The following is a 72,089-nucleotide window of genomic DNA, read 5'->3' on the forward strand; positions in this document are numbered from 1 at the left end:
AAAATAGGTTATTTAAAGGCTAGGATAACAACCTGTTTTCTAAAGTATTCTCAGAAGCCATATGTTCTCAAAGTCTTAAGGAGTGGTTTCCCCTTGTGCAAAGCTCCACCCTTTCTTTATTTAACTTTTGCCAAAATCATGAAAAACAAGCACACTTTTATTTCAGGGGACTGAACTACATAAATATAAATACCGTATACCAAATGGAGGCCCGATGCTATCGCATTGGGAGGGCGGTAATGTCACGATGGGGGCAGGCATGCGGCACTGTAGTTGCCCAATGGCATCCTGTGATAATCTAATGAATTTTGTATCAGGGGACTCATGTGCTCGACGCCTACGCTTATATGCATTGTTTTTATCCCAGCGATGCTGTTGCTCTTCAAGAGTCTCATTTGCCCGTTGTTGTCTTCGACATTGTGCCTTTGCTGCTTTCCTTTCCTTGTCATTGGCGTACTTTTTAGGAGGAGCCATGTTGGCGTTGATATTTGCTTTTTAAAGGGGTTTTCCCACTAACAAAAGTTCATTTTAAAAATTGTCTGTGTCTGACCGTGTACCGAATATACCACCCTGGGCAGGGGAGGAAGCAAAAGACAATTCTGACATTACAGCAGGAGATTGCAGAGGATCCATTTTGTGAGGTAAAATATTTTTTTTAAAAACACTCAGTGAAATATTTTCCTTCACAAAATGAATCCACTGTGATCCCCTGCTGTAATGTCAGTATTGTCTTTTGCTTCCTACACTGCCCAGGAGATGTGGTATGCTCTGTACACGGTAAGACACAGTCAATTTTTAAAATGAACTTTCATTCTTGGGAAAACTCCTTTAATGTGACCGGCTTCCTCTGCCTTTGGACATGTCGCGCATCTGCCGCCGGGATCAGCTGAATGATTCACTACACCTGCGCGTAGTTCGTGCAGGCGCAGTAAATCAGACCGCCGTCATCTTTGTGCAGACAGATACCGGCGGTCACATTAAAACTGCACATGCGCTCCTCCTGAACAAAGATGGCCGGGGACTGGTCAAGGTTGTGCCCCGCTTCTTCATGGAATATGGCGAAGCAGCATCTATAATCATCACAAGCAATTGTGTGATCTAATAATCCCAGAGAAGAACAGCACCAGAACAGGTTGTGGTTACATTGTATTTATTACCAAAAATCTGAATTATAATACGTGTCCTGGAATATTAAAAATAAGAATTATAATAGGTGTCCTGGAAAATTAAATAATAATGACAACCATAGAAAAATCCTAATAATTTGTCCCATTAAAAAAAAAAAACATGTCCTCACATGGTTAAATCGATGGAAAAGTAAATGGTTTTTGGAAGAAAAAAATAAAAGCGCAAAAACAAAATTGGTTGAGAAAGGAAAAGGTTAATAAACTCCTTGTACTAAATAAAAATTATTATTATTATGTTTCTGGGGCACACAATCTTGCTCTGATCAGCTCACAATCTAGGAACATTGTGTTTGCCCCTCAATGATTTTATGACAATGTTTAACCCCTTCACCCCTGAAGCTTTTTCCGCTTTTTCATTTTCGTTTTTTGCTCCCCTCCTTCCCAGAGCCATAACTTTTTTGTTTTTCCGTCAATATGGCCATGTGTGGGCTTATTTTTTGCGGGACGAGATGTACTTTTGAACGATACCATTGATTTTACCATGCCATGTAACAGAAAACGGGAAATTCCAAGTGTGATGAAATTGCAAAAAAAGTGCAATCTCACACTTGTTTTTTGTTTGGCTTTTTTGCTACGTTCACTAAATACTAAAACTGACCTGCCATTATCATTCTCCAGGTCATTACGAGTTCATAGACACCAAACATGTCTAGGTTATTTTTTATCTAAGTGGTGAAAAAAAAATCCAAATTTTGCTAAAAAAAAAAAAAAAAATGCGTGATTTTCCGATACCCGTAGCATCTCCAATTTTCGTGACCTAGGGTCAGGTGAGGGCTTATTTTTTGCGTGCCGAGCTGACGTTTTTAATGATACCATTTTGGTGTAGATAAGTTCTTTTGATCTTTTGATTTTGATTTTTAATTTTGGCATGCTTCAGTAGCCTCCATGGGAGGCTAGAAGCATGCATAACTCGATCGGCTCTGCTACATAGAGGTGAAGTACAGATCACCTCTATGTAGCAGAAATGCAGGGTTGCTTTGAACGCCGACCACAGGGTGGCGCTCAAAGCAATCGGCCATCAACAACCATAGAGGTCTCAAGGAGACCTCTGGTTGTTATGGCGATGCACTGCTGACCCCCGATCATGTGACGGGGGTCAGCAGTGCGAGCACATCCGGCCGCGCGGCCGGGAGCAATAGTTAAATGCCGCTGTCAGCGCTTGACGGCGGCATTTAACTAGTTAATGGGCGCGGGCGGATCGCGATTCCGCTCGCGCTCATTGTGCGCACATGTCAGCTGTACAAAACAGCTGACATTTTGCGGCTTTGAGGTGGGCTCACCGCCGGAGCCCACCTCAAAGCAGGGGATCTGCCAGCTGACGTACTATTCCGTCAGCTGGCAGAAAGGGGTTAAAGATAAAAATAAAGATTATATAAAATATTAATTTTTCCGCCCAACAGAAAATCTTCTCCATGAAAAAAAAAGGGCAGAAATATCATAGATGAAGGATGAAAATAGAAAAATAAATAAGTCTGTTCATTTAGGGGTGAAGGCTTAGGCTGTGTGCACACATAGCAGATTTTTCGTGTTTTTTTCGCGTTTTTTCGCTATAAAAACGCGAAAAAAACGTTCACGTTAAGTATCCTATTTAATAGAATGCAATCCACATTTTTTGTGCACATGCTCCTTTTTTTTTTCCTGAGCGGATTCGTATTCCAGAAAAAAATGCAGCATGTTCATTAAATTTGCGGAATCGCGGGGATTCCGCACACCTAGGAAGGCATTGATCTGCTTACTTCCCGCATGGGGCTATGCCCACCATGCGGGAAGTAATCAGATCATGTGCGTTTTGTACCCAGGGTGGAGGAGAGGAGACTCTCCTCCACGGACTGGGCACCATATAATTGTTAAAAAAAATTTAAAATAAAAAAATCGTGATATACTCACCTTCGATGGCCCCCGGAGTCTTCCTGCCCCTCAGCGCTGCACGCGGCCGCTTCCATTCCTGTAGATGGTGTGTGAAGGACCTGCGATGACGTCGCGGTCACATGACCGCAATGACGTCGCGGTCACGTGACCGCGACGTCATCGAAGGTCCTGCACACACACCATCTATAGGAACGGAAGCCACTGAGGAGATCGGTTGTTTGCGGTAGGTGAGTATAACCATTTTTTTTATTATTATTTTTAACATTGTATCTTTTACTATTGATGCGGCATAGGCAGCATCTATAGTAAAAAGTTGGTCACACATGTCAAACACTATGTTTAACAAGTGTGACCAACCTGTCAATCAGTTTTCCAAGCGATGCTACAGATCGCTTGGAGAACGCTAGCATTCTGCAAGCTAATTATGCTTGCAAAATGCTAGTTTTCTGTGGGAATATGCATGCCAATTCCGCATGCGATATACCCGCGGCAGGAGGCGCAGAATTGCCGCGGAAATTTCCGCGGCAATTCTGCAACGTGTGCACTTAGCCTTACAGTGTCATATTACATAATTAGTATCTAGAGAGTATTCCTGACTGTCAAGGCTCACAATGTAGTAACATGACAGGATAAACCTCGCTCCTAAGAGTTTACAATCTAAAAAAAGGAATCATCTCAATAAAAATAACGATAGAAGGAACAATCAATATAAGTTGCCTAGTACAATGTAACCTGTTATATATAAGGGACATCATGCTAAATGAGCTCAAGATCTGAAGAAGCCCATTCATGTTGATCCAGAGGAAGGCAAAAACCCCACGAGGCAAAAGGCCCCATATTAGGGGAAAAATTCCTTCCCCATATTAGGGGAAAAATTCCTTCCCGACCCCACAAGTGGCGATCAGACTAGTTACCTGTATCAACGTCCCGTCACAGAATCAAGGATTATAATGCAATGTCTTCCTCTTTCCAAGAGATCCTTGGACGTCATTGCTTACAATCTAAGAAAAATAACCGGAACCCTTGTATGACCAACAGCTTTTAGAAAAACCCTGCAGCTGCATGCAGCCAAGAGGGGTATAAGGCTCGTGATTTACACTTACTTCACCAAAAAAAGGAAATTAAATTAAATGAATCCACTCATGTGAAAAGTTCTAGTGTGAGTGATCATAGAAAAGTTTTATTAGTGATGAGCGAGCGTACTTGGATAAGGCGTAATCGATCATGCTCGTGTGCTAACGAGTGTCTTCGGCATTCTCAAAAAATATGTTCAAGTCCCCGCGGCTGCATGTCTCGAGACTGTAAGGCTATATTCACACTTTGCGGATTTTGCTGCGGATCCGCAGCGGATTTGACTGCTGCGGATCTGCAGCAGTTTCCCATGAGTTTACATTACAATGTAAACCTATGGGAAACAAAAAACGCAGTGCACATGCTGCGGAAAAAACCGTGCGGAAACGTTGCGGATTACATTCCGCAGCATGTCACTTCTTTTCTGCGGATTTTCACCTGCTCCAATAGAAAACTGCAGATGAAAATCCGCAGAAGAAACCGCAGTAAAAACCGCGATAAATCCGCAGTAAAAACCGCGACGGGTTTTCACTGCGGATTTTGGAATTCCACTGCGGAAAAATCCGCAGTGGAATCTGCAAAGTGTGCACATAGCCTTAGACAGCCACAACACATGCAGGGAATGCAGTGGCGTAGGAAGGGGGGTGCGGGGGGGGGGCGGTCCGCCCCGGGTGGCACAATGCTGGGGGCGGCCGGCGCTGCAGGAGAAGAAGATAAAAAAAAAAAAAAAAAAAAGATGCCCCTTTAAATCTTCGGGCGGCGCCGTCCGCCGCCACGTCCAGGGCCAGCTCCCCCCACCCCCGGGTCCCGCCCCCGCCCCCGCCCCCGCCCCCGCCCCCCGCTCTAATACTCACCTCTCCTGGTTCCTGCGGCTTCAGCGTCCTCTGACTCTGCGAGGTCTCAGAGCAGAGGGCGCGATGACGTCACTACTGTGCGCGCCGCTCTGCCTCTCTGTCCTGAGCGTCGCAGAGCCGGAGAGACGCTGACTGCACCGGACCTGCGCTGGGAACGGGAGAGGTGAGGATTTTACTTTTTTTTTTTTTTTCTTTATGTCTGACTGTCTGGGGCTGGGGCAATGCTGGAGACCATGGGGCAGATTGCTGGACACACTGGGGCAGTACTGGAGACCATGGGGCAGAATGCTGGACACACTGGGGCAATACAGGAGACCATGGGGCAGATTGCTGGACACACTGGGGCAATACAGGAGACTATGGGGCAGATTGCTGGACACACTGGGGCAATACAGGAGACCATGGGGCAGATTGCTGGACACACTGGGGCAATACAGGAGACCATGGGGCAGATTGCTGGACACACTGGGGCAATACAGGAGACTATGGGGCAGATTGCTGGACACACTGGGGCAATACTGGAGACCATGGGGCAGAATGCTGGACACACTGGGGCAATACTGGAGACCATGGGGCAGAATGCTGGACACACTGGGGCAATACTGGAGACCATGGGGCAGAATGCTGGACACACTGGGGCAATACTGGAGACCATGGGGCAGAATGCTGGACATACTGGGGCAATACTGGAGACCATGGGGCAGATTGCTGGACACACCGGGGCAATACTGGAGACCATGGGGCAGAATGCTGGACACACTGGGGCAATACAGGAGACCATGGGGCAGATTGCTGGACACACTGGGGCAATACTGGAGACCATGGGGCAGAATGCTGGACACACTGGGGCAGTACAGGAGACTATGGGGCAGAATGCTGGACACACTGAATACTGGAGACCATGGGGCAGATTTCAGGACACATTGAGGCAATGCTGGAGACCCTGGGGCAGACTTCTGGACATACTGGGGCAATACTGGAGACCATGGGGCAGATTGCTGGACACACCGGGGCAATACTGGAGACCATGGGGCAGAATGCTGGACACACTGGGGCAATACAGGAGACCATGGGGCAGATTGCTGGACACACTGGGGCAATACTGGAGACCCTGGGGCAGATTGCTGGACACACTGGGGCAATACTGGAGACCCTGGGGCAGATTTCTGGACACATTGAGGCAATGCTGGAGACCCTGGGGCAGACTTCTGGACACACTGGGGCAATGCTGGACACTGGGGCAGATTGCTGGACACACTGGGGGTAATATGCTGGACACACTGGGGCAGATTGCTGGACAACATGGGGGTAATATGCTGGACACACTGGGGCAGATTGCTGGACAACATGGGGGTAATATGCTGGACACACTGGGGGCAGGACTTGAGGCATGGGCAGAATGTAGATACGGGGCATGATTGGAGACACGGGGCAGGATTGGATCATGGGGCAGGACGGATACGATGGAGGCTGGTGGGGCAGGATGGGGAGATCATACGGGGTAGAATGGATACTCATGAGGGCAGGATACGACAACATATGGCTGGAGCCAGGAATGAGATAAACGGGGCCAGGGTGGGGAATATTATTACCATAGGGGATAATTAAGGGATATTGTTACTGCAGTGATGTATTTATTTTATTTTTTGAGTATACTGTTTTAAATGGGGGGGCGGTCCTGTTACTGTGCAGAGTGACACTATATCACCTTTTTTTCTTCATGTGGTGTAATGTAGAAGTTGTGAAAAATTAAGTAATGTGTTCTGCAAGCGGAGCTCGAGATAACTGTGTTATTTCCTGCAGAAACGAGTCCTGGCTGGAAGGAATGATGGCGGTCTGTGCTGGATGAAAGATGAAGGACTTCACCTAGAGACGTCACTGGTGAGTCAGTGTTACCTATACACTGACACTATACACTGTATACTATATAGAGGTCCTGTGTATAATGTCACCAGTGATCTCTGTATTACCTCTACACAGACACTGCATACTAAGTACAGATCTCCTGTGAATACTGGCACTTATGGTGATAGTATTGTGTTTTTTTTTTTATTACTGATCAGTATTGTAGTATTCAGTCACTATGTGGTGGTAATATGTGGTCTGGAAATGGTGCGGTGGTATTTGTCCCTTGTATGTAGTATTATTCGGTCACTATGTGGCCTGGTCATGGTGTGGTGGTATTAAGTCACAGGTGTGGCATGTGGGGGTGACACCATTAGGCCCAGTTTAAGTTCTACAAAACAGGAAAACCATTTTTGGTAACCTTTGTGTGTATTGAGCTGGGGGGGGGGCGCCAAACTCGGGATCAGCCCCGGGCGGCAAAAGCTCTAGCTACGCCTCTGAGGGAATGCCTAACAAACAGGAAATCCCTGCATGTGATGCAGCTGTCAAACAGCTATGAGACAAACAACTGTGGGGACTAGAACATATTTTCCGAGTACACTGGAGTCACTCACTCAGCACACAAGCATGCTCGGATAACGCCTTATCCAAGCACAGTGGCTCATCGCTAGTCATTATACATTAATATACAGGTCCCCTGACACCTAAGTGCTTACAATCTAAAAGAAGGATGCACACAAGACACAATCCTGGTCTGATGAGCTCACAATCTAGGAACATTGTCCTTACCCTGTAATGATGTTATGACAATATTTATAGATAAAAATAAAGCTGATAAAAAATACTAATTATCCAGCCAACAGAAAATCTTCTCCAGGAAAAGAAAAATAAGGGCAGAAATATCATAAATGAAGGATGGAAATGGAAAAATAAATAAGTCAGGTCATTTAAGGGTAAAGACTTAAGGTACCTTCACACTGAGCAACTTTAGAACGATAACGATAGCGATCCGTGACGTTGCAGCGTCCTGGATAGCGATATCGTTGTGTTTGACACGCAGCAGCGATCTGGATCCTGCTGTGACATCGTTGGTCGGAGCAGAAAGGCCAGAACTTTATTTCGTCGCTGGATCACCGGCTGACATCGCTGAATCGGCGTGTGTGACGCCGGGCGGCCGGCTGGCCGTAAAGCTGAGCACAGCGGTGACGTCACCGCTCTGCTTTACGGCCGGCACTTACACAGTGCAGGGAAGCTGACACCGGGGGACGCGACAGACACCGGAATGTAAGTATGTAGTGTTTTTTTTTTTTTACATTTACAATGGTAACCACGGTAAACATCGGGTTACTAAGTGCGGCCCTGCGCTTAGTAACCCGATGTTTACCCTGGTTACCCAGGGACTTTGGCATCGTTGGTCACTGGAGAGCTGTCTGTGTGACAGCTCTCCAGCAACCACACAGACAGCGACGCTGCAGCGATCGGCATCGTTGTCTATATCGCTGCAGTGTCGCTTAATGTGACGGTACCTTCACAGTGTGATAATACATAATTAGTGTCTAGAGAAGATTCCTGCCAGTCAAGGCTCACAATGTAGTAACATGACAGGATAAACCTTGCTCCTAAGAGCTTACAATCTAAAGAATGGATTCCTCTCAATAAACACATATCAACAATAAGAAAAATAACCGGAACCCTTTTTGGACCAACAGCTTTAAGAAACACCCTACAGCTGTCGTGAGTGGTGGAAGGCTCGGGATCTCCACTTCACCGAAAGAAAAGAACAAAAAATGCTCAGGTGTGAAGCTGGAGAAGGCGCGAAAGTTCACAGCAAAAAAGGTACAGCCTGTGAGTCAACTCATGGTAAGCGTGGTCATAAAAAGGTTTCTACACTGTCATCATACAGAAATCTACAGGTACCCTGACACCTAAGAGCTTACAGTCTAAAATAAAGATGTCTTAGAGGATGTTCACACTGTGTCTTTTTCAACTATTTTTAAAGTGGGTCTGCTTATAAAAATGCCAGACCAAGCGTCACCAAAACGCTGGAGTCTTCCTATTGATTTGTATGCAAAAGCGATATGGAGCACATTTAATCAAGTTGTTTTGCCAGATTTCTGGCCTAAAACACCTTGAAATATGCAGAATTTTTGCACAACTCAAAGTTGCTCAAATGTTTTGCCTCTTTCGCTAATTTTTACGCCACTCCTCGCCAACTCCATCAACTTTTTAACAAGTAAGTGGAGCTAGAAGAAGGCAGGGCAGGACCAAGTGCGTCATTGTAATTCATAATAATTAGCGCAATGAAGGTGGAAGAAATTACACCAAATATATACTCCAGTCTCTGACTAGAGTAACAATTCTGGCGCTGGTGTATGGCTGTTAAAATATGCACCAAATTCATTAAAAGACACACGCCTCTTAATGGATTAGGCGCGTCTTACGCAGTGCACACGTCATCAAGAATGCCATACAAGACGCCAGTCCTGATGAATCGGGCCCATAAAGTACATTTTTCTTGCAAAGATACCCAAGGCGCCAGATATTTGCCTCAATAAACTTCTTGATTAGTTACAGCATAGAAAAATGAAAACACGACATGTGATATCTCTATTATAAATGGCTATGGCTTAATAATAATGTGGCCGAAACATCATGTTTTACATGCTGTAACTAATAAGTAATAAAAGGAAGATGAGGACTAGAGCGCCATGGACTCGCTCACACGAGTTATAACAGTCGAGGGCTGTGTGATATTTTGTCTTATAGCTCTCGGTCCAATGTTATACTATGGGCAGTGCAGATTCTTTTCTTATGCTGAGTCAGTATGAGAAAACAATCACAGCATGCTGTGGGTGCATTCGATAATCGGATCACTTGCACCCATACAAGTCAGTGGGTGCATGTGAATAATCAGACCACTCTCGGATTACTTCGGATGAAGGAAATGGAGAAGATGGATAAATTAAGTTATCCGTTCTCTCCATCCCTGTGCTGCGATTCTCTCATCATAGTAAGAAGATGCTCGGCTCACACTATGAAAAAGTTTGAGCTGAGTGACATTAGCATAATCGGCCCGATTCTCTCTCTGTTCTCTGTGAGCTCCCAACCTAAGGGCTCGCTCCCGCTTATGATTAAATCGGACGAATGCTATCCCATTAAAAATCGGATTGCATTCGTACCAATTTAATTCTATGGTTCTGTTCTCAATTGCGTTTTTTTTTTTGCTCTGATCAGATCGCAATCGAATAGGAAACAAATTTGAGCACACTACGATTGCATGCTGAATTTGGATCGCACACATACATATAAGTCTGTGTGCATGTGAAACATCGCACTGCACTCGGATATCACGTGAGTGCAGTGCGATTCCCGCGGATGCTGGCAATGGAGGAAATGGAGAAATTACTTTCTCCGTCTCCTCCGCACCTGTGCTGTGATTCTCTAATGCAAGAGGATCGGAGGACAGTGCACTGACTCTCAGATCACGCTCGCAGCAGAGCAAGAGCCGAGATGTGATTCACTAGTGGGACCCTGGCTAATAGGTCAATCTTGACCCTTTAAGGGGTCTATATAGAGTTTTAGGACTGCTACTTCCTGTTGATGGCTGTAGAGTACTGTCCTCTTCATCTATGAAGAGGGTATATTTATATAAGACTTTAAAGCGCTTTAAAGCGCCTAGAAAAGGACCAAAAAGAGAAGCAATTCCGGAAGCATATTCTGCGTGAAAACCAGACCACTTTGGAAAGACACAGTGTGAACAAATCTCTAGTCTTTCAATATCTTCATCTGGCTATGTCTTGGTCTTCTGACATCCTTGTCTTCTGATGTCTTGGTCTTTGATGATTAGACACTACTATCAGGCTTTAGAAGTAAGCTTGCAAGATTCTTGTTGGTCTCTCATAAAAGCTGTAGAGGGAATGGAAATCAGAGACTTTTTATTAGCAGGCATAAATGATGTAAAAGTTGTGTTAATAGGACCATATACAAACCAGAAGCTATAGATGAAGAGCTGGAATCCCAAAGCTAATAATGACCTGTGACATCCACTCAATCATCATTATATGAGGTCAGCGGGATAGTTCTTAAAGACATCACAGATTCAGCGAAGAAAGATGTAACGGGTGGAGAAAGATGGAGGAGGAATGATCTACAACCAGGTGAGATAGTGAACATCCAGTGTCTGGACTCTGACCCATGAAACTACAAAGACATAGTACTACTCACTCATGTAACATATATATAAGGTCACATACACACTACACAGATACAGACACAGATAGACATGTACTGGTCAGAGGTATATAGAAATCGTAAGTTTCCATAACAAAAGTCCTAATTTATTTCCCCTCATCCAAGCCCAGAAAAATATCATGTAGATTGCACATAGCTATAGTCACAGAGGAACAAACCTGACAACTTTTAAAGACAGGGAAAGGAACAAGCATTGCAGCACTTAGGCTGCCGTCACACTCGCAGTATTTGGTCAGTATTTTCCATCAGTATTTGTAAGCCAAAACCAGGAGTGGGTGATAAATACAGAAGTGGTGCATATGTTTCTATTATACTTTTCCTCTATTTGTTCCACTCCTGGTTTTGGCTTACAAATACTGGTGTAAAATACTGACCAAATGCTGCTAGTGTGATGGCAGCCTAAGCGTTCTCACCCACTACGATGCTTTCATGGCCCCCCTAGAGTATAATGCCTGACAAAATACTTCTATACACAGTATTATACCCCCACTTTGAATGTGCCTACAGTAACCTCCACAATACCCTATGATGACCTCCCAGTGCCTGCAACACACTGTGATGCCCCCACATCCTCTACACAGTATGATCCCTTCAGAGTATGGTGCCCACAAGCCCATAACACATTACGGTGGCTTCCACATAGTACTTTAGCCCCAATAAGTCTCCCCACTCAATATGATGGCCCCCATTACATCCCCACACACACACAGAGCACGATTTCCACCATAGCCACAAACAATATGATGGTCCTGCAGCTCCCCTATATATAGTATGTTGGCCCTCACAGTCCTTAAAGGGAACCTGTCAGCAGGATGGTGCATAGTAACCTACACACAGTGTCAGGTTGGCGCCGTTATACTGATTAAAATGATACCTGGTGATGAAATTCGTCTTGTGGTTGTTCATTAATCTTTATTTTCAGTTTGTAGTTAACCCCTTTCTTTCCTCGGACGGGATAGTACGTCCGAGGTCAGAAGCCCCGCTTTGATGCGTGCTCCGGCGGTGAGCCTGCATCAAAGCCGGGACATGTCAGCTGTTTTGAACAGCTGACATGTGCCCGTAATAGGCGCGGGCAGAATTGCGATGTGCCCGCGCCTATTAACTAGTTAAATGCCGCTGTCAAACGCAGACAGCGGCATTTAACTACCGCTTCCGGCCGGGCGGCCAGAAATGATCGCATCGCCGACCCCCGTCACATGATCGGAGGTCGGCGATGCTTCTGAATAGTAACCATAGAGGTCCTTGAGACCTCTATGGTTACTGATCGCCGGTAGCTGTGAGCGCCACCCTGTGGTCGGCGCTCACAGCACACCTGATTTTCTGCTACATAGCAGCGAACATAAGATCGCTGCTATGTAGCAGAGGCGATCGAGTTGTGCCTGCTTCTAGCCTCCCATGGAGGCTATTGAAGCATGGCAAAAGTAAAAAAAAAAAAGTTAAAAAAAATGTGAAAAAAATAAAATAAATATAAAAGTTTAAATAACCCCCCTTTCGCCCCATTCAAAATAAATCAATTAAAAAAAAAATCGAACCTACACATATTTGGTATTGCCGCATTCAGAATTGCCCGATCTATCAATAAAAAAAAGCATTAACCTGATTGCTAAACGGCATAGCGAGAAAAAAATTCAAAACGCCAGAATTACATTTTTTTGGTAGCCGCGACATTGAATTAAAATGCAATAACGGGCAATCAAAAGAACATATCTGCACCAAAATGCTATCATTAAAAACGCCAGCTCGGCACGCAAAAAATAAGCCCTCACCTGACCCCAGATCACGAAAAATGGAGACGCTACGAGTATCGGAAAATGGCACAATTTTTTATTATTTTTTTTTTAGCAAAGTTTGGAATATTTTTTCACTACTTAGATAAAAAATAACCTAGTTATGTTAGGTGTCTATGAACTCGTAATGACCTAGAGAATCACAATAGCAGGTCAGTTTTATCATTTAGTGAAATTAGCAAAAAAGCCAAGCAAAAAACATGTGTGGATCCGTTGAAGCGCTCCAGAGCTATAACCTCATAAAGTGACAGTGGTTAGAATTGTTAAAATTAGCTTGGTCATTAAGTTCCAAATTGGCTCTGTCACTAAAGGTACCGTCACACATAGCGACGCTGCAGCGATACCGACAACGATCCGGATCGCTGCAGCGTCGCTGTTTGGTCGCTGGAGAGCTGTCACACAGACCGCTCTCCAGCGACCAACGATCCCGAGGTCCCTGGTAACCAGGGTAAACATCGGGTAACTAAGCGCAGGGCCGCGCTTAGTAACCCGATGTTTACCCTGGTTACCATCCTAAAAAGTAAAAAAACAAACGCTACATACTTACCTACAGCCGTCTGTCCTCGGCGCTCTGCTTCTCTGGTCTGGCTGTGAGCGCCGGGCAGCCAGAAAGCAGAGCGGTGACGTCACCGCTCTGCTTTCCGGCTGACCGACGCTCACAGTCAGTGCAGGAGGAGAGCAGAGCACAGCGCTGGAGGACAGACGGCTGTAGGTAAGTATGTAGTGTTTGTTTTTTTTTACTTTTAGGATGGTAACCAGGGTAAACATCGGGTTACTAAGCGCGGCCCTGCGCTTAGTTACCCGATGTTTACCCTGGTTACCAGCGAAGACATCGCTGAATCGGTGTCACACACGCCGATCCAGCGATGTCTACGGGGAGTCCAGCGACGAAATAAAGTTCTGGACTTTCTTCCCCGACCAGCGACAGCACAGCAGGGGCCTGATCGCTGCTGCCTGTCACACTGGACGATATCGCTAGCGAGGACGCTGCAACGTCACGGATCGCTAGCGATATCGTCTAGTGTGACAGTACCTTAAGGGGTTAAAGCACAGGGAGCTGTCAATGTTGGTGGCAGGTAAACACAGTGGGTGCAGAGAATGAAGTGACAATGAGGAGGAGCGAAACGCAGAAACCAAAAACAAAACAATGTATAGGGGTGTTATATATCACAATACAGCACAGAGTAGCTTAAAAATGGATTTCAGGGTCAGACAACCTCTTTAAGGATATGGTACCCCTTCTTAGATAGCTCTGCACTGAGACTGTGTTGTCCACTGTGGTCTGAGGCCATGCAGTGTGAATTACAGAGTATTGCATTAAGCATATACTGTTTGATCACAGTTATGGTTTGAAACTCTGTAAAGGGTAGTGGTGGCTGAAGAGACACCCACAAAAGTGAAGGGCATATCAATAGTATAACCCCATATTTAACATCAAGGTATTGTAAGCTAAGGAGTAGCCTCCAGAGACGCTCAGTGCCTCTTTTTGATGAGCAAAGGATGGCAGCCACTTTGGGAGCAATCTAATATGGAGCATCTCACAAATCCTAATTGTGTCTGGCCACTACTATTTATTCATGGTCTAATCTTAGCATTGGCCATAAATATCTGATTGGTGCCTCTGCCAATCAACTGTCACCAGCACTGGCGGCAGCCGGAAGCTATCTGATGCTGCTGGAACACAACAACATTATAAAAAAAATGTTGCTGCGGCCGGGCACTATGGATCAACCCCTTATTCATTTGAATAAGGTGTAGCTGTGCAGTATCTTGTTGAGGCAACAATAGAAATTAAAAACCTGTTATGTCGTGCTGCTAATTGGTGGGGGTACCGTGTGCCACACCCCCACTATATTGATGGCCTATCCTCAAAGTGGCACAAAAATGTGTGGTCTTGTTTTTTCATGTTGAAAAATTGGCTCCTGTGGCACTTTGAAGAAAAGGGCATACCATTGGTTGCACCACCAAATCAATATAATGCTATGTTTTTAGTGTACCTGGGATGAAGACTAGAGGGGTTCAGTTACTGTACATGATGCCGCTCCACACTATAATCCAAGGAATAGGACTGGTGTGATGTTTCCTCACGAAAGCCTCTTTATGGCATGGCCCAAATGGTCGGTGTTACATTGATTTGGTGGTGGAACCGGTGATATGGCCATTTCTCCAGGAACAATTTTTCAACACTACAACACCAGATGCCATGTTGCTCTTGCTACTGTGGCCAGACTGCATGGCCTAAATGCACTAATATAGCCTGCAGCATCACCACACTTGTCTCCCATTGCTTAAATCTGGCACTTTATTGGTGAGCAATTGTAAAGGGAGCTGCTTGATGATTTGCCTGCCCAAGTACAGTTAGATTGGCAGAACATTCCTCGGAAAACCCGCTATAACCTCACTGATAGCATGACAAGTTGTGTAAGGGTGTGAATTTCTGAGCTTGGCACTCATACTCAATACTGAATATTTCGACATGTTCTAAAGGTTTTGTTTCCATTTTTTGTATCATTTGCTTCTCATTGACATGTCTATGGATGTGTTGATTTTTATGTCGATGACTTTTCCTTGAATTGCAATTTCAATTTTCATTTTCTTTTCTGCTCGCTTTCTAAAACTGAACATGGACAAAACAGAATTCATCATCTTTCCTCCACCTCACTCCACTCCTCCACCAGACCTATCTTTCAATGTCAATGGCTGCTCACTTTCCCCAGTCCCACTTGCCCGGTGCCTCGGGGTGATCCTCGACTCTGCCCTCTCTTTCAAGCCACATATTCAAACCCTTGCCTCCTCCTGCCATCTCAAACTCAAAAATATCTCCCGGATCCGCTCATTTCTTGACCGCGACACCACAAAAACACTATTGCATGCCCTTATCATCTCCCGTCTTGACTACTGCAACCTCATATTCTCTGGCCTCCCCTCTAGCACTCTGGCACCACTTCAATCCATCCTACACTCTGCTGCCCAACTAATCTACCTATCTCCCAGCTAATCCCCAGCCTCTCCCCTATGCCAAGCCCTTCACTGACTTCCCATCGCCCAGAGACTCCAGTTCAAAACCCTTACAATGACATACAAAGTCATCCACAACCTGTCTCCTCCATACATCTATGACATGGTCTCCCGGTACTTACCTACACGCAACCTCTGATCCTCTCAAGATCTCCTTCTCTACTCCCCTCTCATCTCTTTTTCCCACAATTGCATCGAAGACATCTCCCGTGCTTCCCCCATACTCTGGAACTCTCTACCACAACACATCAGACTCTCGCCTACCGTAGAAACCTTCAAAAAGAACCTGAAGACCCACCTCTTCCGACAAGCCTACAGCCTGCAGCGATACTCATCCTACTGAACTGCCCCATAACTAGCTATACCATCTCCTAGTGTTTCCTCACCCATCCCCTGCAGACTGTGAGCCGTCGAGGGCAGGGTCCTCCCTCCTTATGTACCCGTGTGCCTTGTTTTTTGCTCATATTTAGTGCATTTGTCTATATTTGCCCCCTTTTCACATGTAAAGCTCCATGGAATAAATGACGCTATAAAAATGTATAATAATAATAATATATATGTCTTCACATCTAGAATTTCTTGTATGCTTTGTATATTATTAAACAAATGTCATGTGTGGAGAACGGAGACACATTTTCTTATTCAGCCGAGGTGGACATACTGAAGTGTTTGTAGACACTGTGTACCAGCATCAATTAGGTGTCCATGCATAACTCCCTGCCCCAGAGGCAATTGCTGCTCAAGTCAGACAGACATGCCATTGATGTGTAAGATATTGGACACCTTCCTTGGCTGGATACAACGTGTAGTGCCATTGATGTAAATGAGAACTTATAGGCCAGGATTCTAGAGAACATTAGAACTTTCAGTCGATAAACGTAAAGTATTTATTACATTTTCAGCTTTTATATATTAAAATATGGTTCCTATTACGTGATAACTGATAATTTAATTGCACATTTTAATGCATCACTTCATTAAATTGAAATGTTTTTATAACATATTGTAGATAATTAGCATTCCATCTTAGGGGAAAAAAAGTATATAAGCCATACTTTTTAGTGTGTGAATAGAAAAATGTAAAATTTTCTAGCATAAAACTCTTGATAAGTTGTTTCCATTTTTCCATGAGTGTTTAGCTGCCATTCAGTAAAATAAAGTACTGCACTGCTCCTGTTTGTAAGGAGAAAGGGAATAAATACTTTTTATTTCAAAAGGTTGTCTCATTATGGCAACCCCTTCAGTAAAGGAAGCCTCAGATCGTTGGAGGTCAGGCTTTCACGGGCCAGCAGGGTCGATTATTTAAAAGTCCATTGCAGCCATTCAGTAAAATAAAAGGTGATTAAACCATGGGACCACCCTTTATGATTTATGCATATGTAAACTGAAAAGGTTGGGAGCATCAGGATCTGAATTCGTTCATGTCAAGGGTAACCGTCATTTTTATTTTTATTTCATAAATCTATGGTACACATGAAAATATGCAATTTTGTTCTCCTGGAAATCTGTAAATTCTCTATTTGGAGAAAACAGACTTTCCCATTACTGAGATAGGAAAGGGCAGCTAGTTCTTATAAGATTCTATGGAGGGTGGGAGGGAGGCGCTAGAGGCAGCCACAGACAGAAATTCTGCTGCAAGTTCTCCTGAAACAACACTTTGATGATATCTTTGTATTTTCCTTTGCATTATGGCATAGCGTAAGGTATGGCCCTATTAGTTCTGTCTTCAGTGCTTTACATTATTTTTATTTATTTTTTTCTTTTAAACTGCATTTTACAAATTAAAGTGTGGTTTATATAGGGTTTTACATGATGCATAGTGTATTTTTAATGTTTTGAAGTTTAAAGGGAACCTGTCACCTGAATTTGGCGGGACTGGTTTTGGGTCATATGGGCGGAGTTTTCAGGTGTTTGATTCACCCTTTCCTTACCCGCTGGCTGCATGCTGGCTGCAATATTGGATTGAAGTTCATTCTCTGTCCTCCATAGTACACGCCTGCGCAAAGCAATCTTGCCTTGTGCAGGCGTGTACTATGGAGGACAGAGAATGAACTTCAATCTAATATTGCAGCCAGCATGCAGCCAGCGGGTAAGGAAAGGGTGAATCAAACACCCGAAAACTCCGCCCATATGACCCAAAACCAGTCCCGCCAAATTCAGGTGACAGAGTCCCTTTAAGGATTAGAAAGCGGCTCAAAGAAGAGGGACAATATTTCCTAAATAAATATTACAGAAGGCTAAAAAATATAAATATAATAACATGAAACCTACAGAGTATCAAAAATAGAAGCAATGGAAACAACTATCTAAAAAAAATCACATTTTATTTAGATAAAAAGTCATATTAATACAAACAAAGATAGGTGACCCTCCAGAAGGTCAACCCAGTGTATATAAATGGTGTATAATGGATTTATGAACATAAGCATGAGAAAAATTGTGCGCCGTAAAATGGCCATAGAATATAATGGATATAGGTAGTAAGCCTATATACAGTGGGGCAAAAAAGTATTTAGTCAGTCAGCAATAGTGCAAGTTCCACCACTTAAAAAGATGAGAGGCATCTGTAATTTACATCATAGGTAGACCTCAACTATGGGAGACAAACTGAGAAAAAAAAATCCAGAAAATCACATTGTCTGTTTTTTTTTATCATTTTTTTGCATATTATGGTGGAAAATAAGTATTTGGTCAGAAACAAACAATCAAGATTTCTGGCTCTCACAGACCTGTAACTTCTTCTTTAAGAGTCTCCTCTTTCCTCCACTCATTACCTGTAGTAATGGCACCTGTTTAAACTTGTTATCAGTATAAAAAGACACCTGTGCACACCCTCAAACAGTCTGACTCCAAACTCCACTATGGTGAAGACCAAAGAGCTGTCAAAGGACACCAGAAACAAAATTGTAGCCCTGCACCAGGCTGGGAAGACTGAATCTGCAATAGCCAACCAGCTTGGAGTGAAGAAATCAACAATGGGAGCAATAATTAGAAAATGGAAGACATACAAGACCACTGATAATCTCCCTCGATCTGGGGCTCCACGCAAAATCCCACCCCGTGGGGTCAGAATGATCACAAGAACAGTGAGCAAAAATCCCAGAACCACGCGGGGGGACCTAGTGAATGAACTGCAGAGAGCTGGGACCAATGTAACAAGGCCTACCATAGGTAACACACTACGCCACCATGGACTCAGATCCTGCAGTGCCAGACGTGTCCCACTGCTTAAGCCAGTACATGTCCGGGCCCGTCTGAAGTTTCCCAAAGAGCATTTGGATGATCCAGAGGAGTTTTGGGAGAATGTCCTATGGTCTGATGAAACCAAACTGGAACTGTTTGGTAGAAACACAACTTGTCGTGTTTGGAAGAAAAAGAATACTGAGTTGCATCCATCAAACACCATACCTACTGTAAAGCATGGTGGTGGAAACATCATGCTTTGGGGCTGTTTCTCTGCAAAGGGGTCAGGACGACTGATCCGGGTACATGAAAGAATGAATGGGGCCATGTATTGTGAGATTTTGAGTGCAAACCTCCTTCCATCAGCAAGGGTATTGAAGATGAAATGTGGCTGGGTCTTTCAACATGACAATGATCCAAAGCACACCGCCAGGGCAACAAAGGAGTGGCTTCGTAAGAAGCATTTCAAGGTCCTGGAGTGGCCTAGCCAGTCTCCACATCTCAACCCTATAGAAAACCTTTGGAGGGAGTTGAAAGTCCGTGTTGCCAAGCGAAAAGCCAAAAACATCACTGCTCTAGAGGAGATCTGCATGGAGGAATGGGCCAACATACCAACAACAGTGTGTGGCAACCTTGTGAAGACTTACAAAAAACGTTTGACCTCTGTCATTGCCAACAAAGGATATATTACAAAGTATTGAGATGAAATTTTGTTTCTGACCAATTACTTATTTTCCACCATAATATGCAAATAAAATGTTAAAAAAACAGACAATGTGATTTTCTGGATTTTTTTTTCTCAGTTTGTCTCCCATAGTTGAGGTCTACCTATGATGTAAATTACAGACGCCTCTCATCTTTTTAAGTGGTGGAACTTGCACTATTGCTGACTGACTAAATACTTTTTTGCCCCACTGTAGCTAATATCTTCAAGCAAAATACCACTATGTACATCAAATGCTTTTAAGCTGCTTGGGCATATGACCCTATATGCTATAGAAAATACATATACAAAGGCAGGAATGAATCCATGACCATAATAGTCTTCCCAGAAGCTTATGTCTATGGCCTCAAAGTCATCAGTGTAACGTTATGGTAACAGAATTTCCATAGTTAATAAAATATTTGGTTACATGTGGCCATAAACAAAATATAAGTTGTGCTGAACACCTCGACACGCTTCTCACGGCTTTAGCTGCGGTTTCATCAGGAGGTTAGAAGTAGAGATAAGCGAATATCTCATTCTTTGGTTCGGCTTATGATCACCGAATTTGCAATATTCGCTGATTTAATCGCCAGTTAAATCGCCGAATATAGCCAAACATACACAACACAAAAGCCAGTGTTTCCCACGCTGTGTGTAGCGCTTGTGATCGGTGGTGAAATCATCCCAGTCGATCAGAGAGCCATGGTTCCCACGCTGTCTTCTGACAGCACTCAGCACTCAGCTGTGATCGTAGGTATAAAGTTTACCTCCAGTCACTGGTGTCAGCTCCCATCAGCTGCCACTTGCTGCCACTAATACCAGTGAGAGCAGGAGCGAGGGCACCGCGAGTGTGAGAAAGTTCTCCTGCACACGGTGCATCTGACAGGTCCTGCGAGTTCACTGCCAATTAACTCACTTCACCTATGTGACGTCAGCGCGAGTGCTGTGGAAAATTTTCCCATAGCACTCGGATTGACATCAGAAAGGTGAAGGGAATTCATTGGCCTTGAACTCGCAGGACCTGTCTGACGGCACCACAAGCAGGAGAACTTTCTCACACTAGCGGTGCCCTCGCTCCTGCTCTCACTGTTGTTAGCGGCAGCAAGTGGCAGCTGATAGGAGCTGTAGTCCCATCAGCTGACACCAGTTACCGGAGGTAAACTTTATACCTTTGACCACAGCTGAGCGCTCATGCTGTCTTCTGACAGCGTGGGAACCGTGGCTCTCAACATTCTCATGCTCGCGGTGCCGTCAGATACGTAATAGCAGTTCACAGGCAAACACTGAGCAGACGGTGCTCAGGGTCAGTTGGATGACAGGCTGTATGGATGCATCATGCATCCATGCAGCCTGCCATCTAGATGTAGCAGAACTAGACCTGTCATGGGACAAATGGATTAAAAGCATCTCTGTGGAAAGGTGAGTAATATTGTTGTTTTTTTACCTCTTTTGCAAGTGACGAGGGCATCGGGGGAATAGGTGAGGTCCTAAGTATGGTTTAGTTAATGATATTAAAGGAGTCTGTGTCATTCTTTCAATTAAAGGGAACCTGTCACACCAAAAATGGAAGATGAGCTAAGCCCACCGGCATCAGGGGCTTATCTACAGCTTTCTGGAAGGCTGTAGATAAGCCCCCGATGTATCATGAAAGATGAGAAAAAGAGGTTAGATTATACTCACCCAGGAGCGGTCCCGCTGCGGTCCGGTCCAATGGGCATCGCGGTCCGGGCCCGGGGCCTCCCATCTTCTTATGATGATGTCTTCTTCTTGTCTTCACGCTGCGGCTCCGGTGCAGGCATACTTTGTCTGCCCTGTTGAGGGCAGAGCAAAGTACTGCAGTGCGCAGGCGCCGGGAAAGGTCAGAGAGGCCAGGCGCCTGCTCACTGCAGTACTTTACTATGCCCTCAACAGGGCAGACAAAGTGCGCCTGCACCGGAGCCGTAGCGTGAAGACAAGGAGAGGACATCATCGTATGAATATGGGAGGTGCCGGACTGGACCGCGACACCCATTGGATCGGACTGCCCGCCCAGGTGAGTATAATCTAACCTTTATTTCTCATCTTTCAGGATATATCAGGGGCTTATCTACAGCATTACAGAATGCTGCAGATAAGCCCCTGATGCCGGTGGGCTTAGCTCATCTTCCATTTTGGGGGTGACAGGTTCCCTTTAAAGGACTTTTTTCTGTGTGTTTGGGTTTTCTTACAATGTGACTATGGGGCTAGTAATGGGGGCATCTTATTGATGCCTCTCCATTACTAACCTCGGGGCTTGATCTCACCTGACAATACAAAGGTGACATTAATCCCCCAACTATCACCCACTTGCCACAGCGCAAGTGGGAAGAGCGAGGCTAAGTGCCAGAATTGGCACATCTTAGAGATTTGCTTTTTCTGGGGCAGCTGGGAGCTGATGTTTTTAGCCTGGGGGCTAGTATCCATGGTCATTTCTTTGGCTATTGATATCAGCCCGCAGCTGTGAGCATAGCCTTTACTGATTGTTAATTATAGGGGACCCTACATCATTTTATTAGGGTCGCCCATTTTAATAGCCGGCAAAGGCTAAGTATACAGCTGTGAGCAGATATTAATAGCCTGGGAAGCTCCATAGGTATTACCCCCTTCCCAGGCTATAAACATCCATCCCCAGCCATCGGCTTTCACTCTGCTAGTTATGAAAATGATGTGGAAGCCCACGCCATTTTTTTTTCCAGAAAAATATTTTATTAATTAAATACATGTACAGTAAGCTACATCTATATAACTACCTATTATATTTGTATTTACTGTATGTAATTCATCTTTTCTATCCTGTCGGCTCCTGCAGTGATTTTACACTGCACGACTGCTGAATTGCCTGCTTTTCTTCTATTTATCTATGTAATATACAGTGGGTACTGAAAATATTCAGACCCCTTTAAATTATTCTTGCTTTGTTTCATGGTTGCACTGATGATCGCATTGAATGCTGGCATGTTGTTAAAGCCACTGTCAAAGGTTGACAGCAGCATTTAACAGATTAACAATTGCAAATGGAGCTTTGAGCCACCTGCGATTATTCAATGAACATCTTGGCTGTAACACACAGCCATTATCTGCCAGGCATGGGGCTAGCTTACTCTGTGAGCCAGCTCCATGCATTCAATACTGACTAGCACTGTACATATATGACGGATAACGGTAAGGGGTTAAGTCCATTGCTATTGTAACCTCTTGAGTAATACATTTTCTAAGGGTTTTCTGAACTGTAAACTCAACAGATCATTCTGTGACTGTTAACTAGCATACATTAAAACCAATGGGGAAAAAACGCAACAAAACTAATCAATTATATCATAATTGAATCACTTCCATCCTTCTGTCCTCCAGATAAACACAACGTGATTATTTACATGATGCATAATTTATCCACTAGTCTAATTTTAAATAATAACACCTGGTAATGCTTCCTTATCATGCTACACAAATCAGGTAGATATGAGCTTCACAATTTTGATACTTTGACAGTAGTAAATTTGTAGTTGTAAAGCACAACCACAAGGCCGAATTATAATGGAGAATGTATGAATGCAGGTGTTTCCTATGTAATAAATATTTCTCTTGCATCTTTACCACCTAAAGGAGATCTTCACACAACCCTTGTCCATAGTCCAGGTCATCGCTCTCTGGCTGTGGACAGGAGCTGTGTTAATTTTCTTACTCTCTGGGAATCCAAGCTCAGTTTATAATTATCCGGACTGTCGAGACATCAGATGTGCACCTTACCTGTGCACAGATGAAGTCAAGTCAGGCCAGCTAATCAAATGCCATGCCAAGGAACCGGAAAGTTCTGAAAATTCACACTGTCTACAGTCATACAGCATTGACTTGGACCTTGCATGGGCATCAGGGCAGGACTGGTCGTCTGGCAATTCTGCCAAATGGCAGATGGGCCAGCCCAGCCATTGGCCCCATTGTCTGCTATGCTGTTAACAGTATCAGTATCCTCAAACCACCGATCAGTTGTAACAGATCGCAATGCCACTGGCTTCGTCAGTTACCCCGGTAGGCCTCAGGGTTTCCCTTCACCATTGGCCTGCCGGAGGCTGGCACTACACATGGGACATCGCTGATACTATGACATTACTGCATAGTGTAGTAGATGAAAAGGAGGCTGTGGCGGACAGGAGTCTGAATTAGGTAAGTATAAGGATTTTTATTCTTTGGGGGGCTATAGGAAGCTATTGGGGTGGACCATTATACTACATTGGAGGCTCTGGGGTGGACCATCATACTACAGTGCCGGCAAAAAAAATCTTTACAAGTTCAACAAAACCACAAAATTTTAACATTCAAGTGTTTATTGTGGATATTTCACTACAATTTGTATCTCATCATGTCACCCTTACATTACCCTTACCGACAGCTGAGCCAGCTTTGCTATCAGACAGTCTTTGATTATACTCCCCATTGTGTGCACTTTGAAGAAGTGAAATCACGATTTTTGCTGGCACTGTTTATAGGGGGTTGTAGGGTGGATCATTACACTATATAGGGAGCTCTTGGGGGTACCATTACACTATGTAGAGGGCTGTTGGGGGGCCATCATACTATATAGGTTGCTGTTGGAGGGACTTTCATACTATATGAAGGTCTATAGGGGGACTATTATACTATATGGGGCACTGTTGGGGGAACCATTATGATATATGTGGGCCATCATACTATATTGACTCTGTGGAGGGACCATGATACTATATGTAGGACTTTGTGGGGAACCATCATACTATATGGGGTACTATAAGGGGACCATCATACTGTATTGGGGCTGTGGGGGTTAATCGTAGTGTGGGGGTGGCTGTAGTGGATCCATCATAGTGTGTGTGGTGGCTCTTGTGGATTATTATACCATGTAGGGTGGTTGTGGTTGACATTAAATTGTAAAAGGTGGCTGTGGAGAAGCCGTGGGAGAATTAACATACTGTACAGGGGGCTTTGGAGGCAATTTATACTATATGCAGGTTGACAGGGACCATTATACCCTTGTTGGGGACTGTGTTTACCATCATAATGTATGGGGTGGTTATAGGGGACATCATACTATATTAGGATATCATTCTGCATGGGTGTTTTTGTGGACATCATATTTTATATAGGGGCCTGTGGTGGACATCATACTGTGTAGGGGTCTGTGGTGCACCTTATAGTGTATAATAATAATTTTTATTTAAATGGCGCAAACATATTCCGCAGCACTTTACAATTAAGCGGGGACATGTACAGATAATAAATTCTGTACAAGTTAAGACAATTTAAACAGTGACATTAGGGGTGAGGTCCCTGCTCGCAAGCTTACCATCTACAAGGAAATGAGGGGGACACAATAGGTGAAAAGTGATTGTTATTTCAGGTCTGGCAATTGTAATAAATAGGGATTTTCATATAAAGCTAAATGATCCGGTCATCAGCCCGTGTGATTAAGTGCAATAGTCAAGTATCAAGTGCAGTTATCATGTGCATGGAGGGTATGGAGACAGATGAATAGTAGGGTGCAGATTCAGATGCAGATAATATTTGGAAGGAGGGAACAGGACAAATTTAGTTTACTGAGTAGTTGATGTGGTAGGCTTGTTTGAAGAGATGGGTTTTTAAAGCGCGCTTGAATAGGTCGGGGCTAGGTATCAGTCTGATCGTCTGGGGAAGTGCATTCCAGAGAGCTGGCGCAGCATGAGAGAAGTCTTGGAGACTGAGGTGCGAGGTTCAGATTACGGGGGATATTAGTCTTAGGTCATTTGTAGAACGGAGGGCACGTGTAGGGCGATAGACAGAGATGAGAGAGGAGATATAAGGCGGTGCAGAACTGTGGAGAGCTTTGTGGGCAAGAGAGATGAGTTTATACTGGACCCTCTAGCGAATGAGTAGCCAGTGTAATGACTGGCACAAGATGGAGGCATCGGTGGAGCGGCTGGACAGAAATATGACTCTGGCTGCTGCATTCAAGATGGATTGGAGAGGAGAAAGTTTGGTAAGAGGGAGACCGATCAGAAGAGATTTGCAGTAGTCCAGACGAGAATGAATAAGAGCGACAGTAAGTCTTAGCAGTTTCAAAGGTGAGAAAAGGTCAGATTCTGGAGATGTTTTTAAGATGCAGGTGACAGGAGCGAGTGAGTGATCGGATATAGGGAGTAAAGGAAAGTTCAGTGTTGAGTATGACCCCAAGACAGCGGGCCTGCTGCTTGGGAGTTATGGTTGAACCCTCCAAGGTAATTTCGATGTTGGGTAGAGTGAGGTTAGTAGAAGGGAGAAACACAACTAGTTCAGTTTTGGAAATATTTAGTTTCAGATAGAGGGAAGACATGATGTTAGAGACAGCAGACAGACAATCCTTGGTATTTTGAATTAGGGTAGGGGTGATGTCAGGGGAAGAAGTGTATAATTGGGTGTCATCAATATAGAGATGGTACTGGAACCCAAATCTGCTGATTGTTTGTCCAATAGGGGCAGTGTATAGAGAGAAAAGGATGGGGCCTAGGACTGAGCCCTGCCGAACCCCATTAGTAAGGGGACGAGGAGAGGAAGAGGAGCCGGCAAAAGATACAGTGAAGGAGCGGTCAGAGAGGTAGGAGGAGAACCAGGAGAGGGCTGTGTCCTTGAGGCCTATGGAGTGGAGCATAGTGAGAAGGAGCTGATGATCCACAGTGTCAAATGCGTCAGATAGATCCAGGAGAATCAGCAGAGAGCAATGACCTTTGGATCTAGCTGTTATTAGATCATTAGAGACTTTAGTGAGGGCAGTTTCAGTGGAGTGTAAAAAGTGGAAACCAGATTGTAAGGGGTCGAGAAGAGAGTTATCCGAAAGATAGCGCATTAGACGGGAGTGGACCAAGCGTTCCAGGAGTTTAGAGATGAAGGAAAGGTTAGAGACAGGTCTGTAGTTAGCAGTGCAGTTCTGGTCCAGGGATGGCTTTTTAAGTAAAGGGGCAATGATGGCATGTTTAAATGAGGAGGGAAAGATACCTGAAGAAAGAGAGATGTTAAATATTTTAGTCAGGTCAGTGGTGACCACTGGTGAGAGAGACTGCAGGAGAGGTGAAGGAATGGGGTCACTGTTGCAGGTTGTAGGCCGAGCAGAAGTGCGGAGCTTGGAAACTTCTTCTTCTGAAACAGGCTCAAAGATGTCTAGTGAGTTTGAGGTGTGGCAGGGAAGGGGATCCAGGCAGTGAGGAGATTGGGCTGAGATATCCTGATGGATGTGGTTGCTTTTTTTCTAGGAAATAAGTGGCCAGATCCTCCCCACTGAGATTGGTAATGGGGCCTGTACTTTAGGTTTCAGGAGGGAGTTTAAGGTTTCAAAAAGTTGTTTTGGTTTGTTGGATAGTGAGGTGATGATGGTGGTGAAGTAGGATTGTTTGGCCAGATAAAGGGCAGAGTTATAGGTTTTGAGCATGAACTTATAGTGAATGAAGTCTTCTGCTAAGAGAGATTTCCTCCACTGCCGCTCTGCACACCTTGAGCAACGCTGAAGAAAGCGTGTTTGCATAGTGTGCCAGGGCTGCCGTTGTCGGTGTCAGGTCTTTCTGCGTGTAGAAGGTGCTGCTTCATCTAGGGCATTTTTCAGTGTAATATTGAAGTGTGACAATGCTAAGTCTGGACAGGAGAGGGAGGAGATGGGGCTAAAGATGTGTGGAGGTTGTCCATAAGCTGCTGGGTATTAATGGTACGTGTATTCGATAAGTGTGGTAAGTGGGGGTGTCCTGGGTGAGGAGACAATTCTTGGCAGAGAAGGAAAGAAGGTTGTGGTCTGAGAGCGGGAGAGGGGAGTTAGTAAAGTCGTGCAGCAATCCAGGACGGGAGAAAACCAGGTCCAGAGTATTCCCGTCCTCATGCGTAGGAGAATTAGTAAACTGTGAGAGGCCGAATGAAGAAGTTAGAGAGAAAAGATGAGAGGCAGATTGGGAGAGGGGATCATTGATGGGGATGTTAAAGTCTCCCATGATGAGGGTGGGGATGTCACAGGATAGAAAGTGAGTAAGCCAGTTGGCAAAGTGGTCTAGAAACAGGAGGGAGGAGCCTGGAGGGCTATAAACAACGCCACCCGCAAGGAGAAGGGCTTAAAGAGTCTCGGCGTGGACTTCAAAGGAAGGAAATGTAAGTGAGGGAACCGGGGGGATGACCTGGAAAACACATTGTGAGGAAAGGAGCAAGCCAACACCTCCACCCTGTCTGTTCTCAGGTCTGGTGGTTTGTGAAAATTTCAGCCCACCAAACGAGAGAGCCGCAGCGGCGGTGGTGTCTGAGTGCTGGATCCAGGTTTCTGTAATAGCCAGAAGGTTAAGGGAATTAGAGAGGAAAAAATTGTGAATGTAAGTTAGTTTGTTACACACAGATCGTGCATTCCAGAGAGCACAGTGGAAAGAGATAGGAGAAGGCATGCACTGAATGTTAATAAGATTAGCAGGGTTCCTATATGCAGCTGGAGGAGAGTAATGTATGCTGTGGAGGGAGGCCCAGGGTTGGGGGAGATGTCTCCTGCAACTAGTAGAAGGAGAAAAAACAGAAAGAGCAGGTGGTGGGATGATTTGTATGAACGTTTAGAGTGCTGCATGGAGGTAGTGGCTGGTTTGGAGTGGGTAAGAAATGTCAGTAGAGCCTCAGAGTTATACATGGGTGAGGGGAGAAGGGAGGGGTGGATATGGAGAGAGTGCCCAGAATGTGTTAAAGGGTGGGCAAGTTGTGAGAAAGCAGAAGTAAAAACAAATAAGAAGCAGATTGATATGATCAATGCATAATGTATTATGACAGTATATTGGGGACTGGTTAAAACCATGCTGTATTGAGCTGTATACTCAGTATATGCTCCAGGTACAGCATGTTTTTAATGTGGTCTTGCATTTAGTTCATTTAGGAGGCATTTATGGCACAGCGAATATAAAAAACGTAGTGTAGGACTGCCCCAATATGAGATTGCCGTGAAGAGGCGGGGTGGCTCAAAGAATTGATCAATTGTTTGCTAAATGTCTCATTTTGAAAATACAGTTAGAAATTAATATGTGCATATGCACTTTATGTATTGCGTCTTAACCTTAGGCTGCGCTGGCTTCTCCCCTTTTTTGCTCTGTTATTGGTAAGTGGCTGACCACCACTGTTGCCGTGCGCCACGCCTGGTTATGTGCGCCATTCTTTCTGTGTCTCAGTGATTGATAGGCTGCTGTCCACACACAGCAGCCCTGCCCTGCCTCAGGCTTTGTTTAATTATGCACCTGTGCCTCAGCCTGTTTCACTCTTCATCTGTGGCTCTGGATGGGCAGTGTGGAGGTTGGATCCGAAATGTCTGTCAGGACCTGGTCAACCTTTATCCTCGCTTGCCTACTCTGGCGCCATGGGGGTGACTCAGTATATGCTCCAGGTACAGCATGTTTTTAATGTGGTCTTGCATTTAGTTCAATTAGGAGGCCTTTATGGCACAGCGAATATAAAAAACGTAGTGTAGGACTGCCCCAACATGAGATTGCCGTGAAGAGGCGGGGTGGCTCAAAGAATTGATCAATTGTTTGCTAAATGTCTCATTTTGAAAATACAGTTAGAAATTAATATGTGCATATGCACTTTATGTATTGCGTCTTAACCTTAGGCTGCGCTGGCTTCTCCCCTTTTTTGCTCTGTAAGTTAGTTTGTTACACACAGACCGTGCATTCCAGAGAGCACAGTGGAAAGAGATAGGAGAAGGCATGCACTGAATGTTAATAAGATTAGCAGGGTTCCTATATGCAGCTGGAGGAGAGTAATGTACGCTGGTGGAGGGAGGCCCAGGGTTGGGGGAGATGTCTCCTGCAACTAGTAGAAGGAGAAAAAAACAGAAAGAGCAGGTGGTGGGATGATTTGTATGAACGTTTAGAGTGCTGCATGGAGGTAGTGGCTGGTTTGGAGTGGGTAAGAAATGTCAGTAGAGCCTCAGAGTTATACATGGGTGAGGGGAGAAGGGAGGGGTGGATATGGAGATAGTGCCCAGAATGTGTTAAAGGGTGGGCAAGTTGTGAGAAAGCAGAAGTAAAAACAAATAAGAAGCAGATTGATATGATCAATGCATAATATATTATGACAGTATATTGGGGACTGGTTAAAACCATGCTGTATTGAGCTGTTGGTACCATCTTACTGTGTGGGGTGTTGTGGGCATCATACTTTGTGTGTGGTTTGTGGGGCAATCATACTGTTTTGGGTCATAATACCATGTGGGGGTATAATACTCTCCCGGGGTCATAAAAGGCGTTTCATAGTGAGGAGGCGAAAATAACTGTGTAAGTGCTAAAATACATATCCTTTTCTGTTTCTTAAAAAGTTGAGAGGTCTGGAATTACAGAGGAAAAGAAACCATGTAGGGGCACAGTAGTAGGGAAGTATTACTGTATGGGCCAAAAAGGGGCAACATTATTGTTGTCTGGGGCATTGTTAAATTCAGTATATGGTTTGTGTAGAGGTGGTAGAATGTGATGAGGGTCCTGGAATAGCAGTAAAGATATCTGTGTGCTATATTTTACAAGGTCAAATTATGGAAAGAAGAAGAAATCATGGCTGTCTGGGCAGAATGCAATGGAACAGGAATAACATGGGCCTGTGTGATTTCAAATGGCAGGGCTGAATTTCAGTCCCAGTCTGTCCCAGATGGGCCTTGAGCAAAGCGATCCACTCATCTTGGCTTATATTAATAAAAAGAACTCTTAGACCTAATGAAGTTAATATACTTAGAAAATTCATGCCAGAATGACTGTACAATACTGATATTAAATTGAATAGTTTAGGATTTCATCTGAAGAGTGGGAGAGCTCTTGAGTCCAAGTGCATTTGTCTTTGCCCACACATCCTGAATGACAGCTGCAGCTTGTACTGAGCAGTGTGAGATAGCAGCAGGTGGGGCACTGAAGAGCTGTCTGTCAGGCTAGGTGGGCATAAATGAAGCTTAGACTTTTATAAAAGATGACACATCCATACTGACTGAGATTTATAAATTCATTACACAGGTGTACGAGATGTAACGTAATGTTTTCAGCTTGTATTGTGAAATCTTGTAACACATCTACTTTACCGACTGTTGTATTTTTGTTTAAAAGGAATGTATCAAATATCATATTTTTAAAAAATGAAAACAAAATATTCATGCATAGTTTAGTATTTAATTTAGCATTAATACAAAGAAGGGCAAACAATTACACATACAACTGGCTAACCCATTGGCACCCCACCATAACATCACCAGAGGCCGATAGACTAAGAACTCCATCTTTTTGGCACACACCTCATATACTTCTGTCAACCTCCATAAGACCTTGTGTCATTTTTACATTTCTGGTCTCTATCTCTATTCTCAGTTGTCTGCAGATTTTTAGAAAACCTTGTCTACACCCACTTGACTTATTTCCTAACCTCATTATATTTAGTATCCAGGCTTCACTTCCAACATTCCACTGAGACAGCAATGACTAATGTGGCCTGAGATGTGCACTTCCCGCATTCTCTGCTCGGTGCCCTAATATTATCTGCTATAGTTAGTATTTTATGTATTTACAATATTCTTATATCTACCTTCACCTTAAAAGCTTTGCACAGTAGATAAAATCATAAAATGCTGATATTCTTGGAAAATAGACAATTCTGAACATTCATATTAGATTTCCAATGGTAGCATAAAACTAGATAAAGGATTAGCACTTAGTGAGTTTTGATGGTATTCATGGAGATTAGACACTTAAGGTCTTTGACAGCTGTGAATAGATGGGTATTGTCAGTGGATAAAAATGCTTGGATCAGGTAACTAGGGGGTGAGCAAACAGCAGAGAGCTGGGTTCTGTCCCGAATAATTCTCCGTAGGACATGCCTTTGAAATGTTTCAAAGCAGCATAACAAATGCTGGGCATCACATGTAACTCTAAACCTCTCCCAACACTGGCCATTAAAAATACTTGTCATGTTCTCCTGTGTGGGATAAAGTAAATAATCAGACTGATGTAAAGATTATCAATATTAATGGGCACTTCCAGCCACAGAGATGAGCAGCCGTCATACCAGCCAATTAAGAGGTCATGGACCTTATTCTGAACACATCTTCCAGTCTAAGATATGGAATCTACATATATTTAACATTTTAGGCTTATTCTATTGGCACCCCATAAATATATTTTGTTGGAATACCTCTTTAATATTTGATCAGCCAGGTCTGACCTCCAATGGCCCACTGCCTGTCTTTCCCAAGCACAGCAGCTCATATCTCATCTGGACAAGCTGTGCTAATATGCTAGTCAATCTTAAAGTCTTGGAGGACACCTGCATCTGTCTTGATTAAAATTATAATTCACCATCAATTATTCTTTATGAAGATTACACAGGCTTCTAGTGAAATAATTACACTTTTGCATGTATATGCATACACTCTATGAGGTGCCTCGTAGACCATGCATGAGAGATACAGAGCGGAATGATAATTTTAGATGACATGTCACACACCAGAGTGGCTTGTTATTATGTGTTAATCCGTCATTCAAGCAACTTATCCATCTTGCATTACCTGTTTTCCCAATAATTACTTAATGTTTTCCATACATTTATTGTATTTTTATTTCAATGCTACATTGTTTCTTTGTAAATGTTGCAATGACATCAACTTATCTGTGGCTAAACTAATCTTATTTTACTAGATGAACACCTACTGCTAGAGACCAACTGTGAAGCAACATACATCTACAGGTTCCATCCAAAGAAAGAACAAAGCAGCATTAGTCATCATCTATATTGCAGAATATGGAATCATGCTTTACATGACTCATATTCTTAACGCATCATTTTGAGTAATACATCTGTGTTACAAACCAAAATTGAATTAGCCCTTTATGAGGTCATAAATTACCTGTCCAGTAATGAATATGTAACTAACATTTTTCAGCCCTCATGATCTGCCTTAACTTTAATACAATGTAAGTAATGTTATTACAGTAATAACCTGTATTCCTGTTATTCCACAGTGTTTCGTGTCTACTCAACAAATAAGAATTGCATGTTAGAGGCAAACATGTCTATTACACATTATTTTTCGGATAATCCTTAATGAGTAATTACTGATCCCAATAGTTTGTGTATTCATTTAGTATTTGAATATAAGTATTTCTATAAAATTGACAATTTCCTATAACACTTGAATTAATTTTTTCATACATTTCAAATCATATAGTAGTGTGCAACAAGTGAATTTGCAAGGGTACAATAGTATATTTGTTACCCACGTGGTTGTGGTGGAATCACTGTGCTGCAGACCAGGGAAAGCCCGGAGGAGCGTAACTAAGCGAACACCTGGTTCTTCCTGATGGTGTGGTTAGACTTAAACCCATGTGAACACCAGGTGCTTCTCCAAAACAGACTCTCGGAGCCGTGGCAGCTGACCCCCAAAAGGACAGGAAAGGAGGACTGGCCAGGAACTGGTTAGGTAGACAGATGCGGGATCTGGCACAAGCAGTATTGGTACAGGAACACGGGACCACCACAGGTATGGGATCACTGGTGCAGGTAAACAGGAGCAGGTTCAGATGGATCAGGATCAGGACTAGGCACAGACAGGATGGGTTCAAGTATATGTACAGTGGGATGGGCAGGATCAGCTGCAGACAGGGCACACAGGATCAGGTTAGAAGGATGGACAAGATCAGATACTGAAAGAACAGGAACCGGGACCTTACAACTAGGTAACAGGATATAGAAGGAAGATGCGTTAAATAACTCAATGTAGACAAAACCGAACTCATCATCTTTCCCCCATCTCACGTATCCCCCCTACCTGATCTATCTATTATGGTAAACAGCATCACGCTCTCTCCCGCACCTGAAATCCGCTGCCTCGGAGTAACTCTCGACTCTGCCCTGTCCTTCAAACCGCACGTCCAAACTCTTGCCACCTCCTGTCGCCTCTAACTCAAAAATATTGCCAGAATCCATTCCTTCCTCAGCCCACAATCTACCAAAACTCTTGTGCATGCCGTCATCATCTCCCACCTCGACTACTGCAACACCCTCCTCTGTGGCCTCCCCGCTAACTCTCTTGCACCACTCCAGTCTGTCCTCAACTCTGCTGCCCGGCTAATCCACCTCTCTCCTCGCTACTCCCCTGCTTCTCCCCTCTGCAAATCCCTCCACTGGCTCCCCATTCCCCAACGAATCCAGTTCAAACTACTAACACTGATCTACAAAGCCATCCACAACCTGTCCCCTCCCTATATCTCTGAACTAATCTCCCAATATCTTCCCTCATGTAATCTCCGATCCTCCCAAGACCTCCTACTCTCCTCCACACAACCGCCTCCAAGATTTCTCCCGAATATCCCCCATCCGCTGGAATTCCATGCCTCAACACGTTCGACTATCCGCCACCCTCGGCTCCTTCAGACGGAACCTGAAAACCCATCTCTTCAAGAAAGCCTAAAGCCTGCAATAACCATTCTGCCGCATCACCATCGCCAGAGCCACCGCCTCGCCATCGCCAGAGCCGCTGCCTTACCCCTACCTTCTGTCTCTTCCCCACTATCCCATAGAATGTAAGTCCGCAAGGACAGGGTCCTCTCCCCTCTGTACCAGTCTGTCAATGTAAACCTGCTTACTGTAATCGATATCTATAACCCTGTATGTAACTCCTTTCTCATGTACAGCACCATGGAATTAATAGTGCTATATAAATAAATAATAATAATAAATACCTAATGTCTCCCAGTTAATGGCTGGGGACATTTTTAGAAGCACTCTTCCAAGAGACCTGAATCCCATGCGCAGGTCCTGGGAGGAGAAAGACGCCAAGGAATGTGGATGGGTAAGTGAACATGCTAGTGTCCCTGTAGTGGGGAAGAAGGGGGACACGTGCAGAGGCCCGGCACTGTAGTAACAATGTTGTTTTCTTTCTATTTAATTATTTTTAATTTATTTTACCCATGTACATAACTACAAACTATAGAGAGAATTATATGAAGAAAAAAGCACCAATAAGAACCAATATAATAAAAGTACAACTCTTTATTAAATACCAATAAAAATACAAATGGAACAACATGGAAAAAATGACAGGGAATTGACAATGTGAAGCCAAAAAGAATGGTGGACACCACAGTTATATGCAGGCATGGATACCTGTTTTGGCTCAGTGCCTTCTTTTCCGGGGGTCTCTGAGGCACTGAGCCAAAATGTGCATTGAGGTGGGTGGCACCATGGTCTCTCAGGTAAAAACCCTTGACACATTTTACATTCTGGTTCCACGGTTATTGCACTCCCTACTACTGTGGTTAGTTGATGCTTTGTACTCCTTACTGTGCCTTTATTGTAGTTGCATTTTACAATACCTTACATCTATGTACTTTTAACCCCTTTCTGACATCGGACGTACTATCCCGTCGAGGTGGGGTGGGCCCCTATGACCACGGACGGGATAGTACGTCCAGTGCGATCGGCGGCGCACACGGGGGGAGCGCGGCCGATCGCGGCCGGGTGTCAGCTGCCTATCGCAGCTGACATCCGGCACTATGTGCCAGGAGCGGTCACGGACCGCCCCCGGCACATTAACCCCTGGCACACCGCGATCAAAGATGATCGCGATGTGCCGGCGGTGCAGGGAAGCATCGCGCAGGGAGGGGGCTCCCTGCGGGCTTCCCTGAGCCCCCCGCAGCAACACGATGTGATCGCGTTGCTGCGAGGGTCTTACCTCCCTTCCTGCCTGCTCCAGGCCCGGATCCAAGATGGCCGCGGATCCGGGTCCTGCAGGGAAGGAGGTGGCTTCACAGAGCCTGCTCAGAGCAGGCACTGTGAAGGCTGTACTGCTCTAAGTGAGATCAGTGATCTGACAGAGTGCTGTGCACACTGTCAGATCACCGATCTGTGATGTCCCCCCCTGGGACAAAGTAAAAAAGTAAAAACAAATTTTTCCAAATGTGTAAAAAAAAATAAAAAAAAATATTCCTAAATAATGAAAAAAATATATATATTATTCCCATAAATACATTTCTTTATCTAAATAAATTTAAAAAAACAATAAAAGTACATATATTTAGTATCGCCGCGTCCGTAACGGCCCGACCTATAAAACTGGCCCACTAGTTAACCCCTCTCAGTAAACACCGTAAGAAAAAAAAAAAAAAAGCGAGGCAAAAAACAACGCTTTATTATCATACCGCCGAACAAAAAGTGGAATAACACGCGATCAAAAAGACAGATATAAATAACCATGGTACTGCTGAAAGCGTCATCTTGTCCCGCAAAAAACGAGCCGCCATACAGCATCATCAGCAAAAAAATAAAAAAGTTATAGTCCTGAGAATAAAGCGATGCAAAAATAATTATTTTTTCTATACAATAGTTTTTATCGTATAAAAGCGCCAAAACATAAAAAAATGATATAAATGAGGTGTCGCTGTAATCGAACTGACCCGAAGAATAAAACTGCTTTATCAATTTTACCAAACGCGGAACGGTATAAACACCTCCCCCAAAAGAATTTCATGAATAGCTGGTTTTTGGTCATTCTGCCTCACAAAAATCCGATTAAAAAGCGATCAAAAAATTTCACGTGCCCGAAAATGTTACCAATAAAAACGTCAACTCGTCCCGCAAAAAACAAGACCTCACATGACTCTGTGGACCAAAATATGGAAAAATTATAGCTCTCAAAATGTGGTAATGCAAAAAATATTTTTTGCAATAAAAAGCGTCTTTCAGTGTGTGACGGCTGCCAATCATAAAAATCCGATATAAAAAACCCGCTATAAAAGTAAATCAAACCCCCCTTCATCACCCCCTTAGTTAGGGAAAAATTAAAAAAATGTATTTATTTCCATTTTCCCATTAGGGTTAGGGCTAGGGTTAGGGCTAGGGTTAGGGCTAGGGTTAGGGCTAGGGTTAGGGTTAGGGTTATGGCTAGGGTTAGGGCTAGGGTTAGGGTTAGGGTTAGGGCTAGTGTTAGGGCTAGGGTTAGGGCTAGGGTTAGAGTTAGGGCTAGGGTTAGGGTTAGGGCTAGGGTTAGGGTTAGGGTTAGGGCTAGGGTTAGGGCTAGGGCTACAGTTTGGGTTGGGGCTAAAGTTACAGTTAGGGTTTAGATTACATTTACAGTTGGGAATAGGGTTGGGATTAGGGTTAGGGGTGTGTCAGGGTTAGAGGTGTGGTTAGGGTTACCATTGGAATTAGGGTTAGGGGTGTGTTTGGATTAGGGTTTCAGTTATAATTGGGGGGTTTCCACTGTTTAGGCACATCAGGGGCTCTCCAAACGCGACATGGCGTCCGATCTCAATTCCAGCTAATTCTGCGTTGAAAAAGTAAAACAGTGCTTCTTCCCTTCCGAGCTCTCCCGTGTGCCCAAACAGGAGTTTACCCCAACATATGGGGTATCAGCGTACTCAGGACAAATAGGACAACAACTGTTGGGGTCCAATTTCTCCTGTTACCCATGGGAAAATACAAAACTGGGGGCTAAAAAATAATTTTTGTGGGAAAAAAAAAGATTTTTTATTTTTACGGCTCTGCGTTATAAACTGTAGTGAAACACTTGGGGGTTCAAAGTTCTCACAACACATCTAGATAAGTTCCCTGGGGGTCTAGCTTCCAATATGGGGTCACTTGTGGGAGGTTTCTACTGTTTAGGTACATTAGGGGTTCTGCAAATGCAATGTGACGCCTGCAGACCATTCCATCTAAGTCTGCATTCCAAATGGCACTCCTTCCCTTCTGAGCCCTCCCATGCGCCCAAACGGTGGTTCCCCCCAACATATGGGGTATCAGCGTACTCAGGACAAATTGGACAACAACTTTTGGGGTCGAATTTCTCCTCTTACCCTCGGGAAAATACAAAACTGGGGGCTAAAAAATAATTTAGGGGGGAAAGATTTTTTTTTTTATTTTCACGGCTCTGTGTTACAAACTGTAGTGAGACACTTGGGGGTTCAAAGCTCTCACAACACATCTAGATGAGTTCCTTAGGGGGTCTAGTTTCCAAAATAGTGTCACTTGTGGGGGGTTTCTACTGTTTAGGTACATTAGGGGCTCTGCAAATGCAATGTGACACCTGCAGACCATTCCATCTAAGTCTGCATTCCAAATGGAGCTCCTTCCCTTCCGAGCCCTCCCATGCGCCTAAACAGTAGTTCCCCCCCACATATGGGGTATCAGCGCACTCAGAACAAATTGGACAACAAATTTTGGGGTCCAATTTCTCTGGTTACTCTCGGGAAAATACAAAACTGGGGGCTAAAAAATAATTTTTGTGGGAAAAAAATTTTTGTTTTATTTTTACGGCTCTCCATTATAAACTTCTGTGAAGCCCTTGGTGGGTCAAAGCGCTCACCACACATCTAGATAAGTTCCTTAGGGGGTCTACTTTCCAAAATGGTGTCACGTGTGAGGGGTTTCTACTATTTAGGTACATTAGGGGCTCTGCAAACGCAACATGGCGTCTCATCTCAAGTCCTGTCAATTTTGCATTGAAAAGTCAAACGGCGCTCCTACCTTTCCGAGCTCTCCCATCCACCCAAACAGTCGTTTACCCCCACATATGGGGTATCAGCGTACTCAGGACAAATTGTACAACAACTTTTGGGGTCCAATTTCTTCTCTTACCCTTGGAAAAATAAAAAATTGGGGGCGAAAAGATAATTTTTGTGAAAAAATATGATTTTTTATTTTTACGGTTCTGCATTATAAACTTCTGTGAAGCACTTGGTGGGTCAAAGTGCTCACCACACCTCTAGATAAGTTCCTTAGGGGGTCTACTTTCCAAAATGGTGTCACTTGTGGGGGGTTTCAATGTTTAGGCACATCAGTGGCTCTCCAAACGCAACATGGCGTCCCATCTCAATTCCTGTCAATTTTGCATTGAAAAGTCAAACGGCGCTCCTTCGCTTCCGAGCTGTGCCATGCGCCCAAACAGTGGTTTATCCCCACATGTGGGGTATTGGCGTACTCAGGACAAATTGTACAACAATGTTTGGGGTCCATTTTCTCCTGTTACCCTTGGTAAAATAAAATAAATTGGAGCTGAATTAAATTTTTTGTGAAAAAAAGTTAAATGTTCATTTTTATTTAAACATTCAAAAAATTCCTGTGAAGCACCAGAAGGGTTAATAAACTTCTTGAATGTGGTTTTGACCACCTTGAGGGGTGTAGTTTTTAGAATGGTGTCACACTTGGGTATTTTCTATCATATAGACCCCTCAAAATGACTTCAAATGACATGTGGTCCCTAAAAAAAAATGGTGTTGTAGAAATGAGAAATTGCTGGTCAACTTTTCACCCTTATAACTCCCTAACAAAAAAAAATTTTGGTTCCAAAATTGTGCTGATGTAAAGTAGACATGTGGGAAATGTTACTTATTAAGTATTTTGTGTGACATATCTCTGTGATTTAATTGCATAAAAATTCAAAGTTGGAAAATTGCGAAATTTTCATAATTTTCGCCAAATTTCCGTTTTTTTCACAAATAAACGCAGGTACTATCAAAGAATTTTTACCATTGTCATGAATTACAATATGTCATGAGAAAACAATGTCAGATTCACTGGGATCCGTTGAAGCGTTCCAGAGTTATAACCTCATAAAGGGACAGTGGTCAGAATTGTAAAAATTGGCCCGGTCATTAACGTGCAAACCACCCTTGGGGGTAAAGGGGTTAATAGTAACATTTTTGATTGCACATTGCACTTTTTGAGCTGACCTGTATTTCCTCCATTATTTTTCTGCCATGGGTATCCATGCCTGCATAAAACTGTGGTGTCCACCATTCTTTTTGGCTTCACATCGTCAATTCCCTGTCATTTTGTCCATGTTGTTACATTTGTATTTTTATTGGTATTTAATAAAGATTTGTACTTTTATTATATTGGTTCTTATTAGGGCTTTTTCTTCATATGATTCTCACTATTGTGGCAGTGAACCTTTTTTGCACATCCTTGCACCCCTACACACTGTTCCATCTATTAGTGGTACAAATTGTAGGTACTGGCTTGACATATAGGATTTTGCATTATAACTACAAAGTATTTTTAGAAATTTTAGAAAATATATATATAGTAGTGTGGCGCCCCTGGGGTCCAGTCGCCACATAAGGTACTCCACCTCATCCAGAGGTCTGGTACACCACTCTCAGGTAAAGAGGGGAGCACTACCCAGGACTCTAACACTCACATCCAACACACACCAGTTCAGTCAGGGCACCTGGGAATACCCTTAGGGAGGAAGGCCTCATCCCAGACTGGATAGTAATGGGTAATGGGAGTGGGGGGGTTACGTAGGAAAAAGGGGAGGAGCTTAAAAGGCAAGGAGAAGAGTCTGTGAGGAGAAGTGGAGCTGAGCAGACATGAGGGTTTGCAGCTCCTGACAGCCTGAAGAGAGAAGTGTGAGGGAGAAACAGAAAGAAGCTCCCGGGAGGACAGAAGGGGTCCTTGGGGCACGGGAAGTGCAGAAGCCACCCGTGGGACCCGCATCCATGGTGACCATAGCCAGGTGGAGGGACCAGGTTGCAGTCAGGGAACTGGACCCAACTTAGTAGAAAGCTTCAAGTTCAGCTAAGAAACCGGAGCCTGTGGCATCTATAACAGCCACAGCCACATCCACCCATAACTCGCCAAAAAGGCAGGCGGATAGAATCCAGGGGACTCAGAGGACATTGCCCGACCAGGTTTGTGGCTGCTGATTTGGGACACTGTGGGTGAGATGCTGGGCAGGAGAAGTGGAAGCCAGTGTAGTGAGATGGCCAGATAAAGGCATAAGAGAGGAGTCCTTGAAAGGTGCACCCCAATTTACCTGGGAGTTTGCAGGACCACTTACCCAGAGAACACAGCATCTAACTGGTGTTTGTGGACTGGAAACTGTAAGTAAAAGTGGAAACTGCACCTTGCTGTGTCCTTTGAGTCATTGCTGCATCACCTGCCCGGCATAACCACAACCGCCATTTTAACACCTAACCTTTCAACTGCACTGGGGCTAGCTCTACCTGTGGAGAGCTGCACCATCTTTGCTGCACCACTATCGCCCCAGAGGATCTGACTGTAGCGTCGGCCATTGTAGTCCAACACCACAGGAGGCGTCACAAACAATTTCCCCTTTCCAAACCTTCCCATAAACTTTATTTCCAATAATCATCATTATATATGGATGTCCAGGGCCATGGATCGGGTCACTGTTGTTGTGACCTTCCCCTTTGAGAACTGCTGTGTCAAGCCCAGTACCGAGTACCCCACAGCCCTATGGGGTGCTCCAGTAGCAAAAAGAGATGAGCTAATCGATTTGCAGGATCCTGCTCCAGCAGTCACATCAGGTGGTCTGTGACCCCTGGATTGGATCTGTGTGTAACGCCTCCTACCTGCTAGAATCCTAGATCCCTCTTCTAAGGCCCCTTTAACATGTCAATGTTTCCGGTATGTGTGGTGTCATTTTTCAACCATACCGAAGACACTTACACTCGCACACCCATTATAATTTATGTGTGTTCATGTGACCGACACGTTTTTTTTAAAGTCACATGTTCCTCTTCATATAAAAAGTGGACATGTTGTTTTGCTGGTGCTATTTTCTCAGTGTTTTATCTCCTTATCACCGTGAAACCAACAGTCAGACTGAGGGGAAAAATCAGTCTTTGAAACAAAGTTTGAGATGCTTTGTGGCAGCTTGGCAGGAGGACTATTCTTCATTTTTACCTCACTGAGTTTGATTTTAACAGTCGAATAAATCAGTCTACTGAAATCTCACTGTTTTTCTGTAATTATGATTTTCATCCCCAATTTGGTGAGTTTTCTAGGATTAGTTCTGAGTGTCCTTCGGTGGAAGTCACCATACAGAGACTTGGAGATGTATGGTGGGAGGTTCAAAAGAATATTGGGACAGCACAGATTCGCCAAAAATGGAAAGCGGATAGAAGACGTTCCACGGGTCCTGTTTTATGATTGAGGATAAGATTTGGTGGTTATCTAACAACATTAAACTTAAAGTTGGGTCCAACTTAGCTTACCAAAACATTTTTTACTACATCATCAATGTGATGCAAGCAAGCTTCTTTTTCGAGCCATCGACCAGGTATCTTTGAGCCAGAGAGGCGGTGATCTTTTCAAGATTTTATCAAGGGTTGAGACTATATGGATTTACAGGCAAAATACTGTTGATCCATCAGGTCTCAAGGAGAATTTTGGTTTTGGATCTTTTCTTTGAATCTTTATTTTATATTTACTCCTATTTTTTATTCAACTGTCATTAGTTTTTATTTATTTGTTCAGGTTGTTGGGGGTTTTTGGGGGAGTTGTTGTTTTCATTTTTCATTAAATTTTTAGTTTTTGTTTTTTTTATATGTTTTGTCTTCCTGTTTTTAATCTCATTATGCCATATATTCATATTTCGTTCTTTTTCCAGTTTTCTGATGAATGCTGCTGGTGTTTTGATTTATTTCCATCACCATATAACATGGACGATTATTATTATTATTATTCATTTTTTATAGTGCCATTTATTCCATGGTGCTTTACACCATACAATACATGAGCAATACAAGGCAAACACAGATACAGAAGGAGAGAGGACCCTGCCTGCGAGGGCTCACAGTTTACAGGGAATGGGTGAGGATACATGAGAATTATATCACATCATAATGAAGAGTTTCCTTTGTCAAGTCACATTGGACTATATTTGGCCTTGTAAACTATTTTTTGAGTGTGTATTTTTACATTACACTCACTTTTTCCTTGAGCATTACTTCTTTTTCTTTTTTATCTTATTTTTTTGTATAGAATTGTCATTACACATTTATAACATTTTTTTGCACTTGGGTCCTCATGCCAGCTCACTTTCACCTGATTTTTTATTACTTTCATATTTTAATGTTATTTTCCAGTATCACATTTTTTATTATCCCCATTTTACTTATACTTTATCACATTTCACAACTCGAATCCCTCCTTCTTTTTGTATAAATTTATATATACTCACTGTTTTAGTTCACATTATTATTTTCATATTCATTTATTGGTCTGCACCTATTTTCCACTGTTTTGTTACTCTTCAGTTGTTCCATCTTTCTAAAAATAATAATAATAATATATATATAATTTTGGCCTCCCTTTCTCTGGTTACGATTGTAGCAGTCTCTGGAATTTATTTTCATTTTATTCTTACGGTACTTTTAATGGAGTATTTAATAAAATGTTCTATGGTACTTATACTCCTTTTCTCTGGGTGTTTCCAAATTTCATTTGTGTGTAAGAGATCCTAGAGGTGATCAATCCATTGGCATTCAGATTAATGCTTCCTCCATCCCTTTCCATCCTGAACATGTTCCTAACATTCCTATTGAAGGAGTTTGTCCCTTCGGCATTGTCTCTCTCATCCCCGCCTCCTCCGGTTTCAGTTAACGGTGGCTTGGATTATGAGGTTCAGAGAGTTGTGGATTCTCATAGGGTCTGAAATTCCCTCCAATACCTCATCCAATCAAGGGGATACGGACTAGTGGAGAGATCCTGGGTCACAGCTCGAGAGGAGGACGCCGATCAGTTAGTTAGGGCTTTCCATCTAAAATTTACAGGGAAGCCTGGGGGGGGGGGGTCCAATGGCCCCCTTAGAAGTGGTGATATTCTCATGGTTCTACCCCTCAGTGTGCCTGGGAAGCAGTTACTGACATCTCAGCTGTCAAATCTTTTACAAGGGCATGCTGAGGCTGTCAGTATTCTGATTAACTAAGTAAATAAGGCAGCACACTGCAGTGCTAAAACATGCAAACATGAAATACGAAAATTGAACTGCATTACTGCACTAGAAATATGAAAAATGAGAGCATTTAGCGAATAAAAATGGCCAATTTTATGTGTACCTGGTAGCCACATTAGGGCATCTCTCTTATACCAGGTCCTAAACTTGCCTTTCCTCGCTGAGAATAAGCGTCTCCATCTGAATGGGTACATGTGAAACCTCTTCTTTGACTAAAATTCTCTCTCTCTGTGGGGGGGTATTGGACCTGCTGTAATTAAAACACCTGTGGCTAGGAGGCGGAGTGCTCAATCAGCACCTGTTCACACTTAGTCTATGTTTGGATGTGACGGTCAGGTTTTTGAAAAGTATTCTGATTAACAGCTCAGTTGTCCAGTCTGGTGCAGGGGCATGCTGAGCTGTCAGTGTGTTGGCTGGCAGCTTGGCCATCCTATCGGAGGCTCAGAGGTGCTGGCTGTCTCCAGGTGTTCATTGTCCCAGGTGATTGCCAGGCTACTTAACTGGGGTGTTACTCCCAGGCCTCTGCCAGATGTACATTCAGATACTGTATGGTTTGTCTCTCTGTGACTTGCGTTCTGTTTGTAGACCTTTCGTTGCCAGAACTTAGACCTCATTTTGACCATCCATTTGTTTAACTCCTTCTGCTCTGATCCGCTATCCTCCTGGTATTCTGATCTCAAAACATTTCCTGACTACACTTTTGTCTCTTCCTTCTCGTTATGACGTATCCTTCTGGCTTTTGACCTTGGACTCCTTGATTGTTTCATCTCATGGTTTGGCATCACAAATAGCTGTCCAATTAGCAAGATCACTACTCTCTCAGATCCTGAGGCTCCCATGTCTCACCTAGTTCTAGACCAGTGATTGGAGCAGCTGAAGACAGCTGAAGCTTGAAACAAAATGTGATGAAAGAAAAAGTGCCCATTAACCCTTTAGCTTACAAAACCTAGAAGTTTTGGGGAGTTGGGGGTCCTGGCCCTGATTATCACTTTTTTCACCATTTAAATAAAAATAAGCAAAAACAGAAAATTTGTACTGCGATAATCATACTGACCTGGTGAATCATATTTCCAGATAATTTATTCACAATTTCACCTGACTTGGATTTCTTCCCATTTTCCGGTACATTATATGGTAAAATGAATGTCCTAAAGGGGTTAAATAGTCAATTGATGAACACCATCAGCACTAAATGGCTTTGTATATGGAACAATGTAATGCAACTTACTGCACAGTAAGTGTAGCCTATATGTACTTTATAGAAGGACAGCATCCAAAGTTGGGCGAACTAGATACTGTAGATCATCTTTTATTTTGTCAAATACAGTGCAACGTTTTGACTAGACACAAGTCTTTCTCAAAACTTGAATCTAGTTGAAAAGTTGACCTGTATTTGGCAGAATAAAAGAAGATTTATTTACTTCACAGAAGCTTGGATGCTGTCCTTCTATTCTATTCATGGCCATTTTGTCCAAGTTAGTTCCTTGGAGTTTTGAACGCTGCATCCATTTGTGGGTATTATTATTATTATTATTATTTATTTATATAGCACCATTGATTCCATGGTGCTGTACATGAGAAGGGGTTACATACAAGTTACAAATATCACATACAGTAAAACAAACTAACAATGACGGACTGATACAGAGGGGCGAGGACCCTGCCCTTGCGGGCTTACATTCTACAGGTATGATGACTTGATCTCCTGGACGTCCTTGATGAATGCTGTGGGTACATTTCTACATTATATGCACTTTATGTTGGTTCATGGTAGGACAATTAGCTGAGTGAACGTAAATGAGTAACGATTTTGCAGATCATATTTCTGGTTACACCCTGCACTATACCTGGCAGGGATACTATTGATTAATAATTAATGACATTACTGATTTGCTCTGTATTCCACTATCTACGCAGGGGTGCCTTTCCCATTTTTGTAATGACTAACCTGTTAAAAAGATTCACTCCATTACATATGTTACAATTTATTGCACATACCTTTAGATAATGTGAATCAATAAAATGCTAGTTTAGGCATGTACCGATACCAAAAACTGAATTAAAAACCTCCTGTGTACTTTGACTCATCACAGGACAAGAATGTTCAAAACTGACAGTGGAGTCATTTTGAGATAGGAGAGATATGGTCATCCATTAATACAATCCAAGCATAAAAGATGATATGAAAATGTCATATGTAGTAGGATAAATTCTGGCATGGTATGTGATGATGTAAAAACAAGACGTTATGAATGCTTTACTTTTGACATCTGAAAAAATGATCAATGGGGAAGAGAAGGATCTGTAGCTTGTTCTTGTAATTGCTGACAGATCAGCTCAACCTTTGTGAAATTATTCTGCTTTCCAACATGTATGAAAAATCAATAATTGGAGCCAACTAAAAGGATGTGGTATCTATGATACAGATTTTAAGGTCATCGTAAGCATTCATCTTGATGCATTAATTTCTCCATATAACCTCAAAAATATGCATAATGCATAATGTGCACCAATGTGGGAATGAATAAATGTTTGCAAGTTGGAATAAGGTGCAAAAGACTAGAAATTGCATTTTGCTACCATGAGTACTATTGATAAGAGTGTAAATCTAGGAGTGGGAAACAGAGCACATAATATGGTGATACCCTATGGAGGAGAGTAGTAGAGTGCTGGTTACGTTCATCTGTTAGTGTTGTGACAGGCATGATGAAAAATAGCTGCTGCTGCCCCGTGGCTGGGGAATCAGTCCTCCAGGAGATATTGGATCCAGTTGGATAAATGTAGGTGGGCTGCACTGCTGAAGTGAATCAATTCTCCAGAAAAGATGATGAGCAAAAGGCTTTTAATTCACAACATCGTACTGGCACCTTTTTCAAGTTTTGGTGGGTGGCCTTCTTTTGGCAGATTTTTTGGGGTATCATGCCCTTTCCCTTTGATGTGATGATAATGAATCTTCAGAGATTGTTGTGTATTTTTTTTTACAACCCAACCCTGACTTGGATCTCCTTGGTCTTCGTGGTGTTGTTTGGTTATTGGGCCTCTTGCTTAATAGTGCTGCACCCTCTGTGGCCTTTCAAAAAATGTGTATGTATATATATATATATATATACAGTGGGGCAAAAAAGTATTTAGTCAGTCAGCAATAGTGCAAGTTCCACCACTTAAAAAGATGAGAGGCGTCTGTAATTTACATCATAGGTAGACCTCAACTATGGGAGACAATCTGAGAAAAAAAAATCCAGAAAATCACATTGTCTGTTTTTTTAACAATTTATTTGCATATTATGGTGGAAAATAAGTATTTGGTCAGAAACAAAATTTCATCTCAATACTTTGTAATATATCCTTTGTTGGCAATGACAGAGGTCAAACGTTTTCTGTAAGTCTTCACAAGGTTGCCACACACTGTTGTTGGTATGTTGGCCCATTCCTCCATGCAGATCTCCTCTAGAGCAGTGATGTTTTTGGCTTTTCGCTTGGCAACACGGACTTTCAACTCCCTCCAAAGGTTTTCTATAGGGTTGAGATCTGGAGACTGGCTAGGCCACTCCAGGACCTTGAAATGCTTCTTACAAAGCCACTCCTTCGTTGCCCTGGCGGTGTGCTTTGGATCATTGTCATGTTGATAGACCCAGCCACGTTTCATCTTCAATGCCCTTGCTGATGGAAGGAGGTTTGCACTCAAAATCTCACGATATATGGCCCCATTCATTCTTTCATGTATCCGGATCAGTCGTCCTGGCCCCTTTGCAGAGAAACAGCCCCAAAGCATGATGTTTCCACCACCATGCTTTACAGTAGGTATGGTGTTTGATGGATGAAACTCAGTATTCTTTTTCCTCCAAACACGACAAGTTGTGTTTCTACCAAACAGTTCCAGTTTGGTTTCATCAGACCATAGGACATTCTCCCAAAACTCCTCTAGATCATCCAAATGCTCTCTAGCAAACTTCAGACGGGCCCGGACATGTACTGGCTTAAGCAGTGGGACACGTCTGGCACTGCAGGATCTGAGTCCATGGTGGCGTAGTGTGTTACTTATGGTAGGCTGTTATGGCTGGCAATCAGGCAACACAGCGTGCAGTAATCAGCGCACATACAGAGATCTGGCGAAAACCCAAAACAATAGGACGAGCTCTGAGACGTGGAATCTCTGTAGACTGCAGTACCTGAACTGTCCTCACACAACTGGAAGCAGCAGTGGATTGCGCCTATCACTACCTATGCAACTCGGCACTGCCTGAGGAGCTGACTAGCCTGAAGATAGAAATACAAGCCTGACTTACCTCAGAGAAATGCCCCAAAGGAATAGGCAGCCCCCACATATAATGACTGTTAGCAAGATGAAAAGACAAACGTAGGAATGAAATAGATTCAGCAAAGTGAGGCCCGATATTCTAGACAGAGCGAGGATAGCAAAGAGAACTATGCAGTCTACAAAAAACCCTAAAACGAAAACCACGCAAAGGGGCAAAAAAGACCCACCGTGCCGAACTAACAGCACGGCGGTGCACCCCTTTGCTTCTCAGAGCTTCCAGCAAAAGATAATAACAAGCTGGACAGAAAAAACAGAAAACAAACTAGAAGCACTTATCTAGCAGAGCAGCAGGCCCAAGGAAAGATGCAGTAGCTCAGATCCAACACTGGAACATTGACAAGGAGCAAGGAAGACAGACTCAGGTGGAGCTAAATAGCAAGGCAGCCAACGAGCTCACTAAAACACCTGAGGGAGGACGCCCAGAGACTGCAATACCACTTGTGACCACAGAATTCACAACAGTACCCCCCCCTTGAGGAGGGGTCACCGAACCCTCACCAGAACCCCCAGGCCGACCAGGATGAGCCACATGAAAGGCACGAACAAGATCTGGGGCATGGACATCAGAGGCAAAAACCCAGGAATTATCTTCCTGAGCATAACCCTTCCATTTGACCAGATACTGGAGTTTCCGTCTAGAGACACGAGAATCCAAAATCTTCTCCACAATATACTCCAATTCCCCCTCCACCAAAACAGGGGCAGGAGGCTCCACAGATGGAACCATAGGTGCCACGTATCTCCTCAACAACGACCTATGGAATACATTATGTATGGAAAAGGAGTCTGGGAGGGTCAGACGAAAAGACACCGGATTGAGAATCTCAGAAATCCTATACGGACCAATAAAACGAGGTTTAAATTTAGGAGAGGAAACCTTCATAGGTATATGACGAGAAGATAACCAAACCAGATCCCCAACACGAAGTCGGGGTCCCACACGGCGTCTGCGATTAGCGAAAAGCTGAGCCTTCTCCTGGGACAAGGTCAAATTGTCCACTACCTGAGTCCAGATCTGCTGCAACCTGTCCACCACATAATCCACACCAGGACAGTCCGAAGACTCAACCTGTCCTGAAGAGAAACGAGGATGGAACCCAGAATTGCAGAAAAATGGAGAGACCAAGGTAGCCGAGCTGGCCCGATTATTAAGGGCGAACTCAGCCAACGGCAAAAATGACACCCAATCATCCTGGTCAGCGGAAACAAAACATCTCAGATATGTTTCCAAGGTCTGATTGGTTCGTTCGGTCTGGCCATTAGTCTGAGGATGGAAGGCCGAGGAAAAAGATAGGTCAATGCCCATCCTACCACAAAAGGCTCGCCAGAACCTTGAGACAAACTGGGAACCTCTGTCAGAAACAATATTCTCAGGAATGCCATGTAAACGAACCACATGCTGGAAGAACAAAGGCACCAAATCAGAGGAGGAAGGCAATTTAACCAAGGGCACCAGATGGACCATTTTAGAAAAGCGATCACAGACCACCCAAATGACAGACATCTTTTGAGAAACGGGAAGGTCAGAAATGAAATCCATCGAAATATGTGTCCAAGGCCTCTTCGGGACCGGCAAGGGCAAAAGCAACCCACTGGCACGTGAACAGCAGGGCTTAGCCCTAGCACAAATTCCACAGGACTGCACAAAAGCACGCACATCCCGCGACAGAGACGGCCACCAAAAGGATCTAGCAACCAACTCCCTGGTACCAAAGATTCCTGGATGACCGGCCAGCACCGAACAATGAAGTTCAGAGATAACTTTACTAGTCCACCTATCAGGGACGAACAGTTTCTCGGCCGGACAACGATCAGGTTTATTAGCCTGAAATTTCTGCAACACTCTCCGCAAATCAGGGGAGATGGCAGACACAATGACTCCTTCCTTGAGGATACTCGCCGGCTCAGATAACCCCGGAGAGTCGGGCACAAAACTCCTAGACAGAGCATCCGCCTTCACATTTTTAGAGCCCGGAAGGTATGAAATCACAAAATCAAAACGAGCAAAAAATAACGACCAACGGGCCTGTCTAGGATTCAAGCGCTTGGCAGACTCAAGATAAGTAAGGTTCTTATGATTAGTCAAAACCACCACGCGATGCTTAGCACCCTCAAGCCAATGACGCCACTCCTCGAATGCCCACTTCATGGCCAGCAACTCTCGGTTGCCCACATCATAATTACGCTCAGCAGCAGAAAATTTCCTGGAAAAGAAAGCACATGGTTTGAACACTGAGCAACCAGAACCTCTCTGTGACAAAACCGCCCCTGCACCAATCTCAGAAGCATCAACCTCGACCTGGAACGGAAGAGAAACATCAGGTTGACACAACACAGGGGCACAGCAAAAACGACGCTTCAACTCCTGAAAAGCTTCCACGGCAGCAGAAGACCAATTAACCAAATCAGCACCCTTCTTGGTCAAATCGGTCAATGGTCTGGCAATGCTAGAAAAATTACAGATGAAGCGACGATAAAAATTAGCAAAGCCCAGGAATTTCTGCAAACTTTTTAGAGATGTCGGCTGAGTCCAATCCTGGATGGCCTGAACCTTAACCGGATCCATCTCGATAGTAGAAGGGGAAAAGATGAACCCCAAAAATGAAACTTTCTGCACACCGAAGAGACACTTTGATCCCTTCACAAACAAGGAATTAGCACGCAGTACCTGGAAAACCATTCTGACTTGCTTTACATGAGACTCCCAATCATCTGAGAAGATCAAAATGTCATCCAAGTAAACAATCAAGAATTTATCCAGATACTCACGAAAAATGTCATGCATAAAAGACTGAAAAACAGATGGAGCATTGGCAAGTCCGAACGGCATCACCAGATACTCAAAATGACCCTCGGGCGTATTAAATGCCGTTTTCCATTCATCTCCCTGCCTGATTCTCACCAGATTATACGCACCACGAAGATCAATCTTAGTAAACCAACTAGCCCCCTTAATCCGAGCAAACAAGTCAGAAATCAATGGCAAGGGATACTGAAACTTAACAGTGATCTTATTAAGAAGGCGGTAATCAATACACGGTCTTAGCGAACCATCCTTCTTGGCTACAAAAAAGAACCCTGCTCCCAATGGTGACGACGATGGGCGAATATGTCCCTTCTCCAGGGACTCCTTCACATAACTGCGCATAGCGGTGTGTTCAGGTACGGACAAATTAAATAAACGACCCTTAGGGAATTTACTACCAGGAATCAAATCGATAGCACAATCACAATTCCTATGCGGAGGAAGGGCATCAGACTTGGACTCTTCAAATACATCCTGAAAGTCCGACAAGAACTCTGGGATGTCAGAAGGAATGGATGACGAAATAGACAAAAATGGAACATCACCATGTACTCCCTGACAACCCCAGCTGGTTACCGACATAGAGTTCCAATCCAATACTGGATTATGGGTTTGTAGCCATGGCAACCCCAACACGACCACATCATGCAAATTATGCAGTACCAAAAAGCGAATAACTTCCTGATGTGCAGGAGCCATGCACATGGTCAGCTGGGCCCAGTACTGAGGCTTATTCTTGGCCAGAGGTGTAGCATCAATTCCTCTCAACGGAATAGGACACCGCAAAGGCTCCAAGAAAAATCCACAACGTTTAGCATAATCCAAATCCATCAGATTCAGGGCAGCGCCTGAATCCACAAACGCCATGACAGAATATGATGACAAAGAGCACATTAAGGTAATGGACAAAAGGAATTTGGACTGTACAGTACCAATAACGGCAGAGCTATCGAACCGTCTAGTGCGTTTAGGACAATTAGAAATAGCATGAGTAGAATCACCACAATAGAAACACAGTCTGTTCAGACGTCTGTGTTCGTGCCGTTCTACTTTAGTCATAGTCCTGTTGCACTGCATAGGCTCAGGCTTACTCTCAGACAATACCGCCAGATGGTGCACAGATTTACGCTCGCGCAAGCGACGACCGATCTGAATGGCCAAGGACATAGACTCATTCAAACCAGCAGGCATAGGAAATCCCACCATTACATCCTTAAGAGCTTCAGAGAGACCCTTTCTGAACAAAGCCGCTAGTGCAGATTCATTCCACAGAGTGAGTACTGACCATTTTCTAAATTTCTGACAATATAGTTCTACATCATCCTGACCCTGGCATAAAGCCAGCAGATTTTTCTCAGCTTGATCCACTGAATTAGGCTCATCGTAAAGCAATCCCAGCGCCTGGAAAAATGCATCAATATTACTCAATGCAGAATCTCCTGGTGCAAGAGAAAACGCCCAGTCCTGTGGGTCGCCGCGCAAAAAAGAAATAATAATCAAAACCTGTTGAATAGGATTACCAGAAGAATGAGGTTTCAAGGCCAAAAATAGCTTACAATTATTTCTGAAGCTCAGGAACTTAGTTCTGTCACCAAAAAACAAATCAGGAATCGGAATTCTTGGTTCTAGCATCGATTTCTGATCAATAGTATCTTGAATCTTTTGTACATTTACAACGAGATTATCCATTGAGGAGCACAGAGCCTGAATATCCATGTCCACAGCTGTGTCCTGAAGCACTCTAATGTCTAGGGGAAAAAAAAGACTGAAGACAGAGCTAAGAAAAAAAAATGATGTCAGGATTTCTTTTTTCCCTCTATTGGAAATCATTGAATTGGCTCCTTGTACTGTTATGGCTGGCAATCAGGCAACACAGCGTGCAGTAATCAGCGCACATACAGAGATCTGGCGAAAACCCAAAACAATAGGACGAGCTCTGAGACGTGGAATCTCTGTAGACTGCAGTACCTGAACTGTCCTCACACAACTGGAAGCAGCAGTGGATTGCGCCTATCACTACCTATGCAACTCGGCACTGCCTGAGGAGCTGACTAGCCTGAAGATAGAAATACAAGCCTGACTTACCTCAGAGAAATGCCCCAAAGGAATAGGCAGCCCCCACATATAATGACTGTTAGCAAGATGAAAAGACAAACGTAGGAATGAAATAGATTCAGCAAAGTGAGGCCCGATATTCTAGACAGAGCGAGGATAGCAAAGAGAACTATGCAGTCTACAAAAAACCCTAAAACGAAAACCACGCAAAGGGGCAAAAAAGACCCACCGTGCCGAACTAACAGCACGGCGGTGCACCCCTTTGCTTCTCAGAGCTTCCAGCAAAAGATAATAACAAGCTGGACAGAAAAAACAGAAAACAAACTAGAAGCACTTATCTAGCAGAGCAGCAGGCCCAAGGAAAGATGCAGTAGCTCAGATCCAACACTGGAACATTGACAAGGAGCAAGGAAGACAGACTCAGGTGGAGCTAAATAGCAAGGCAGCCAACGAGCTCACTAAAACACCTGAGGGAGGACGCCCAGAGACTGCAATACCACTTGTGACCACAGAATTCACAACAGTAGGCCTTGTTACATTGGTCCCAGCTCTCTGCAGTTCATTCACTAGGTCCCCCACGTGGTTCTGGGATTTTTGCTCACCGTTCTTGTGATCATTCTGATCCCACGGGGTGGGATTTTGCGTGGAGCCCCAGATCGAGGGAGACTATCAGTGGTCTTGTATGTCTTCCATTTTCTAATTATTGCTCCCACTGTTGATTTCTTCACTCCAAGCTGGTTGGCTATTGCAGATTCAGTCTTCCCAGCCTGGTGCAGGGCTACAATTTTGTTTCTGGTGTCCTTTGACAGCTCTTTGGTCTTCACTATAGTGGAGTTTGGAGTCAGACTGTTTGAGGGTGTGCACAGGTGTCTTTTTATACTGATAACAAGTTTAAACAGGTGCCATTACTACAGGTAATGAGTGGAGGAAAGAGGAGACTCTTAAAGAAGAAGTTACAGGTCTGTGAGAGCCAGAAATCTTGATTGTTTGTTTCTGACCAAATACTTATTTTCCACCATAATATGCAAATAAATTGTTAAAAAAACAGACAATGTGATTTTCTGGATTTTTTTTTCTCAGTTTGTCTCCCATAGTTGAGGTCTACCTATGATGTAAATTACAGACGCCCCTCATCTTTTTAAGTGGTGGAACTTGCACTATTGCTGACTGACTAAATACTTTTTTGCCCCACTGTATATATATATATTGTGTATATGTATATACTGACAGACCATGTGACACTTAGACTGCACACAATTGGATCTACTTTCACTAAGCATGTAACTTGAAGGTAATTGCTAGCAATGGATATTATTAGTGGCTTCATAGTAAAAGGGGTGAATACATATGCACATGATGATTTTTCGTTATTTGTTGCCAAAAATTTAGTTTATGCATATATTTTTCTCACTTCGCTTCACCAACTATTTAGTGCTGATGCATCACGCACAAATCGGATTACAAAAATATTTAAATTAACAAAATAGGTAAAAAGCCAAGGGGGGTGAATACTTTCGCCAGCCACTGTAGTGTAAAGGCATAATGCCCATGCCTCTGTGACTGTTGTTAAATTCGGCTTAGTTGGATATGTAATGGAAGTAAGTATGTAAATTCCTTCTGTGTTTAGCAGTGCTTCAGAGAAGGATGTCTTGGTTCATTTAATTCTTGTTTAAGCTAACGTTAGAGATTATTCATATAACCTTAGAACAGTAGAAGCATTTTAGGGTAGATTAAAAATAATAGGTAATAAAAAAACAAACAAATGATGATAATAATAATAATAAAAATATTAACTTTCTGCTAAACTTATGTATAGGCAATAAAAATGATAAAACAGCCATGTCTCACCCCAATTATTACTTTTTGCTAATTATTCTATGTAGTAGAGCATGTACAGTGGGTACGGAGAGTTCATACCACTTTAAATTTTTCACTCTTTGTTTCATTGCCGCCATTTGGTAAATTCAAAAAAGTTCATTTTTTTATCATTAATGTACACTCTGCACCCCATCTTGACTGGAAAAAAACAGAAATGTGGTAATTTTTGCAAATTTATTAAAAAAGAAAAACTGAAATATCACATGCATGTAGAAAAGCCGCGGAGACACCATCACGTGTTTCTCAACGCAAGCAATAAATAGCCAGGTCTTTCACCGGGAAGGAAAGACCTGGCTATTTATTGCTTGCATTGAGAAACACGTGATGGTGTCTCCGTGGCTTTTCTACATGCGTTTCCATATTTCCCATAAGGGATGGGAGCAGTGTTCTGGATCAATGCGTTGAGAAACACGTGATGGTGTCTCCGCGGTGTTGGATGTTTTGATCTCCCCGAGGTCATTCATCCTTATGAAATATCACATGGTCATAAGTATTCAGACTCTGCTCAGTTTTGAGTAGAAGCACCCTTTTGAGTTAGTACAGCCATGAGTCTTCTTGGGAATGATGCAACAAGTTTTACACACCTGGATTTGTGGATCCTCTGCCATTCTTCCTTGCAGATCCTCTCCAGTTCCATCAGGTTGGATAGTGAACGTTGGTGAACGGCCATTTTCAGGTCTCTCCAGAGATGCCCGGCCAGTCAAGAATGGTCACAGAGTTGTTCTGAAGCCAAGCCACTCTTTTGTTATTTTAGGTGTGTGCTGTGGTCATTGTCTTGTTGGAAGGTGAACATTCGGCCAAGTCTGAGGTCCAGAGCACTCTGGAAGAGGTTTTCATCCAGGATATTTCTGTACTTCATGTTTCCTTCAATGAAAACCAGCCGTCCTGTCCCTGAAGCAGAAAAACACCCCCATAGCATGATGCTGCCACCACCATGTTTCATTGTTGGGATTGTATTGGGCAGGTGATGCGCAGTGCCTGGTTTTCTCCACACATAGCACTTAGAATTATCACCAAAAAGGTCTATCTTCTCATCAGACCAGTGAATCTTATTTCTCATAGTCGGGGTGGCCTTCATGTGTTTTGTAGCAAACTCTATGCAGGCTTTCATATGTATTGCACTGAGGAGAGGCTTCCAGTGAGCCACTCTGCCATAAAGGCTGGTGGAGGGCTGCAGTGATAGCTGATTTTGTGGAGCTTTCTCCTAACTCCCTAATGCATCTCTGGAGCTAAGCCACGGTGATCTTGGGGTTCTTCTTTACCTCTCTCACCAAGGCTCTTCTCCCATGATTGCTCAGTTTGACTGGATGGCCAGGTCTAGGAAGACTCTGGTGGTCCCAAACTTCTTCCATTTAAGGATTATGAAGTCCATTGTGCTCTTATGAACCTTGAGTACTGCAGAAATTCTGTTGTAACCTTGGCCAAATCTGTGCCTGGCCACAAATCTGTCTCTGAACTCCTTGGCCAGTTCCTTTGACCTCATGATTCTCATTTGGTCTGACATGCACTGTGAGCTGTAAGGTCTTATGTAGACAGGTGTGTGCCTTTCCAAATCAAGTCCTATCAGTTTAATTAAACACAGCTGGACACCAATGAAAGAGTAGAACCATCTCAAGGAGGATCACAAGGAAATGGACAGTATGTGACTTAATAATGAGTGTCTGAGCAAAGGGTCTGAATACTTATGACCATGCGATATTTCAGTTTATCAATGTCTACTGTGACAAAACACTCTGGGATCGCCTTTGCTGGGGTCAAAGGACACGTGGTTTGTGCATTGAATCTGAGGCGTACAGCAGGTTTCTGAGCAGGCTGACCTCAGGTCAGATTTATTAACGTGAAAGCAATACAAAAAACAAAACATAAAAATAAACCCTAGCCTGTCCAGCACTAACTAAACAAATACGTTGCTATCTCAACAACTGGGGGGGCTTCTCCCACCCAGCTAACATCATACAGATCTTGAGCAGAGCTCTTCACTCACGTTTGTCTCACACAGGCAGGCAATCTGTGTGCCCCAGGCAGACACTGGAAACACCCAGCTGGTCATCTTTTATTCCTGCAATCATTAACCCATTAGCACCCTGAAGATACTGAGTGGCCTAATTCACATAGGACAAACACCTGGGCGAGATATACCTGCCTCCATCTACCACACCAGCATGAGTCTTACATATCCCCCCCCCTTGCTCAGACCACTCCGGTCGAGCAGGAACACTTTTGAAACAGTGCACTCGGGATAAGGCATCGGCGTTCCCCATCTGCACCCCAGGTCGGTGCTCCACCGTAAAAGAGTAAGCCTGCAGGGCAAGGAACCACCTGGTTACCCGACTATTACGGTGCTTGTGGAGGTGCATCCACTTGAGAGGGGCATGGTCTGTGACCAGCCTAAACTTCCTACCAGCCAGGTAATACTTGAGGGAGTCGAGAGCCCATTTAATGGCTAGGCACTCTTTTTCAACCACGGCATACCTCTGCTCATGTACATTCAGTTTCCGACTGAGATAGAGGACCGGGTGTTCGACTCCGTCCCTCACCTGGGAAAGTACAGCTCCGACACCAGTATCAGAGGCATCAGTTTGTACCACAAACTCGCTGCTGAAATCAGGAGTCACTAGTACGGGCTGAGAGCACAAAGCCCGTTTCAGGCTGTGGAAGGCCTCTTCAGCAGCTGAGGTCCATTTTACCATGACGGAACCCTTCCCCTTGGTAAGATCCATCAAGGGAGTAGCCATGGCTGCAAAATTGGGTATGAACCGGCGATAATAGCCGGCAATCCCCAGGAAAGCCTGCACTTGTTTCTTGTTCACTGGTTGTGGCCAGCCCTGAATTGCCTGTATTTTGTCGATCTGGGGTTTAACCACTCCTCGGCCAATCACGTAGCCCAAGTATCGGGCTTCTTCAAGCCCGATGTGGCATTTCTTGGGGTTTGCCGTTAAACCTGCATCTCGCAGGTCATCAATCATGGCTTGTACCTTCTGGAGATGAGTTTCCCAGTCCATGCTGTAAATTACGATGTCATCCAGGTAGGCAGAAGCGTACTGTCTGTGAGGCCTCAAGACTCGATCCATCAATCTCTGGAACGTTGCGGGAGCTCCGTGAAGTCCAAACGGCATATAGACATACTGGAACAGACCTTCCGGTGTAGCAAATGCCGTCTTCTCTCTGGCCGCCTCGGCCAGAGGAATCTGCCAGTACCCCTTTGTTAAATCCAGGGTCGTAATGTATCGGGCTTTACCAAGCCGGTCGATCAACTCATCGACCCGGGGCATAGGGTACGCATCAAATTTAGAAACTGCATTCAGTTTCCTAAAGTCATTACAAAACCGGATGGAGCCATCCGGTTTAGGTATCAACACAATTGGACTGGACCAGGCGCTGTGTGACTCCTCAATGACTCCTAAGTCCAACATTGCCATCACTTCCCGGGAGACGGCTTCACGGCGGGCTTCCGGAATCCGGTAGGGCTTCACATGAACAGTGACGCCAGGCTCTGTGACAATCTCATGTTTCACCAACTTCGTCCGGCCAGGTTTTTCGGAGAAAAACTGTCGGTTCTGTAACAAAAATTGCTTAACCTCAGATTTTTGTCGTTCTGAGAGAGTCTCAGCAACCTGCACCTCTGGTACAGTAGGTGAACAAACCGGACGGGGCAGATCCGCCGTTAGGGCAGAGCGGTCTTTCCAGGATTTTATCAGATTCACATGATAAATCTGTTCCGGTTTTCTCTTACCCGGCTGGTACACTTTATAGTTCACTTCACCAACTCTTTCTCGGACCTCAAATGGGCCCTGCCATTTCGCCAGGAATTTACTATCCACCGTAGGGATTAGGACCAACACCCTATCGCCGGGTGCAAATGTACGGACCTTAGCGCCTCTATCATAACTTTGCCTCTGGGCTCCCTGGGCCTGTAACATATGGTCCCTAACAATGGGCATGACAGCGGCAATACGATCCTGCATTTGTGTTACATGGTCGATTACTGTTTTAAAGGGAGTGACTTGACCTTCCCAGGTTTCTTTTGCGACGTCCAGCAGTCCCCGGGGACGACGGGCGTACAACAGTTCGAAAGGCGAAAATCCTGTGGAAGACTGGGGAACTTCCCTAATGGCAAACAGCAAATAGGGTAACAAGTAATCCCAGTTCTTCCCATCTTTGTCTATCGCCTTCCGGAGCATCTGTTTTAAGGTTTTGTTGAAGCGCTCAACCAGGCCATCTGTTTGAGGGTGATAGACAGACGTACGCAACGGGTCTATTTGTAAGAGCCTGCAGAGCTCCTTCATTACCCTCGACATAAAGGGAGTCCCCTGGTCGGTGAGTATCTGTTTTGGAATTCCCACCCGACTAAACACTTGTACCAATTCCTTGGCGATCGTCTTGGTAGCTGTGTTACGCAAAGGGACGGCTTCCGGGTAACGAGTGGCATAGTCCACGATGACGAGGATATGTTGGTGCCCACGTGCGGATCGGGGAAGGGGCCCAACCAAATCCATCCCAATTCTCTCAAAAGGGACCCCGATGATAGGAAGGGGTACCAAAGGGCTACGGAACTGAGATTTAGGGGCCGCGATTTGGCACTCTGGACAGGACTCACAATAGTTACGCACATCACAATGTATTCCAGGCCACACAAAACAATGCAATATCCTTTCTGTGGTTTTCTGTACCCCCAGATGTCCCCCCATTATATGTCCGTGGGCCAAATCCAGTACCTTCCGCCGATAAGATTTGGGTACCACTAACCGTTGCACTGTGTCTTCCCCTTTTTTTTCTACCTGGTAGAGCAAATCATTTTCAAGAACCATATACGGGTACGCTAGCCTAGTGTCAGGTTCTACGGGTACCCCATCTATCATTTTTACATTTTTCCTAGCCGGAGTCAGGGTAGGATCTTTCATTTGCTCGCTGTGGAAGTCATCCACCTGGACTCCCAAATCTGGCAGGCAGGGTGCCGGATGGCTGTCTGCCTCCGCCTCTCGCTGAGGTTCCTCAGTTTCCTCTGTTTCCCCCGCCATGACGGAGAAGGGGTACTGAAGGTTAGATTCACTAACCTCCCCAGCAACATCTTCCTGTGGGGTCTCCTCTAGGGACTCGGGACCTCCAGATGGCATGGGAGAAGATTCACGGGTACAGCTACCGTGAAGGAGTAACTGATTCTCCCACAACTGCCAGAAATAGGGAAAATCCCTGCCCAGGATTACATCATGTAACAATGCGGGAACGAGTCCCACTTTGTGCTGCACTGACCCATAGGGAGTAGAAATCCATATGACCGCTGTTAAGTACGAGCGGGTGTCACCATGCACACACGTCACAGAAAACTTGTCAGACGGACCAGACGGAAGTGCCACCAGACTAGCTTTCACCAGAGTCACCACACTTCCAGAGTCTAGTAATGCCACAACATTTTTCCCATCAACAGATAATTCACACAGGTGTTTCACTGTATCATTTTGACCCGCATTCACACTCACTAGCTGTGTAACCAAAGACATGCGTTTTCTAGAGTCTATAACGTCGCACTGCATGGGTTCAGCGGTAACAGGACAGTTCGCAGAAACATGACCCTTCTCATGGCAGCGGAAACACCTAACAGGTCCCCTACTGAGACCACCGTCCAATACTCTTGGTCTCGGAGTGCGAGCAGTCCCGGACTCCTCCCCCACAGTTTTAAGCGATTTTCCTTCACCCGTGGTCCCTGGAACAGTCTTACCGGTTCCACGAGGAGGAGGCACAGTCCGGGGTTTGGCGGTGTCGTCGGGAAGTCCTTCTGCCACGGAATAACGCTCGACCAACTCCACAAGTTGATCCGCTGTCGTGGGATTTCCTTGGCTTACCCACCTTTTCAGCGCTGGGGGTAGAACTCTCAGGTACTTGTCCAGGACAACCCGCTGGATTATTTCGGGTATTGTCAGTACCTCGGGTTGCAGCCATTTCTTTGTCAAGTAGATCAGGTCGAACATCTGAGACCGCGCTGGTTTATCTTGCTGGTATGTCCACTGATGTACCCTCTGTGCACGGACAGCCGTCGTCACACCCAGCCGGGCCAGGATCTCAGCTTTCAGCTTCTCAAAGTCCTGAGCGACCTCCGGGTCCAAATCATGGTAAGCTTTTTGGGCCTCGCCGGAGAGAAACGGGGCAATCAAATCGGCCCATCGTGCCTTCGGCCACTTCTCTCTCAATGCCGTCCGCTCAAAAGTTGTCAGATATGCCTCGACGTCATCTTCTGCAGTCAGCTTTTGCCAGTATCGACTCACATGGATCCTTCTGGACTCTGCTTCCGGGTCAGCGTCAGGCATGCTCACCAGGCGCTGCGCCACCTGTTGGAGAAGTTGGCGGTCTGCAACCGTCATGTCCAGTAACTCCTTCAGCTGTGCGGCCATCAAGCGATTAGCTTCGTGCTGTGCGGCAGTGGCCTGCTGCTGTACGGCAGTGGACTGTACTAAGGCTTTCACCAGGTCTTCCATGCTGTCGCCTGTGCCACGGTATGCCCGCGTTCTCCACCACAATGTGACAAAACACTCTGGGATCGCCTTTGCTGGGGTCAAAGGACACGTGGTTTGTGCATTGAATCTGAGGCGTACAGCAGGTTTCTGAGCAGGCTGACCTCAGGTCAGATTTATTAACGTGAAAGCAATACAAAAAACAAAACATAAAAATAAACCCTAGCCTGTCCAGCACTAACTAAACAAATACGTTGCTATCTCAACAACTGGGGGGGCTTCTCCCACCCAGCTAACATCATACAGATCTTGAGCAGAGCTCTTCACTCACGTTTGTCTCACACAGGCAGGCAATCTGTGTGCCCCAGGCAGACACTGGAAACACCCAGCTGGTCATCTTTTATTCCTGCAATCATTAACCCATTAGCACCCTGAAGATACTGAGTGGCCTAATTCACATAGGACAAACACCTGGGCGAGATATACCTGCCTCCATCTACCACACCAGCATGAGTCTTACACTACATTGATATTTTTTTCAGTCAAGATGGGGTGCAGAGTGTGCATTAATGTGAAAAAAAAAGATTTTTTTTAGAATTTACCAAATGGCTGCAATGAAACAAAGAGTGAAAAATGTAAAGGGGTCTGAATACTTTCCATACCCACTGTATGCTTTTTGATGTGGTTAAGATGCCTGCATGAAACATGATTACATCACTCATACATGATCGTAGTTATTTTGAAAAAGAGTTTGGTACGAACCAGAAGGGCGTAAGTAAAGCCTCTTAAGTTCTACCTTGGAGTGTAGGGCTCACATCTACAGCAGAACAGTCATCTTCTAAAGCCTATCCTTCACCTTATATCAAATGATTAAATAATTGACATAATATATCCTCATTTTGTTGTGAAATTTCTTATATGCCCACCTGGTCTCTTGCCCCATTTATACTTATGCAACTTCTATAGTGACTGTAGTTGGAAGTCATTTTTTATATTACCAGGAACTTTAAAACTATTAAGCTAATCTGGCTAGCAGCTTAATTATATAATAATAGATTGTATTTAATGACTATAAACATAAACATCCATGTATACTGTGTATGGTCCAGGCACTAGTACAGTCTGGAGCGGGCTGTGCCCAGCTCATACTGAGTACTCACTGCTCTTTGGGCACCCCAAGAGAGATGTATATGCTGATGTGACTACCTTCTACAGCTTCAGCTTGGTTACAGCTTACTGTACTCACTGAAACTTTCCCTGCTCCAGTCAGCTGCAAAGTGAGCAGATTAAGTCTGACTGATTGAAGTGCAGCCAATGATATTTAGGGTCGATTGTCTCCTCCACACTCCAGCTCAACAGCACAAATCATTAAGAAAGTTGTGTTGTGACTGGTGAAGTGAAGACCCAGGTAACTTCACGCACCAGCACCACTCAGTTTTGGCAAATTGCATTGTCATTATCTGCTCTGGGCTTAAAAAATAAAATTGTCTTTGAGCACCATTATCACCCCTAGCAGATTGAAGGCCTCTAAACTCCCAATGTCAGCAAGTCATACTCTTTAAGGCTACTTTCACACTTCCGTCGGTATGGGGCCGTCGCAAACAGTCGGCCCGACGTACCGACGGACGTTGTGCAAAATAGTGCACATCGTGGGCTGCTGATGCAGTTTTCAGACACATCCGCTGCCCATTACGAGTTCCGGGGATGAGGGGGTGGAGTTTAGGCCACGCATGCACGGTCAGAAATGGCAGTTCCGACGGACGAAAAAACGTTACATTGAACGTTTTTTCGTCACGACGGTCCGCCAAAACACGACGCATCCGTTGCACGACGGATGCGACGTGTGGCCATACATCGCAATGCATCGCTAATGCAAGTCTATGGAGAAAAACCGCATCCTGCGGGCAACTTTGCAGGAAGCGTTTTTTTTCTCCAAAATGACGCATTGCGACGTTGGCCAAACGACGGAAGTGTGAAAGAAGCCTAAGGCCCCTCCTCATGTATCACTCATATCAACCCTAACTGATTGAGGGCCCACAATCAGTTAAGGCATTTTGGGGTGATATAGAACAAGAGATTTCTCTAAAAATTATATGAGAAGGTGGGAAGAGTGGTTAGGTAAAGCTTTCTTTCTGTATCACACATTATGCCATAACTGATTGAGTGCCTTCCTTCCCATCCCCAGCAGTGTCAGAAGGTATGATTGCACATAACATATTTGCTGCAGAATTTCACAGGGGTAATATAGTCACTGAATTGTGAAAATATTTCTGCATTTACAACTGCACAAATAATATTCATCTAGCACCAAATTTAAAGGGAATCTGTGTCCAGAAATAATGCTATTAACCTGCAGATATGCAGATATTCTGCAGGTAAATAGCACAATTATGCTGTACGGCGTCTTCACATAGCCGAAAGCAGCAGGGAGAAAATAAGCTTTATTCTCCCAGGTAGCATTTGGTTTCAGTGACGGGGCAAGAGGGTGGCGTTGGTTTAGTCATCATTCTGAGTATACCCAGCATGGCTGTAACCGTGCCCCCGGCCCTGACTGACAGTGGCTCAGCTTGGCGGCCAGATGTCAACTAACTTGCAGATTAACCGCATATCTGCAGATCTCTTGCAGATTAACCGAATTTCTGCAGGTCTATAGTGTTACTTATGGTGACAGGTTTCCTTTAATAACTTGACATGGTGCTGATGAATATCCGCAGCATAGGTAAATTCACATTATGGGTTATTTCTATAAAGCTGCATGGTGGGCCCCAAAATTGCTTTTCTCTGGCAAGCCTAAGGTACTCTAGACCTGACAATAAGCAGAATGAATTGCTTACCATAGTTATAGCCACTTCACAAATGTTCTTGCTTAAAATCTTGGCAATTGGAAATCCTATAGAAAGAGAATGCTCTGAAAAGGTGCTCATTCCAGGCATTAAGCATTCGTCCATTTATAATGGTGCTTGAAAAGAAAATACCAGAATAACTTGACAATAACGCTTCATTCAAGATGTAATAGCATCTTATTTTGGTGCCAATGTGGGGCACTTGGAGATGACCTCTTCGGTTTTGCACCAAGGGGCCTGGGTTTCTCCAGAATACGTTGCAGATGAAATCAATAAGGGGTACATGAGCCACATTAATGGTTCAATAGGACCCAAAGAATGCTTCATTACCAGCAATTGAGAGCATTATGAATCCTAAGAATAATGATGTTCATCTTTTGGCAGTCTGTGACCTTAGCGCTGAATATCCTTCTTTCAGCACTGAACTCCCAATCACTACCATTGTGTACTGCAGCAACTGCTCACGCCTGCTCTACACCAAGAATCCTGTCTGGTCTTTTCAATGTATGTCTGCCAGCATTGACTCCGTGAATTGTCAATGCATGCTGCCAATTAATAGCTTCATTTGCATTCCAACAATTATCTTGACAAGCGTAATAATGTGAAATTATGACGATTTAAATGAAAAACAGAATTACAGTTTATACCCCTGTCGTTATATAGATCTATAAACACTATATTTATAAGGTCACAATGGCAAATAGAGTTCACATTTTTCTGCACATGAAGATCACAATGGAATGACAAATCTGTGAGTCATAGCATGAGCCATACATGTTTTGGTCCAATACATTCAGACGATTATAAAAAGCAAAGTCTAGCTGAATATGCATACATGATATAAAATAGGACCAACAATTCAGCATTTTCCTTTAGTGAATTCAACCAATAACTATAATTCTCATTTGATATTTTTATTTCAACATACCACTGTAATGACAACTAATATCCATAATTCCCATTTTACATTTTTATTTCAATCAATGTCCATATTTCTTATTTTAGATGATTTTTGTAACACACTACAGCCTTGCCAGTGAATCTATTTAAATAGTTACATCCCTCTTCTTTTTATGAAAATAAATGAGAGGTTGTCAAACCCCATAATTTTTTTACCTACCGTAATTTTCTGCTGCATGGTCATTTGCATTGTCAGTAGTCTGCTCATTAGTTTCAGAGTAAAATAGAAATGTATGAATTAAGCTCCTACCTTTACTTCATTTATTGTTTAAATGTGTGTCCCATGGACAGTGGAAAAAATGTATGTGCCGCCATCAGGGCCGGACTGGCCATTTGGCAAGTCTGGCAAATGCCAGAAGGGCCTGTCTGGTCGTGGGCTGCTTTGTCTGCTACGTTGTTAACAGAATCGGTGTTCTCAAGACATCCATACTGTTAACAGTGGTGACAAAGATATCATTAGAAATACTGGTCTTGTAGTAAATCTTGCTTTCTTCCACGCAGGGTAATAATAGCTTGGGGACAGGGACAACATGGGCCTGTGTGATTTCAAAGGCCAGAGCTAAATTTCAGCCCCAGTCCGTTCCTGGCCTCCATAGTTCTGGACATTAGTGAAGACCTCAGCTTCTGAACCTTCAGGAATGTTACACTCAGGGATAGTTCCATAAACCGTCTTAGCCTACAGGTACACTAAAATAGTCCTATTAATTAATAAAGCCACCTTTCAAGTGTTCTTTTCACTTTTGTATCAAACCTTATTACCCTGTCATATTCTATCCACTTATGGCTGGACTTTGGATGGGACAAACAACACATAAAAACACACACCATACAAAAAGTGCATACTAAGTCCACCCTACCAAAGATCCTACCTGCCAGCGGAGGTTGGCACCCTATTGCGAATTACGAGAATGGCGCCCCCGCTCAACGACGGCTGTCCCTAATGTCCTGTGCGTCCCTCTTTATAAGTGATCAATATACACCCAGGATGTCCAAAGAGGACAACACAGTCACAATAATTGCTGAAGGGACAGTGAAAAAAAGGGTGGAAGAAGATGCTACATCCATTTATCTAACCTCCTGATGAGCCGTGTGGTGAAACGCGTAGAGGTCACATGACATCATCTATCGGATAAGTACCCCTCTGATTTGATTATCATGTGTTATTTTATATCTCACTGATACATCTAAGCATGGTCTATATGTTTTGGACTTGGTTTTTGAATATTATCTAACATCGTATTGGAATATCTGGTTATACTTATAGATGTTTAATCAGTGGAGAGTCTGATATTCTATTTATTGATTGAAATCTGATCATTTGAATTATATTGGCACCCACATGCCCTCTGTCTCCACATATTGCAGTTTGTGTATTTTTGGGGGGTCACTGATTCACTAGGGCCTTTTGAGGGATAGCCATCATGGGGCGGGGGTGCCATATCCACTGACAAGTATGGTGCCTACCTCCGCTGTATAGGCAGGGTACAGCATAGGTTCAGTACAGAGGGGTCTTTTGTATTTGGTATTAATCTTTCTTCATCACTGTGCATGATAGGTCACTATACCTGACCATATATTCATCTTCTTCCCCCCTTTTTTTCGCTGTCCCTTCAGCAATTAGTGTGACTGTCTTGTCCTCTTTGGATATCCTGGGTGTATATTGATCCCTTATAAAGAGGGAAGCACAGGATATTAAGGTCAGCCGTCATTGATCGGGGCGCCATTCTGGTAATTCTCAATAGGGTGCCAACCTCCGCTGGCAGGTAGGAGGAAGGTTCAGGGATCAGGGATCATTGATAGGGTGGACTTAATATGCACTTTTTGTATAATGTGTTTTAATGTGTTGTTTGTCTCCTCTTTATGATTTATTAATAAAGGTTTATATTTGTATCTGTCTTTAATGAGAATTTTTATGATAACTACGTTTAATATAGCCTTATACACAATAGATTTTTGCAATAACTTTTGGACTTTGGATGGACAGCAGCACCATAACATGGTCCCCTGTCTGCAAACTCCTAAATCCAGTATGATACTGTCTCCTCCTCCACGCTGCAAAGTAGTGTGTCTACAAATAATGCAGGAGAGCTTATGTGTACGTAGCGCCTATGTGGTATCATCAATGCTCGAGTCGTCACATGAAAATCCATTACACTTCTGTAACATCTTCTCTGTGAAACTGTTCTTTCATCTCTCAGCACTTCTGAAGAATAAACCTAGAGGAGAGACCAGAGGAGTAGAGACAGCGTATGTGTGTCCACACTTAGGCTAGGGTCACATTGCATTAGGGCAGTCCATTTAGCGCATAGCGCTATAGACTGCGCTAACGCAATGTCCCAAAAGGAATCGCGTTTGACGATCCCGCTAGCGCTGATCCCCGATCTGCGCTAACGAGGAACGGACCGCGAATGCTGCAAGCAGCGTTCGCGGTCCGTCACTCAAATGACGACACATCGCTAGCGCACGCCCAATGTGGGCGTGCGCTAGCGATGCGTTCGCCATTACAATCAATGGCGAAGTTAGCGGACTACGTTACACCGTGTTATGCCGCGGTGTATTGTAGTCCGTTAAACGGGTTCACATAACGAAATGTGAACCTAGCCTTAGTGAGGTAGACACACTATAGGGAGGAAAGGTGAAAAGTTAGATGGTGCTATAATAAGAATAAAAGTCATAAATCTTTTTAAAAAAGTGGAAATACAAATCATTATAGAATTGAATTTGGCAGATCACTGGAATCTGGCAGGGAAATTTAATTTGCATCAAAATTATTCGATGTAAATCAAATGTTCCTTAATATGCTCCAGAGTCTCCCCAGATCTAAATAAACATAGGGTATAAAAAAATAGAAATTGATACATTGCCGCCTACCTGTATTGCCGCCACAGCCCATTGTCCTCCCTCAACTCTGTCCTCTTCAGCCACATTCACTCTGCACTTTTTTAGTAAAATTCGAAGGGATATTGAAGGAAAGAAATAAAAAATACAAACATTGCTTTTTTTCGGTGAATTGTTTTATTTTTTTTTACTTGTGAGTTTTCTGTCTCTGTATTTTTTAATGGTTATAGCATAATCCAGATATAGCTTTTTGGTTTTGTCAGATTGTGTTATTTTCCTCACACAGACCTCCATTGTTTCTTTTGCTTTGTTTTGTTTTTTCATTTTTGGTGTGTTATTTTTGTTTGTTTTTTGACATTATAAATCACATCATTTTATGGCTTGATGACTTGTAATGCTAAAACACATACTAAAAAAAACACGTAATGAAACATTTATTTAAAAAAAAAACTAAAAAATGCTAAAAAAAAATTGGTGCCAAAATGAGGGCTGCCTGAGCATGTTCCTGTAATTGTAAACTTAAAGCATATCCAGATGTTGCTAAACTGTCAGGATTATTTGCTGTAAAGAAACTCACAGTTTATCTGTATATTTAGTTCTCTCTGTAACATGGGATTATAAGATTTCCATGGCAAATTCTCCATACCATTTACATGTTGCTTTATCCTTGTCAGAGTCGTCACTTGTGATGTATCGCATTTCTAGGGTGGGGTCAGCAATCATTCTCCACTCTCCCGTCACCTTTTTCCCTCCACCCTCTTTATCCCTTGGAGCAGACATTCGTTTTTCAAGGCATAAAAGGATTAATTGGCTGAAGCTTTCTTGAAAGGAGTGAGTGCTAAGTAGCTTTAGAGTAAAAAGGTTTGAATGTTTAAAACCAACAGTTAAAGAAGTTGCGTTCTGATCGAGGTATATTAAACAAAGATAATCTAAATGATCCGCATACATGATAACATTTATTTACTGACACAATATGTTATAATAATTTGTATTGTAAGAAAACCGCTAAGAGATCTCTTAAATGTTTGTAGAAAGGAACAATGACAGCCCTCTTTCTGGTGAGAAGGAAGAATTGCTTTTTAATAAATTGCTTAGAAAGCTTTGAAGCTTTTAGAGAGTAGTGAAAGGACAATTGGTTTCTGATTCTTATACAAGAATATTTACCCTTGCAAACACGTTTAGAAAAGCTTTATGAAAAGTGAAACTCAAACAGGGGGAAAAAATGACAATGGTGTGATAGACAAGGAGTTAAACATATGCGCATTCCATTCATAAGAGAGACATTATCAAAATGTTTTGTAAACCGATTATTTCCTCACCAAACAAGGTTATTGGTATGTGTTGTGACAAAGTAACGTAATAGAGGGGAGATATGTGGCACTGCACTCAATGGCGTCAGTGATATGAAGCCATAGTATTTTCCTCCAACACACTACGTGTTGTTATTATTATTATTTATTTATATAGCACCATTAATTCCATGGTGCTGTACATGAGAAAGGGTTACATACAGGGTTATAGATATCGTTTACAGTAAACAGGTTTACATTGACAGACCGGTACAGAGGGGAGAGGACCCTGTCCTTGCGGACTTACATTCTATGGGATAGTGGGGAAGAGGCAGAAGGTAGGGGTGAGGCGGCGGCTCTGGCGGTGGCTCTGGCGGCGGTGGCTTGGTTATTGTAGGCTGTAGGCTTTCCTGAAGAGATGGGTTTTCAGGTTTCGTCTGAGGGATCCGAGGGTGGTGGATAATCGGACGTGTTGAGGCATGGAATTCCAGAGGATGGGGGATATTCAGGAGAAATCTTGGAGGCGGTTGTGTGAGGAACGAATAAGTGTGGAGGAGAGTAGGAGGTCTTGGGAGGATCGAAGATTACATGATGGAAGATATTGGGAGATTAGTTCAGAGATATAGGGAGAGGACAGGTTGTGGATGGCTTTGTAGATCAGTGTTAGTAGTTTGAACTGGATTTGTTGGGGAATTGGGATCCAGTAGAGGGATTTGCAGAGGGGAGAAGCAGGGGAGTAGCGAGGAGAGAGGTGGATTAGCCAGGCAGCAGAGGTGTTGTGAGGGTTAAGTTAAAGTAGCATAATGGGCTGGTTTTAGCTGGACCTTCATAGAGCTGGAGGGAGGAGGTCTCCACATGCAGAGTCCTGACAGGTCCTGTGTGATGTCAGGATCATGTGATCATTCCCATGATGGAGGAGTCACATGGTCTTGGGTTTAAATAACTGGGCTCTAGAGGCAGTCTTTGGTCAGCAAGACTAGAGAGAGGACTTTCCAGTGGTTTGTGTCTTGTGGAGGAAAGACTGAACCCATGCTGCTCCAGAGAAGGATGTTACTCGCAATGCATGAACTGTGTTACAGTATTTTGCTTTGTTTGTTGCTTTCCTGTTTTTGCCTGAAGGGCTGTGTTTACTTCCCACGTCTAGTTGGTTTATGCTGCCATATAATAAATCAACTGAAGACTTAGAGAGGCAGTGTTCCTGTTTTCCTACCTCCGTGTACCGCCACGTGAGTTGACTTGCCACAGTGTGTACTATTATAAGTCATTACATTTATTTGATACCACCATTAGTATCCAGAGTTCTTTACATATGAAACACAGACTGGTTCTTATATACATAATGAACAAATAACGAAAGAAGAGCAATAGAATAAACAGCTGGTACTGAAGAAGAGAACCCAGCCCGTTAGGGATTGCATTCTACAAAATTGACCAACAGAACCAAAACAGGGTATCAGCATGAAACGCCTGCCAGCACTGTGGGGTACCTGGAATCTGACTGGACAGCTCTATGGGGGAGGTCACAGGGCCGTGATCCATTTCTGTGGCCCTGGCCATGTCATAAAATGGAGGATAATTATGTGGTGTTTGGTTATGACGCCACCCGTGGTGTTCAGCATTGGGTTGCCGACACTGCGGTTGAGGTCCACTGGGGCTGATGGTGATGCAGCAAAGATGGTTCAGCTCCCCACGGGTAGAGTGGGCCCAAGGGCAAATATATATGATTGTTCAGATGGTGGGGAGCGTTGGGGTGCAGAGAATAAGTGAAGGACACAGAGAGGTGCAGTTTTCTTTACCTTTTACTTGAAAGTAGATGCAATCCGGGGTACCAATTACAGATGAGGGATTGAGTCCGGCTTGCCTGGAGGTTTTCAGGGGATCCACCCTGCCAGGTGGGGTTGAGGACCTTCATTCTGTGCTCTCTTTTAGGGTCCCTGCTGCTTGTAGCTAAGCTGCGGCCCGCTCCTGCGTGATGATTTCTAACCTAGCCTATTTCCCGGGCACTGTCCTTTTCACTGTCAGCCACAGGCTCTTGGTCTGCTACCGTGCCTTCAGGTGTTCGGTGTGGCCAGGAAACTTGCAGTCCCCTGCAATCCAGATTCGGCTGTCAGGGGTACAGCACCCGCCCAGCCAAGGACTCTGGCGTCCCTTTTTGTCAGCGCTCCGCTCTGGGGTCAGCTATACGCAGTTTTTATTCCCCTGAGCTCTTGTCTCTGCTCCTGTCCTCTCCATCTCCACAGACCAACTCCCAACTCTCCTCTCTCACTGTCCTATCACGAGCTCCAGCTGGCTCCTATTTCCATGACAACTCTCCTGTGTACTCCCTCAGCTGACTTCTTTCTGACTCACTAACCCCACCTGAGGGACAGAATTTATAAGGAAGTTCCCATTTCTGGAGCAGAAATTGACATGTACACTGTGTTACCTGGCATGAGGACCTTTCTTTTTGCCACCAGGCATGACATCACCCCTTAGAGGGGGCAATGTCACCGTGGCAACCAAACTCTGGGGTGCCACAACCATACTTCATGAGAAAGAAGAAATCGTGATGCATTGTTCTTGTAAGTATTGTAACAAAGAACATTTTGCTGAAAATATCATTTTGGAGTCAATGCACACTTCATCATTTAGATTTTATAACAACTGGCAAGAACCTGAATGCATTCAAAGGCTACCTGGGAGCAAGATTCCCAGGTATCTGTTGAAGTGTAGAAAAATCTGTGAAATTATAGGTCACAATGGAGAAAAACATACATGCAGTGTCAAGTTTACATCAGGTAATTGTATAATTGCATTCACATGACAAAAATTACAACATTTTTGTACATCTACAAGTTTAGCACAAATGTTTGCATAATTTTATAATTCCAGGAAACCAGGTCTATATTTCACTTTCTTAACAAATATTCCATGACATTGTCTCATTCAGTTTCCAACACAAATGTCAGAAACATGGAATCCAAATATTGAGGCAAGTTATGTTACCACATGGGTTAGAAATGCTTCAATAAATAGCATAAAATGAATCTTTAGAAACTTGGGCCCCAATTTATCAAGCAGTTTTACAGGGAACCTGTCAGCAGGGTTGTGCACAGTAACCTACAGACACTGTCAGGTCGGCGCCGTTATACTGATTAAAATGATACCTTGGTCG

This window comes from Ranitomeya imitator, chromosome 4 (genome assembly GCF_032444005.1).
Source record: "Ranitomeya imitator isolate aRanImi1 chromosome 4, aRanImi1.pri, whole genome shotgun sequence".
In the NCBI taxonomy this organism is placed as follows: Eukaryota; Metazoa; Chordata; class Amphibia; order Anura; family Dendrobatidae; genus Ranitomeya; species Ranitomeya imitator.